General features: G+C 53.1%; 1 protein-coding gene across 2 annotated transcripts; it reads left to right on the top strand.

Annotated features, from left to right (window-relative positions):
• The first annotated feature begins 41,786 nt into the window (after nt 1–41,786).
• Nucleotides 41,787–65,967, top strand: SOGA1 (suppressor of glucose, autophagy associated 1). Of its 2 annotated transcripts, none has more exons than XM_048321635.1 (16): nt 41,787–42,207; nt 49,918–50,142; nt 51,697–51,855; nt 54,409–54,471; nt 57,151–58,383; nt 59,376–59,492; nt 59,666–59,791; nt 60,129–60,359; nt 60,506–60,613; nt 60,883–61,050; nt 62,061–62,312; nt 62,437–62,508; nt 62,884–62,954; nt 63,196–64,642; nt 64,738–64,879; nt 65,879–65,967. In XM_048321635.1, exons 1-16 carry the CDS (start codon nt 41,875–41,877, stop codon nt 65,905–65,907), a joined length of 4,776 nt encoding a protein of 1,591 aa, XP_048177592.1. In that variant the 5' UTR covers nt 41,787–41,874; the 3' UTR covers nt 65,908–65,967. The 2 variants fall into 2 exon arrangements, with proteins under 2 accessions (XP_048177592.1, XP_048177591.1); XM_048321634.1 differs by having other exon boundaries at nt 59,373–59,492.
• The last annotated feature ends 4,099 nt before the right edge of the window (nt 65,968–70,066 follow it).

The following is a 70,066-nucleotide window of genomic DNA, read 5'->3' as shown; positions in this document are numbered from 1 at the left end:
TGCCTCAGCAATACACATTCTGCGACAAAATAATAGAAAGAGGGAGATCAAGATATTCAGCCAGAGGTTTCTTTCCCAAGGTTCTTTCTCTGCTCTACCCCACTGCTCACACTGCAATAAATCTTGCTGTCGTGGACCTAACCCGTGCCCATTTCCAGAGGGAGTGGAGCTGCACGTGTGGATTTAGAGCCTGTCAAAGTCCGTGTTGGACGAACTCTCCAGGCACACTGAGAGAGGAGGTCCAGGCTCAGCACCACCCTTGGGAAGGCTGAAAGCACCATCAAGGGATAGGACTGGAGCTGCTGAGTTCCACCTGAGCCTGAATCACCTAAAAATGTCTTGGCCCTGTGCCAGTGGGGTACTTGTGCCTGTGGGTGATAGCTTTCTGTGCGGGGAGGGTGCAGTGCTAATCTCCCCTAAAAATGAGAGGCTCCATCACGGGATGATGAATTCAGATCACTGTGAGAAGAAAAAAGGGAGACTTCCAAGGATCGTTCTCTGTCCTCTTGCCGTTCCTTACCCATCACCCCTCTTTTCCTTGTTCACAGTAAACATTTGTGCAACTGTTGACCCTGGGGGATGCTGCAGAACCCAGATCCAGCTCAGTCCAACACAGCTCAGCTCCAGCAAGGATGAAGCTGTGACACTGCTGCCACCTCCTGTGTCCCTGGGACCTCCCACTCTGCTGGTGTGAGCCATCATTAAGTGTTCACTCTGCTGGAGCTTGGCTCTCTGCTACCCCTCAGCTAGAGTTAAGCCAGCTCTGCTCTGCCCAGTCATTCTTAGAAAAGAAGACGAGATTTGATCTTGTTTTAGATGCAGACATTCAGTTTATTAATAATTATGTGAGCAGCAGCAAGAACTAGACCTAATTCCCATGAATGGCAAGCTCATTGAAAAAAAATGGCCCAATTTGGGGATGAATCACCTTTTCTGTATTGGTGGGGAGGTTCAGATAAAACGTGTTACTGATGCTGATTCTGTCCTCGCTGAGCTCCAGTTCCTTATGGAGATCAAAGATCCCATTAGACAGATTTGATGAAGAGACAGTCCCTCATTATAGAGTTTGAACAAGCTGAACAAAACCCATAAATAAAACCCAGGGCCTGCTCTTTCTCTTGGCACAGAACCTAGCTCTCCCTCTGGCACAGCCTCTGCTCATCTGAAACATCCCAAGGAAAGATTTTATAAACTCTTTTCCAGAGCTCACTGGAGTTCTAACAAATCTGTCCTGCTCTCTAACATGAGGGAAGGAATGCAGGAATAGTTCATTGGTTTAAATTAAAAATAAGCAAACGGGAAGAAAATGCTCTGAGAAGGAGTCATCAGGGCATTGAGGCTGTGAATGTAATTTAAATAACTAACTTCTATGGGACACAAGTGAGAATTCAAGTACTGGAATAACTTGGCCTTTGGGGGGTTTGGGGTTGGTTTTTTTTTGGCTTGCCCAGGGACAGCAGCTGTGCTGTGCCAGGAGAAAGATGCCCAAAAGGAGCAGGAGCAAAGCAGTGGACAGGAGAAGATGTTCATCAAAGGCAATTCTCTTGTCACTGACTTCCAGAAGAGGTTTACACCACTTGCCATCCAAGCAGCCAAGTCATCTTCCCAGCAGCATTGCAGCCCACAGCAGCTGGGGAGGCTCTCTGCTAATCCAAGACATCATCTCCAGTACTTCTCCTGTCCTCTCTTGGCCTCTGTATAATTATCAAAATCTTCTGCCATGCCTTGAGGTCCCATACTACAGGGATCTCCTCAGATTAGGTTAGTAGACCCCACACACCACACCAGCTAAAAGTCAAGGTTTGAATTTCCACAGCAAACATATTTCACAACTTGGCGTCACTTTGTTTTGCAGCTCTCTTCACCTTCTCCACATTTAATCAATATTCCCGGATAAAAAAATAAACATATTTAAAAGTCAACTTCAGTTTATTGGCTGAAATCTCATCAAGAGGAGTTTAGCCTGATGCACTTCAGAGTTTTAATCTGTGGGGTGTTTTAGCTGTCTGCTGGCTTTGTCTCCTCTTGATGACTGGAGATGTCTTTCCCTGGAGAGGAAAGTCCTCACCATTTCCCGACTCCTGCTGCTCTGTTCCTACCTGAAGACAGTGAAACAGAGAGAAATTCAGGGCAAGACGCCTCCAATTTGTTCCCCTAGTGCAGCCCTGTGGCTGCAGCCTCAATCAGCTTCACACTAAACACTTTAGTTAATTGGCAACAAATTGGGAGATATGAGTTGATTGCAATAAATATTTTATTAATTTTAAAAAACAAAAGGTTGCATCCCTTCTCGCCCAGTTTGATTGTGCACAGTCACACGTATTAATGTGTAATTGCCACATCAGTTGGCACTCGTGGGCTCAGAAGGAGCTCGTTATGAGAAATACTTATGCATGTAACCTCAGCAGGTGTCAATCAGCATCGTGCCACTGAGATCAATGGAGCCCTGCTTATTTATAGAGTTAAAGCTCCAGCAGCTCACCTGCAAAATAAACCCTGGAGTATATCCTCAAATATAAGCTGGGCAGAGGAAGAACAGATTTTGCTCTGCAATTTTTATTTACATCAAAATGCCATTTTCTCCATACCTCTATCTCGCCCGTGTGCAGAAACATGTTATTTATTTATTTATTTTGCAGTAAACCCCTTGACTAAAATACAAACACTCAAACCCAGTCGTGCTGTAGTTATCCACAGCCCACGTTCTCCTGCTTGGCTTTGGGCACACATTGCAGGTGTAAGCCCTGAGGTGCTGAAGTGCTGCTGGCCAGGCCGGGCTCATCTCCACCCCACACCAATGCTACACGGGGAAAGTTCAAGGCCAGGGGTTGGGAACCCTTGTCCTGCCCTTCCCATCTCCGTTTGGAGGTGTCAATGATAAAATCGAGTGTGGTGTGTGTCAGAGACGTGCGGCAAAGCAATGACAAGAAGTGGTTGAATTATTCATGGGGAATAAATTAGCGATGAGCAGAGCCCCTTCCCGGCTCAGGAGGATTTTGTGAGGTGTCTCTGAGCTGCTGGAGCCAAGAGCAGCCCCAGAGAACTCCCAGACCTGTCCTGAGGGAAAACTGGTACCAGAAACAGCCCCACAACTTGTAGGCACCCACTGTAGCCAGGGCCAGGCTGGTATTTCATTAGCAAACTTGATTTTCATTTTCATCTAAATCTTGCAAAGGAAATCGCTGATTTCCATAAGATTTTTGATGGGAAAAAGTCAAAATAAAGTGCTTTTCTCTCATTTTGATAAGGAAAAAACATCATCTCCTTAGCTGACTCAATTCAGTTCTTTTCTTTTCTCCAGGATTCAGATGTTCTCACATTTTGGAGACAAAGAACCGCAATAATATTGAGTATTTATTCTACTTTTTTGTAACATGCCCATTCTATGGAAAAGGTAAACCATTTTTCTTCTCTTTGCTTTTTAATTTGAGGGTTTTCTGTAGAACAAAAATTCCTCTTCTATGACCAATTTGTCGTGTGGATGGGATGAAAAATTTTTCAGGCTGTGTTTTCCTCACAGGTTGTTTACTTTGATTACTTACCAGTCATTCTGTAGGATATTTGAGCTGTCACTGAAGTTGTTTTGGCTTTCTTTCTGCTCCTAGAACAGAGGACAAACTGTTTAAACAGCAAAATGATGAACAACAACTAAAGAAACGTAAATAATTCATAAATACTTGTTTCTGCTCGTCCTGGGGGCCGTGCACAGCACAGCTCCACAAACAGAAACCTGTTGGTGCAATGATGCTCCCAGCCCCTTTTCCATCACTAGTTGCAAACAGCAGCATAAAAGCAGAGCAAACAGTTGCAACCAGCTGTACTGAGAGGGGCAAGATAAGGCACAGCAATAAATGTCTTCCCATCCCAAAGAAATGGGATTAGTCTGCTCTCATTAGTATTTTATTTGATGAAGAGTTCAGCAGAAGGGCTCAGGACTCGCAATGGGGTGATCTGCCGAGTCACACAACTTAAGGTAACGTCGTGAGGTTTGATGAATTTAAATTCACCATCTGGCTTTAAAATGTGGTGGTTTCTTCTCTTTTTTTCAGCTCTGCAGATGGGATGTTTTATTAGTACAGTCTGGGGTGCCAGGATACCTGAGGCAAAGGTGCAGAGAGGTGACATTATCTGTGAGGGGCTTGACTGAAGGTTAAAAAGTAGCTGGAGATGATGAAAGAAAATAATGAAAAATCTTCAGCTAAAATATCCATTGAAGCATTCTGGTGTTTAAGGAATAAAGTGGATAAATATTTAAGTGAATAAAACAGCTCCTCAGGGCAGGAGGAGTAGAGCCAGCTGGGGCCATGGACACGTGGGGCAGGGATGGAGCAGGCTGGGCTCATGGCAAGGGTCCTTGTGGGATCAGAAGTGGTCACCTTGGGCCAAGGAAAGGTGAAGCAACCCAACCACCACCCTCTCCAACATGTCTCTGGGAGACTAATGCCAGCAGTGGTGGTAAACACTTCCCAGGGATGCATGTCTCCATCTGAACTTCCAGAAGCATTCAATTTGTCCAAGAAATAGAGTGAGACCTTTCTCTTGGCAGCTCCTCCACCTTTCCCACAGTGCTCTAGCACCTCTGAAGCACAGAGAAGTCATTGCACAGCCCACAGACAGCAGCTACTCCAGGCTCCCTGAGCTCACCCCACCCTGCTCAGATCCAGCTCCAGGCACAAAGCAGGGTCTTCTAATAGTGGGGCCTGTGCTCCACCAAAATGTGCTCCAAGGATGGCTCCAGGAGGAGCTCCTCAGTTTTTCATTTAAACACATACTTGAGTAAATAAATAACAAAGGGTAAAGTATTTCAGACTTTTCAGTTTGGCAGGAGGCTGTTTCTGCCATCATTGCAAGCTCCATGTTGTCAACGGAAAAAAATGGGCAAAAATATCTGGATGAGAGTGGATAAATTCGAGTAACCCCCTGGAGAGGGTTCCCCAAGTGACCATCAATTTATTATTCACCTCCCAGGCTCCCTCCTGACTCTTTTCTCCCTTCATTTTTCTCTTTTCCACCAGCTCAGACAGTTGCTGTACTCGTCTTCTCCTAAGCAAAGGGCCTTTATTTATATGAACAAGGAGGGGAAGAGAAATGGGTGGCAGGAGTGCCCGGACTTTCTCATACCATCAGTCCAGCTCTCTGCAGTGTTTTATGGCAGGACAGAAATAAAAAAATACAAACCAAACCGAACAAATCACGGGCAAACATCCTGCTCCACCACTTTTCCAGCGGAGGAAATTTCCAGGGTCAAAGCTGTGTGGATGAGCTTTTCCAGCGGCCCCTGACGTCACCCTGCAGAGAGCCGCCAAGTCCCCTCGCTCCTCAATCCCTCTTTGTGTTTCACCCAGCCTAATTAAGTTACTTAATTCCATTTGGTGGCTGTGGGAGCAAAGCTCTGTTCCAGCAATGTTAACGAGCCTGGGTGAGGAGTTAAAGCCCCCACTAATGCGGGGTTTGGTGGCGGGGTAGGGCAGGGTCAGCCCCAGTTTAAGATCCCTCTTTTCACACAGTGAGGTCTCACTCAGCCCGTCACACAAACCACAGCCTGATGACAGCACCTGTAGGAGCTGAAATGTGCCCTCCAGCTTTGCCCTTTGGAATATTTTTGAACAGCAATGATTTTGGTTTTCCCTAAAATGATTCTTCCTGGGACACATCTCCATTGCCGGGGGAGAAGGGAGTTCATTGCAGCCGACCTCTCTCCTGCTGCCAAGAAACCCTCCCGGTGCCCAGCAGCTCCTTCATCCCTCAGGATCAATTCTGCAGATTTAATTGATGGCTCCTTCATCGAGTCTTTCTTCCCTCAGTAAATTCACTTCCCCGCAGCCAGCATTAGCATGGTCAAGTGAACTCTTTTGCAATCAATGGCCAAGGGTGAGGAAGTTTTCCTGAGAAAATGGTTGTGTTAGCAAACTTGGAGAGTTTGCTGCTGGGGCAGACTGGGAGGGCTGAAAGGAACAGCACTCGGCTTCTCTCGAGCTGCTTTATTCCTATACTTTTTGTGTACTTTGCATAATAATGCAATAGAGTTGACAAAAGATTTATTCCTGGCGCCTATAAAATGACACAACACAATGAGTTTTAAATGGAGAGGGGGAAAAAAATCCAAAAGAAAAGGTAAATAAGTGGACTCTTCTTAAAGTCTGCAAATGTTATGGACAGAAATTCGATTAGTGCCAAGGAAGCTGCAGAAGAATTCATTTTTCCTTACTTTTTTCCAAGCCTTTTAATATCCAGGCAACCAGGCTTATTTAAAAGGTGCCACTTGTGCCTGTGCACAGGCGTGAAGGCACACACAGACAATAAACATCTGTGTGTGTAAAATCATCTCGGTTCTTCTCCTTCCCACCCAGGCACAGCTGTCCTGTCTGATGATGGAGCACCACTCGTTGAAGTAGAAATATTTTTATAGATTATGTGTAATCTTAAACTGGTGGTGCTCAAGCATGGGCTATAGTGGGTGAATAGAATTTATATAAATCAATGAGTCTCACAGAGCACATTTTGGTTTGAAGCACATGTTCGGACTGAGAAGGAGCTGTTTATACAAGCGCTGGGCACCCAAGCCTTTTACAGCTCACCTTGCATTTTAAGGCCTTATCAAATTCTCACCCTGAGCTCTAAGTCCCCAGAGAAGACTTTACACAGGTGTTTGTCCTTTTGGAAAATATTTTTAAGGCTTTCCCTTGCCTGCCTGAGGATAGATCCTCTCAGTACAGAGCATCACCAGCTCCCAAGCAGCCTCTCTCTGTGCCAGGGACGTGTTGCCTCCCTGGTGGGGGGTGCTCACCATGTCAAGCTTTGCCCACACCCATCTTTACTGGCTTTCCACTTCCTACAGAGATTAAAAACCAGAAACCAGCAACCTTGCCTTATTCTTGCTGTCGGCAGGATGAGCTGGCTGGAGCTGAGGAGGGTTTTGCAGAGATGTTACCACTTGTCAGCTGAGCAGGGAGAGCTCCTTCACCCATGGGAGCTGCCACACCACCCCCCTGACACTGTTAAAACAGCCCCAGAAACACCAAAAACATGCATTTTTTTAGAAGAGATCAACACTCCAGCTACCTGTCCCAGCACTGATGTGCCTTCTTGGGGTGTTTCCTTTTGCAGAGGGACCTCTCCAGGATATGGCACTTGGAAAAGGAGCTGTGGAAAGCTGGCTTGTTGCCTATATCATGGAGTCACAGAAGGGTTTGGGTTGGAAGGGACCTAAAGCTCATCCTGTTCCACCCCTGCCATGGGCAGGGACACCTTCCACTAGCCCAGGTTGCTCCAAGCCCCATCCAACCTGGCCTTGGGCACTCCCAGGGATGGGGTAGCCGCAGCTTCTCTGGGAAATACTCACACTTAGCGCTTCTTGAAATACATGTTGGACTGCACACAGCGTGATTTGGGGGCTGTGGCCACTGGGACACTCACCAAGGCTAATAAAATGCTCGGGCGTCTCAAGCGTTGCTTTGTGCAGGACATTTCCCTGGGAACAGGCGTCAGAGCAGAGAATCTCCTGGAGCTGTGTCTGCAGGCAGCTAAAGCAAACCAAGAGCACCATCTACTGTCGTGCCTGGCAGGATTATCTGCTCCAGGCACGGCTGGGGCTCAGTAAACGGGCTCTTACTGCAGGCAGGTTTCTTGACTGGTGCACTGAATGCTGTTCAGCAGCTTGTTAGAGTTTACTAATGAGGAAAGCTCACAGAGGAATGGATTTTTCTATTCGGCACCTACATCACGAGCAAAACTCAGCATTTACAGGGGCATAGCGAGCCCCTTGGAACAGCACGTGCTGCAATACCACCATAAACCTAATTTCCAGGGTGCAATAATGCACATTATGGACTGTGCAGCCAATTAAAAGGATCATAAAACAAAACACTGGCTTGCACTCCTTGGTAGACATAACCTGTTTGAACAGGCAGAAGGAACATGTTACCCTGTATTCTGTCAGCTCCAGACAGAAGAGGTTTTATAAAAATGGAGCAGGAATCGCACATCTGGAGGGATGGATCCATCATTTCCAGGCTGTGCTGAGTGACCTGCCCTCAGCCTGCCAGGAGAAGCACTTGCTTGAATGGTGATTAATTAGTTGTTCATTATGTTATTCAGTGTTCTGTTATTAGTTTGACGTTTTGCTTTGATTTGCATGGGGAGGCAGTATGGTATTTATTTATTTATGGAGTGGGTGCTTGTGAATTTGTTTACAGTTGGGAGTTTTTGTTGCTAAACCCAGATCAATACTTTTAATTATTTCTGGTGGTTCCCAGGGTTTTTGCAGCCAGTGGGCAGGGGAGTGTCAGGGCAGCCCCATCATACAGAGGAGGATGGACAGGGGATGGATGGGGCAAAATCCTTCACTATTTAATATATTTATTATTGACCTGAAAAAACCCTGTAACAGCCCTGGCTGGCTGTCCCTGCTGTGGCCACAGAAGTGACTCAAAGGAAGAACTTTTCCCTTTCTTGGTCATCAGCTGCAGCCCATATTGGGTCACCCAGCAGAAGATAAACTTCAGGGCAGATGTGAGCACTGGGGCACTGATCAGAGGCTCTCTCCAGCTGGTAGCAATTGTTGCTGTTTTGATTCAGGAGCATTTTATACACACTTTGATTTTGTGGAATAAACAGCCAAGGCACAGATCAACTGGCCTCATTTTTACAGGGGGACTTTTAAACCCTTCCCTGCCAGATCACAAAATGCATCATTTGCAGTCAGAGTTCTCTAAAATAAATTTGGGTTGATGCATGCTCTCACAATGAAGGCAGAGGCTGAATCACAAAGCTCAAGAAAGCAGCTTGGTTTACTTTCTGTTCTTTTCCTTTTCCATTTTGTCCCAAGTATCAGCAGCTGGGTAAGTTCCGGGGCCAGCTGTGATCCCAGGCATTTTCCTCCCAGCCCCATGGAATCACAGAGTGCTTGGAATCATAGAAAAGCAGGTTGGAAATTACCTGAAGGATCATCCACCCCCTGCCATGGGCAGGGACACCTTCCACTAGCCCAGGCTGCTCCAAGCCCCATCCAACCTGGATCCAGGGATCCAGGGGCAGCCACAGCTTCTCTGGGCACCCTGTGCCAGGGCCTCCCCACCCTCACAGGGAGGAATTCCTTCCCAATATCCAATCTAAAGCTACCCTCCTTCTGCTTAAAGCCACTCCCCCTTGTCCTATCACCGCTTGCCCTTGCAAAAAGTGCCTGTCCGTCCTTCCCGTAGGCCCTCTTTAGGTACAGCAGGCTGCCATGAAGCCCTCCCAGCGGTGTTTCATTGCTCCTGCCATCGCTCCCGTGTTTCCTGTGCACACAGAGCAGTGGGGTCCGGCACGGAGATGAGCTCCAGGAGGGACAGGGCTGGGCCCTCAGCTTCACGCGCTTGTGGAGTGGTACCTGCGGCGGGATGAGGCACTTCAGAAAGCAATCGATGCTCTTCTCCTGCACTCTTAGAAAACAATTAGCAGCGGGAGTGATGAATGCGCTTCTAATTCCGTCCTCGCTGTCTCACCCCCTCCGAGCCATGAGCTGCTTCAATAAGGGCATCCAGGAAAAATAAAAAGGTTTCATTCAGTGACAATTCACTCAAGGGAGAATTTCACACTTCGTTTATCCTGAACACCCCCAAAATACCTCCATGGATTTCGCACATTGGGGTACCACCTCTCTGCATAGTGCTGCCATTTCCTGGTGGTATTTTGGGCAGCGCAACATCTGGATGCACTTTTTATTGCTTCCACATCCAAAATTATACTTTTTATAAGGGCATTGTGTGATAGGGCAAGGTGGAATGGCTTTAAACTGACAGAGGGCAGGGTTAGAATTGATGTTGGGAAGAAATTCTTCCCTGTGAGGGTGGGGAGGCCCTGGCACAGGGTGCCCAGAGCAGCTGTGGCTGCTCCTGGATCCCTGGCAGTGCCCAAGGCCAGGTCAGACGAGCCTTGGAGCAGCCTGGGACAGTGGAAAGTGTCCCTGCCCGTGGCAGGAGGTGGGACTGGATGGGCTTTAAGATCCCTTCCAACCCAAACCATTCTGTGATCCTGTAAAAAGCAGCTCCCAGCTCAGGGAGAGGCTCTTGTACTGTGATACAGACAAGACAAAGTAGCGTGACCTTTTAAATACAATTTTTGGCTGTTGCCTCCTTGGATAAAAACAGTTAACTGAGGCTCGCCCGTGTTTGTAGAGGAAGCCTGACCCGGTATCTGATTTGGAGAACAAGTCTCTGCTTCATCCAGCCTGTTAAGACAGCCCCAGAAACACACAAAAACATGCATTTTTTAGAAGAGATCAACACCCCAGCTGCCAATCTGACAGCAAACAGCTCCGCAAGCAGCAGCACTGATGGAGCAGCTCAGTCCTGGTTCCCTTCCAAATCCCCGCAAAGATTTGCATCCATCTCATTTTAACTGGCCTTTGCCGGGCTCTCCTTTGTTTCTGTAAGTTGTTCTCGTTTCCTCCACGCCGTTTGCGCTCCCTAAAGGCTGTGGATGCTCGGCTGGCGCTGGGAGGGCTGCACCTGCATTCTGCCTCACGTGCAGCTCCTGAATCAGCTCGCTATTGTCTCAGAGCTTCCCTCCTCCCTCCGAAAGCCTTGGAGAAGCACATAATACCCTCTTTAAAGCGGCTCATCACGGCTGTATCACCTGAGGATCTATTCCTGCCCACGGAACCGCGGTGAATGAGCATTATTCTCGATAGAATTTTCCACGCAGAGGCTTGGAGCAAGCACTGATCAATGCACGTTGAAATAACACTAAGCCACATAAATACAGAGCTCTGTTTTGTAATTATTTGCAGTCCTTGACTATAAGCTTGAAAATAACGTTTATCTCGCCGAGTGTGACCTTCTCCACGTGCTTTTCCATGGAGTTTTCAGACTTCCCTGCAAACAGGTAGCCCAGGCAGTCTGGGAGAGGGCCAGAGAAAAGTCACAGTTTCTAACGTGTGATGCCATGAAGATTTTTTGCCTTTTCTTTTATACCCCTGTTATACCTTTTTACAACTTCTGTAGTCTCAGTGCTTTTTGCCTACATTCTTGGCCTTGTTTGTCAAGCTGGGACTCAACATTTTAGAAGCTTCGTAGCCAGGGATCAGTGTGCCCCAGACCCCAAGGTCCTCTCCAGAATACGTTCTGTAAACCAAGACAGAACCATCCAGGGGAAGGTTCCTTGGGAAGGGGGGCTCACTTGAGCCTCTCATGGGGGAATCTTTGATAGATCTGCTAATTAGTAAAGCCTATAATGTTATACCAGACCTTTTGGGGCATATTGGGCAGGGTGCATCTCGATGCATATGAGCTGGATGTGTGCACCTAAGGATCCTTAAAATAAATACCAAGGTAAAATCCCTTTTCCCCTTCTAACCATGTATGACTCTTGATTTTAAGACCAGGAAAAGGCATCAGTGGGAGGGCAGAAGAAAGGGCAGCTGCAGCAATTTGGCATGATACCCCAACCTTTAAGGAATGTGGGTGCACAAAATAAATTTGAAATGGTTTAGTATCTACGTTGCCAAATGCCAACAAATAAATTGAGCTTCTTCTCAGCTTTGGAAAAGGGCACAGAGCAAGGCAAGGTGGGATGTGATCAGAGACTACTGTAAAACAGCATAATTTAAAATCTATTATCTAAAATACATAGCTCACTGTCTTTTAGACTGTAATTGAGACTTCTCTTTTCCTCTGTGGATTTATCTTGTTCTTTAGTTGGCTCATGGCAGTCAGATAGATTGCTTCATCTTCCCAGGAAAACTTCCAGTTCTTTAGAACCCTCCTTTATTTTTTTTCTCCTTCCCCCCCTTTCCCCCTTTTTGTTCTTTTTCTGTTCGTAATTAATGCAAGTCACAGAATATTTTATATTTGGAATCCTGTTATTTGCAGACAGTAGTCAAACCGTGTTTGGGCAGCAGCCAGATGCTCAGCATATGCAGCAGAGGAGTGAGATGAAAGGCTGGAGGTAAACAGGGAAGACACACACTGATGGAGAGACTGACCCCCCACCCCTCTCTGCACTGCTGCACGAGCCAAAATAGGAGCCAGTCAAAAAAAGTAAATAAAAACTGAATTCAGATGGAAACCAGAAGTAATTTGGAGGATAAATTTTTAATTAAAAAAGCAGTATGGGATAGCAAGTTTAGAAAGATTGCTTGTGAAAGCTTAAGGCTCTGTTTCTCTGCCCTCTATCTTTAGCTTTTTTTATTGACATGGAATGAGGAGAGAGCTTTTCCTAGGTGCCTTATAAGAAAGCACAATTCATGCTATAAGCATCTTTCTCATTTCCATCCAATATTACTGCTTTGCCCTTGGAAAGTTTGCAAAAAAAAAAAAAAAATACAAATAGAGAAAAAAGGGGCTCTCTGCTTCCAAATTATCTATCTCAAGCAGGGGGCATGTGGATCCAGAGCTGGAACAGCTTCTAATTGTCTAGCAGGAATAATTTAAATTAGTTCAACTCTTTATTTATGAGTGCGACATTTATTCCTTTGTATTACAGCCATTCCTAAATGCCTTAATGTGGGATCAATAGCACTTTGCACCAGCCAGACCTGCACAACGTGCTGCTCCTCAGGGAGGATTTGTTTGGCTGGCCAGGGCTGTTTGCCTGACCCACCTTCAGCCTAGATGTGAAGGACAGGGAGCTGCAAGATGGATTTTGCTTCCCTGGGTGGAGCTCCTGGTGCCCAGGCAGGCATTTGTGCAGCGATGCCACCAACTCACCAAGTATGTGTGGCATTTTGCCTGGATGGAGATAAATAGGGGGGAGAGAGAGAGAGAGAGAGAGAAAGAGAGAGAGGATGAGTGTTGTCACAAATATCAGTGTGGAAAACACGGAGCTGGAAATCGTACTGTATATAAACTAAAATAATCCCACTCTACACACTCATTGCAAATTCACAATGCATATAACAGGAATATGTTCTGAACCCTTTCTCTCCCTTTGTCTTGCTGTTCCAATAATCCATCCCGGTAGATAAAATCAGCCAAGAAATGTCTGTGTGCTGGCCTCCAGATTTTATTCCTGGACAGCTGATGGCAGAGGAAAGTGCTGCTCCCCAAATCACACCTGCCTGTGGTACAAGAAGTTTAGCTTTTGATTTGCTTTCTGTAGCCACAAATGGATGAGTTTAATAAAATTAATTATTTCTATGTGTCTGTATCATGGGATGGAATCACAGCAGAGGCCAGAGGAAAGTGTAAGGAATGGTTATGGTGGGAGAACAATCTGCTATCCAGTCTGCCCTGAGGTGTGTGGTGTTGGGGACTCAGAACTGTGGTGTCTGAGAGAGATCAACGCCAAAAAAACTTTAAAGAGGAATTTCTTAGTGACAGGTCCCTCTGCAAGATGTCACATTCTCTGCAATTCCACACCTGTGCCTGCCTGCAAGAACAGAGCTGGTTCTTCTGAAACTTCAGGGTAGAGCAATCAAATCAAGGAAGCAAAAGCAGCGCTGGAGTTTGATCTGGCTTTAACAGATACAGATCAGAGCTGCTCCAGCCAAGTGAGGAGCAACTCGCTGAAATCAGAGAAGCAAGTTAGAGACTGCAAGGCCAGAAAGGGACATTCCACAAGGCCACTGATGCTGGCACAGGCAGAAATAGTTGAGATCTAAGTAAATGTGGCTGGCCAACAGCAACTGTCTGGTGTTAATATTCCCCCTTCCCCTGCAGCCTCAGAGGACAGCTGATACAGCACACGATTAGACACGACAAGCTGAGCCTCAGAGGGGAACAAGCTTGTTGATAAAGGACGAGCCAACATTATATTTTAATGATAGGAGAAATTTGCATATCAAAATCTTGTTCTTTGTTTCGGTCGAGCCGTCTGCGGAGCGGGAGGAAGCGGATGTGAGGCAGAGGGCTCCTTTGCATTGCAACACGTTTGTGTCTGTGTTTGGAGGGTTTGAAGTGGCATTCAAATCAAAATGCAGCAGAAGAATGGTTAACAGTGGTGGTGTTTTAAGTCCGAGGATGCCAGCTTCGTGCAAGGTGTCTCTTTCCCTATTAATCGCAAGGCACACACAACAGAGGCCACTCGCTCTCGAGATGAAAAAACACATTAGCAATTCCTCCTCGGTATTGCTGTTAAAACACCTCAGGCACGTCTGGCTGTGGCTATTTCAGGAGAGGAGCAATCTCTGCTGCTGAGTCCTGGGGCGTAAAGCAAAGGCTGCTGGAAATGAACCACAGCCTGCAAATATTTTTGCAACTATCACCTTTGTTTTCAAATCCCACGTGGCATTAATTATTTGCCCATAAAAGTGACATGTACAGAAGCAAAGGAGCTCCAGTGAGGATTTGCTCTTTGTTTTATGGCTCCAGATGGTTTCACAGCTCAAAGTTGTAAAGGACAAGCAGGAAGAGAAAAAATCTTGCTTTGTGACTTCTGCCTACAAGAGCCTGTAGGGAAGGGATGAGTGGGTGGGGGAAAGTTACCAGTCCCATTAACAAATCTGCCCCAACTACCTCTACTGATGTTTTTTTACCCTCTCACATACTCAGCACACAAAACTACAAAGCATGGCTGATACAAGCTCATGTCTCACCAGTCTGTCTTGACAATAAGCAACCTTGGCATTCTGCAAGTAATTTTCAAAATTGTTTAGAGCTAAGATTAGGTTTGGGATTTTTTAAATGTATTTTTATGCTATCCATTTAAAAGAAAACAACTGTGAATCATTGTATTCTCCAAGAAAGAAAGCAATCCTTTTCCAAGGAGAACTTCACTCTAGCTGTGTCCTTATGCTATTTTTTAATAAGAAATGGACACTTCAAAGCTTGAGACAGAGTCATTGATGGAGTTAAAGCCCAGCTGCTATTGCTACCCAGAAGTAATTAATCCCATCCACTTTCAGAGGGAATTGGGGTGTCCATCCCTGCAGTATTTTATGAAATTTGCATTATATGCCCAGTTGCTCCCTACGTAAAGGCAGCTTGAGATATTTTAGACCTGTTTATTTGGAGGAATGTCTAAAGACAGACACTGAAAAAGAGAAACCACGCACAAAGCCTGAATGTCTGCTTGGGCTGCAGTGATGCCATGGCACTGCCTAAAGAGCGAGGCAGTTTTTGGCAAGGTATAATACACCTTCTATTAGACAAAGCAACACTGATATGAGCAAACCAGAAAGCTGGAGACACACAAATCACAAACCAAAAGTGCTGTGTGAAAATCACGTCCTTTTCTAGCAAATTTACGAAGTCAAATGGATGAACATTTTGTTTTATTCCTATGTGCCCCTTCTCTACTTTCTATCAAGAATCTAAGCTTATTCACCACTGGATGCTTTAGCCTGCTGCTTGCTCCTGGCAGAACTGGGGTGTCAGGGACTTGAACTTTAGAACATTAATATTGCTCTCTGATACACTGATGGAGTTGCAAAAAAAAAGTGTTCTGGTGAAGAGTAAGTGCTGTCTGCTCAGAATTTAAACATGGGAATCAAATGCCCAGTGGGATGCACCAGCAATAAAAACTATAGACAAATCTTCGAGGTCTTCCCTTAGACATGGTGAGAACATTTTTCCACTCAGCCTTGAAAGAGCCAGGATTGTTCTAAGTCACCCAAGTAAAGCTAAATTGTTGATCAGCATCCAGAGCAGACCTGCCTGGTGGAGGCTGTGAAAGAAAAATGGCTTTATTAGGGGCTGTCAAGGCACAAACCTAGTCCCATGCTGAAGACACAGTGCCTGTGACAGAGTCTCTGTGCAGGGACAGGTTCAGCCCCAGCAGCAGGAGAAATGGGCAGCACAGCCTGTCTGCTTCTTTCTATCTTCTGGGGTGCTTGGCCAGTGTCCAGCCAGAGCACATCAGAGCTGTGGTCCTCTTCTCAGAGGAGAAATAGAGTTCAGACCGTCCTCAGTCCCATTCTGCAAAATTGAGAGGCAGGAATGTTGTGCTCAGTGTCAGGTGTGTCCGACAGACAAACTGCACGATGTGTGTCCATCAAACCCAAACCAGAGTCAGATTCTGGTCACTGTGAGGCAGCCTGGGCTGTTTCCTGTGCCCCTGGTGCTTCAGCAGGGAGTGCTCGTTAATTTTGGCAGGGAGGAATCCTTCAGCATGGACAGACACGGACAGCTGCCTGTTATCACCATCTCCTCTCCAAAGCAGACAGATATGAGACAGCTCGAGACCAGATAAACCTAATAGTCATGTTAGCATGGCACAGAGCCCAAAGCAACATCCCAAACCTCTCAGCTTATTCCTACACTGTTTATACATGTTTATAATCTTTAAATCATAGCTCTCTCCCATATTGAAAGATCCCGAACAGATGCAACAATAAACTGAAATTCAAGACAAACAGATTGTGAGGCAGAGAGGCAGAGCACATTCATTTGTGGTGAATCACAAATACTGAAACAAAATAAATGAATCAGTCCTAAAGAGTCTAATTAATAAAGGTTAATTTATTTATCATCCTGCCTAACCTGATATCTCTGAACCTATCTAAATTAATGCAAAATGAACAGAGCACAAAAAGGGCAGCAGTAATTGGAAAGCCTCCGTAGATACATTTTCCAGAAGCTTCTGTCTCTGCTGCATAAAAAGCATCCCAGGTTCACTTGGTCAGGTGCACAGACAGGCTGGTTGGCAGCAGCATAATTAAAGGATGTTAATGGATTAACTCTTTCTGCCTTAGAGATCTTTCTTCTCTCCCCTTTATCATGAAAGGCATCAAGAGCCAGCCTGCCCCACACATATAGTGATATCTCCATCTTGGCCAATGCACACAAGGAAATGGAAATGGAAAAAGGCTCTGCTGCTCCCAGCAAACCCAGCCTGGGACACTGACTGGCTGAGAAATAGCTGTTTATTAAGCCTGACCACAAAATAATTCCGATGTAACACGCTACATGTTTTATATATCTGTGTTATTCCCTAATTTACAGATAAAATTCAGCATGTGGATTGGCAGAAACCTCGTTGCACTTGCTGGCTCATGGTAACTGCAAATGCAGTGCCATACACAGTCCCTCAGCCCTGATGTCCTCTGAAACAGAATTTTGTGGCTTCTTTAAGAGGCAAAACTTAAAGAAAAAGGATTTTCATGGTTCACTAGGATGAAATTGATGGAAACGCCACACTTCAGGCTGAAGGTGCCCCGTTCCTCCCACCGCCCCCTGAGCCTTCCTACATGCAGTTCATCCAACAGAATTGTCTAAGAGTTCAATAGCACAAAGAAAATCTAAGTTTTCTGCTTTCTGTTGCATCATTACAACACTCCAACTTGTGCCAGGGAAATTCAAGGTTCCCACAAGGCCATTAGCAGATTTTAATCTGGGGGCTTCACAACGTTGTCCCCTTCCAATTTGACTCCTCAGTGCATAAGACTGATTTTTAATACAATCAAACATGGAAAAAAACCTGCCTGATGTCTACAAAGACTGTTTCATGTTGCTGATAAACAAGTTCATTGGGGATACCCTGATATCAACCTTTTCATGTCCTTCCACATCCAGATATTCAGTTGCATAGCCAGGAGGCATTTCTACCTTCCATCACGAAGGAAAGATGTGGCCACCACTGAAAAGCTTCAATAACAACCTACACAACACAGTTTGAAACATGGAGTAAATAAATATAACAGGGGCAAAAAGCAGAATCTGAGATTATACAGCATGGCTGTGGTCATAAGGGCACTAATTTTTTTTATTTTCTGTTTTATTTTTAAGAGCCCTTCTGTGCTGTCGTGCCCTGTGCACTGTCAGTGACTGTGTTTCATTTCTAAAGGCATAAGTGGCTGTCACTTATAGAAATACCCATGGGAAATGGCAGGGGAGCATGTCAAAGTATTCCATTTCAGACGGGCACGTGGATTTTTCATCACTATTTTCCCTGACAATTCTGCAGCTGTTAAGGAACTCTTTCCTCTTTCAGAAGACAGAAGAAAAATACACTCAGGCCTGTCTTTTTCTGATTTTTGGAAATAAAGATAGGTTCCTGCTGTCTGAGCAGCCCTGGGAGCTGTGATACATCACTGGAGGAAACAGCAGAGCAGTTCTGGGAGGTTTTAAAGGGCACAGCTTAACTGAACTGTAATTGACTTTCACTCATTGATCCAGTATTATTAGTGTTTGTTTAAAAATCAAAGGTTATTTAATTTGAAGTTATTTTGCTGCTTTCAGAGGCTATAAACACTGTTTAACTGCACTAAATCTGATCAATCCACCAAAACAAAAAAACTTTTGAGAAGCTTTTCTTGTAGTAATCCTGTCTTCTTCCCCTCACTCCAGACAACTTCTCCATCCCCAAATGCCTGTGGAGACTTCCCTTAAGCTCCAGAGTAGCATCTACTTGGCTTTGGCTTCTCCATTGTCGTGAGTTCTGCCCATTACCATCCTCCAGCTTCCAAATGGGGAAGACAACCCTGGCTGCAAGTTCTAGGTATGGACAGCAAAATCCTTCAGAGGCCTCTGGGTGTGAAAACATCTGTCTTTTCTTACATGGTTCCTGGAGGTAAAACAGCTCCTGTGGTGCTTTCTGTGTTCATGGGCCGTGGCTGTTGCCACCAGGAGGTTCCAGGCTTCCATGAAAGGGCAGAACTCTTTCCCATTTCATTTCCACTGATCCAGATGGCTTTATTATGGATGTCTTGAAAGAACAGACATACCACAGCCTGAAAACCCAAGTGGCTCAGTGAGAATTCGTTTCCAACTGCTCATTCATTCACTATTGCAGGGGAAAGAGTTCCAGATATTTCATTTGATAAACATGATTTAAACCTTTTTTTTTTTTTTCCAAATTATTAGGTAAATAAGAAAACAGTTTAAATACTGTGTACACCTCCATGATAAACAGGCCTTCTTGGAGCAGAATTGTCATTATTAACCTCAATTCTCATTTCAGGCTGAGACTGACAAAGTCAATGTCTTGTTAAACTTAATCTTATAAGAAATTCATTAGTTTGCTGGACCCCCTGAGGTCTGAGTCTTTAGGATGTGAAGTTTTCATAACAAAAATTATAGTGGTATAAACTTCAATTTCCTGTTTTAAAAGCAGCGATTTTCATATAAGCACATGACTCCACCTGGGACTTGAAGAAAATGGTCAAATGCTGCAGAAGAAAAGCTATGAGCCACAGGGATTGTCTAGAGGAAGAATATGAAGCTCCAGGAACGCTACTTTATAAAAATATAGCCAGGTATTGAGCATAATCAGTACTAACATGTATTAGTTCCCAGTGCAGAGACTGGTTTGGTTTCATTCTTCACAGTAGCCAGCACAAAAAATACCCTGGACCTGAGGCACAACAGTAGTATAAATAATATCAATAATTTAGGCACTGACCATATGGGAGCAGACCCAAAGCTCGAGCAAGATGAGTTGATCTGCTGCAGAGGAGGGAACTGTGCCAGCTTGTGCTGAGGAAATGGCCCAAGATCTGATCCTGTTCGTGGGCACCAGATGGTGGTTTACGATTTTTTTTTTTCCCATTTAAAGTTCCTCAGACTGGCAAGGGGAAAAGGGAGAGAGGGATGGTGTGGTGCAGCAGGTTGGTGGGTGGTGATGGGGCAGGGGGAGAAACCAGGAGCATTCTTCTCCATTTGTGGAGTATGACACAGAATGAAACAGCACTGCAGGCTAACAAAGTTAGTCCTGGGTATGAATATATTCCTGCTATTGGACAGAAGCTTTTCCATCTTCTGTTCCACTGAATCCAACAAAAGATCTGGCTGATTTACTCCAGATATGGGTCAAGTCCAAGTCTCCTACACATCCCTGCTGTGCCCCTCCTCATTGGAGCTCCGAGGGGAGTGCTAACGAACACGTGAGCCCATCAGCTCTCTTGCACATTGCTCCACCCTACCCACGCTTCCCACATGGAAGCAGTGAGTAAACTACCACACTACTTTACTCCTTTCCCTTTCTTTAGAAGGAGTTTCACTCAAGCTGAAATGTTGAAGAGCAACCACTCCACAAAGTGCAACTGTCGAGAAGCTATCTAAGACCTTGCCAGTATCTTCAATTTTTGGAGAAAATTAATAATCTCCTGGGCAGTAGCACAGAGCAGGGAATTTTCAGAAAGAAAAGCTCGGTGGTAGCTCTGCCTCACTCTTTCAGGCAGCAGCTCCCCTGAAGAGCTCTCCTGGAGATGGATGGCAGGAGCTGTGGCTGGCAAGTCCCCGACAGTCCCAGCATGAGCCTCGCGTGGGTTTGTGCCTTTCTCTGTGTCCATGTGTGTGTGAAGCTTAAACAGGCCCACACTTCCAAAATCTCAGTCAATGTCGTGGATTGTGGGTCTTCAAACATTGTATTCTATCATTTATTTTTGCAATAAAATGAAGACGTCAATGCAGCCAAGGTTTGCCAAGGAATTGTCACCTAAGTGGGTGATGTGAAGGCACAGATATGAGAAGAGAAAGTGCTGGGGAGACCTTAGAACAGGGAATAGGACGGGGCCAGATGCTTTCAGTCAGATGACTCATCGCCAAGGAGCCTGAGGGCCAGAGTTTTAAAAGGCACCTTCCAGTGCCTAAAGGGTTCTGAGGGACCTGGGGAGGGACTTTGGACAAGGACATGGAGTGACAGGAAAAAGGGGAATGGCTTTTAACTGACAAAGAGTAGGTTTAGATCAGATAGTGGGAAGAAATTCTTCCCTGTGAGTGAAGGATTGCCCAGAGAAGCTGTGGCTGCCCCTGCATCCCTGGAAGTGTCCAAGGCCAGGTTGGACAGGGCTTGGAGCAAGCTGGGATAGTGGAAGGTGTCCCTGCTCATGGCAGGGGCTGGAATGAGATGATTTTTGAAGTCACTTCCAACCCAAACCATTCTGGGATTCTGTGACTCTCGCAGAGTAGTCTGGGCACGTACTGTCATTCCTGACCAACCTCAAACCTGGAAGAGCACCACACAGCCAGACAATGACAACACACTGATCACGATCATCACCTCCCTGGTAAGAACCAGATGATTCCCCAAATCATTTGATTTTCAGTGCTGGACTGGGGTGAGCTCCCACCACCACCCCGAGCTGAGGACTGCAGGGAGCAGACCTGATTTCCACATTAGCACCCCCAGAGCCCATTTCCAGCTGTGGAAAGATTTGCTGGGTGGTGAAAGCACAGCGGGAGCTGCTCATTCAGAGGCAGGGAATGGCATCAATAAATTCCAACAGAACCTCTCTGCTTGCAGGGGAACACTGCAGAGGCAGGGATGAAACCTCTGATGCTGCTTCTAATTGCAGCCTTTGCCCCACGGGAGCTGCTGTCTTTATTAATGCAATTATGATGCAGCCAAAGGCAGAGAATGCTTCTGCTGACCTTGCTAGGGGAGCAGAGGCCTTTAGTCTCCACGGGAAATTGCTTCCTCCCCTGGCAAATGGCACATAACCCAGTGTGTTCCCATTCCTGCAGATTCACCATCTTGTCATTGGACCAGACAGGATGGAAATTGCTGTTTGATGCCACCTCCCTCACTCCTGCAAATCAGAAATAAAATCCAAATCAGAAATAAAATCCAATTTCCTGTCTTTCGGTATGGGAAAATCAACAGTAAAACTTAACATTATGCTAGAAGTCACTCCTATATTGTGAATTACAAAAATAGTAATAATAACCCTTAAAGAGTCCTGATTACAGACATTTCTGAGCTGTGATTTAATTGTAGTTTGATGGCTGAATTCAGCCTAAAGGCATTCAACGTGGAGACCTGCTCTGAAAAAAATATGTACATAAATTGAAATTCTGTATCATGGCAAGAAGCTGCCACTAACAATAAAAGGACTGCAGGGGGGATGTCTTAATCATTAAAGATTGAGATTTCTGACCACACACTACAGACTTATAACCAAAGCAGGTTCCAATCTCAGAGCAACTTCTACTCCCAGCCAAAAGAGCATTTCCTAAGGTTATGAAATACCTTTTGTAAATACAAATTTGAAAGAGGATGAACAGCTGTGGATTGGATCTTAGAGGGCCAAAAACCTGTTCTCCAGACATTAATCCAGACTTTAACTCTAAAGAGCTCTAAAACTGCACTGACTGCCACCAAGATTTGAGTTTCCCCACAGATCAATCACTGCAAGAAGAACATCCCACTATGGGATGTCTCAGTTTGACAGCTCAAGGCAGACAGAGAGTGGAAAATGAGAGCTGTTGCTTTACACAAATATCTGCAGAGATCTGGGGGGGCTGGATGGCTTGTCCAACGTCAGTCAAGAAATCATCCACACGATTATGGGATCTCCTGGTGACACTGGACCTGCTCTCCTGGTGGTGGCCCCAGGGCAGCCGGTGTGACATCCACAAGGTCTTTGGCTGGGCTTCACTCTAGAATAACACACAGCCTCCACCTTCAGCACTTGTCATCCTTGGAGACTTTGTTGGGTTTTCTGGGGTGATCTAAGGCAAGGAAACCTGCAAGGTCTTTTCTCAAAGTACCTGAAAAAAGGACAAAAACACCTACAAGTTCATTTTGCAGAGCAGAGGGTTGAGAATTCAGACAAATACATGACTGCATGCAGAGGCAGGGAAGGCAGGTTGGGCAGGTTGGTTGCACCTACCCTGAGGGCTGGTACAGACTGGGACAAGGCCCTGGGGAGCCCTGTGTCACCAGCTAAGGGCCCAGAGAACTAAAGACCCTCCCACAACGTGAGGGAATAGGACGGGGCCAGATGCTTTCAGTCAGATGACTCATCGCCAAGGAGCCTGAGGGCCAGAGTTTTAAAAGACATTATAATGCATTAGTCAACCTTAAAGGAAAAGCTTCTGTGGACCTCAGTATCTCAAAATAATTATGCCTTGGAGACATGCCCGAGGTGGCACAGACACTGTGAGAGCACAGGGAAACAGCTCTGGTCCCCACAGCCCCCGGCCACCGACACCAGTCCAATCACAGACACCATTAAGGAGCACAGGGGGATTTGCATGAATTTTCCTGTGCTGCTCCCAGCTCGTGATAGCTCTCCACTCTGCACGATGCTGGAGTTTAGTTTCCTACTGTTCAGCATGAAAAACTGGCAGAAAAGCAGCAGCTGGTGCTCGCAATATCTGCTCAGTCCCTAACACCACCCAGCATGTGCTAGTACTGAATATTGATGAAACTCAGATCTTATTACAACAGAGCACAATATGTTCCCTGCCTATACGTTCCCTTTAAGCACAAAAAAATAGTGCTAAATTAGGATCCAGGTCAGGTCCAGTTTCAAAAAACCACTTAAGCCAAGATTTCGGGGGAAGCCTCATGGGTTTTGCCCGGCTCTAGGAAGGAGTGCTTCCTACTGCAGGAGTCTAACCCAGCTGAAAATGAACCCAAAGTTAGGGGGTGTCAGGTCTTGATCCATCTCTACTTCAGGACACACTTGGATCCAATCTGATGTCATGTGTCTTGAAGATAAAGGCAAATTAACCACTTCAAAGCAGCAAGGCTTCCATGCACAACCAATTTTGTTCTCTCTATAGAGTCCAAAATAAAAATCCCTGTTTACCAAAAATTGGTTTTTCATCTTGCTGCATTTCAAGTTCAAAACTGGAAATGAAATGTTATATGAGCTGTATCAGTGCAGAAATAGAAACACAAGTGTAAAGGATAAGACAACACTATTCCAGATACAGAAATATTTTGAACAAGTTTTACTTCTGGGAATTTAGTGAACTTAGAACTGTGCATCATTGATTCATCCTTTGGTAGTGTTCCAAATTACACAAGATCCACATTATTAACTTGTGTAGTTGATAAAACACATTATGAATTCCCACATTCACCCCCACAACCAAAGAAATTTGGAGGAACAGCAGAAGCAGTTTTAAATACCCTGGTGGTCCTCAAGGCAGTAGAAGGTTCTCTGTAAAGAGAAGGAAAGATCTGAAAGTCAGTGGCAGGGGAACATGCACGTTCTTGCCCTCCAGCACCCACACACAGGGCTGGGTCCTGATGGTGGGGTTGATCCCAGACAGCATCCCAGCAACCCTCTCCCACTTTACAGGCCAGAAATGGGGTGGGAAGAGACCTCAAAGGCCAGCCCTCTGCACTGGGGTGGATCATCTTTACACAAACCATTTTCTGACTGAAGCACCCTGAGGCCCGTGATGCCAGTCCTTGATTATCCTTCCTGTTGGGAAGGCTCACTCAATGCTCCAAATAGCTGAACATCAACCATGAGTTCTCCTCCCATCAACAGTGAGCAAAGAGATCATTTGAGTTTCACATCCTAATTCTTCTCTGACATATTTGCAGCTGAGGCTTTCGGCTTGACCTCATTTGCAAATTTAATAAGAACGATCTCTATGTCATCCTCCAGATCATTAATGAAAACACTGATTGACAGCAAACATTTTGCAGAACCCCACTTAGCAAAGTCTCCTCTTTTGATAAGAAGCAACTTTCCGCCATGGCTTTCCAACCAGTTTTGCAACCAACAAATGAAAATTTTCTTCTAATGAGGCTTCTCTACCTTGATTATCAAAACATAATTGGAGAAAATCACAAGCTTTATTAATGCCAACTTATACAATAAGCATTGCTTTTCTTTTGCCCATAAAAGCGAATTATACTGTCGCAGGAGAAAAATCAAAATGTTTTGGAAGCCACTTGTTCTAGACAAAGCCCACGGGATGCTGCTGACCTCCTCGTTATGTGCTAACATTTTCATTATTTACTCCAATATTTTCCTGGCAGATAAAGTTAAACTTCTGGTCTGTACATGGAGCTTCCTTAACCCCAGTTGAAAGGGCATTTGTATCTTTGCCAGGATATATTTCCCACACTTTGTAACGTCTCAAAACCAGCAGTGAACAGCTCCATGGTGGAGCAAGTCACCCGGCGGTGATTTCCCACAGCACCTACACGGTTTGAGATCAACAATCCCCACTTTTTAGCTCCTTTTTTCCTGTGTTGGCTGCCTGATGGCAGCTGCACATCTGAGTTGAATCTGAAGCAATTCAACATAAACACGAATGAGCTGGGCCTTGCTCCTCCACAACATTCCCTCCTCTCCAAGGACCAGCCCAACACCTCCCCAACTGCCTCTTGTGTCTAACACGCTTGTGCAGAGCGTCTTCCTCTCTGTCCTCCCCGGTTCCTTCACCATTTTGTGCCCTGGCCTGTTTGTTCTGCCCTCCCAGGCTCACACACTAGGCTTTTGTGCTCCTCCTTAGCAATTTGACCCAGTTTCCCTAAGTCTGGACTGTTCCGCTTTGCATCGTGACTTAGCGCTAACAAACAAAGCCTGGGAGCTGCAGAGACAAAGCACATCAGAGAGATCTGGGCCACCACCAGCCCTGTCCAGTGCACCAGTTTCCCTCTGCATACTGATCCCAGAGACTCGTGCCTGCAGGGGACCAGCACAGACATCTCGGGGATGCAATTAGCAAACATTTGCGCAAATGCCGGGAAGGACGGGCCTGTGGCTCCTTGTTCTCAGCACAAAGGAGGCTCTGCCTTGGATGCTGAAGGTGTCACATGCCAGGCTGGTGGGATGGCAGAGGGAAGTGGGAGCAGGTCTCCAGGTCAGGGAGAGGCACAGGGCAGGGAGCTGGTGTGACCTCCTTCCAGCACAGGGAGCACGTGGAGCTGCTGGAGTTCACCAGGATGAGCAGAGGGATGGAGCAGCTCTGCTGGGAGGAAAGGCTGGGAGAGCTGGGATTGTTCAGCCTGGAGAGGAGAAGGCTTTGGGGTGATCTAATGACAGCCTTCCAGTGCCTGAAGGGAGCCTACAAGAAAAATGGAGAGAGACTATTTACAAGGGATGGAGGGACAGGACAAGGGGGAATGGCTTCACACTGACAGAGAGGAGGTTTTAATGGGATATTAGGAAGAAAGTGTGAACTGTGATGCACTGGCGCAGGTTGCCCAGAGAAGCCGTGGCCAGGCTGGACAGGGCTTGATCTAGTTAGAAGGTGTCCCTGCCCATGGCAGGGGGCTTGGAACAAGGTGACCTTTAAAATCCTTTCCAACACAAACCATTCTGGGATTCTATGATCACTCCCCCTGTCACCTCCTGCTGCCCTCAGCAAGAGGAGAGAAGCAATAAGGAACCAGGGAGAGCACACTGAGCAGCTCCACAGACAAAAATCCCATTTGGGTGCTCTACTTGGTGTCAAGATTTGAAGAAAAGGCCCATGGGGAGGAATCTAGGAATTCTTTACAGGCGGAGTTTGTCCAGCTGTGGGAGACTGCTGAGGAGAAGCTGCAAAGATGCTTGTCCAGAGGGCACATGAGCATCGGGGAAGGAATGCACTTGGAGGCATTTGAAGAGTGAAGACAACAGCTTTGGTGCAGTGACAGGGAAGGAGAGCAGCAGGGGTGCAGGCAGAGGGGAGGCAGTCCTAGCAAATTTGCTAAAACAAGATTCTCAGGGAAGTTTTAACCGAGCAGAGTGGGGCAGGACTGCATTTGCTGAGGGAAGAACAGGGCAGCAGCAGCAGAGGTGAAGTCACATTCCCAATTTTCTGGCATGTCTGGGTTTACCTGAACACCAAGTTCTTTTGCACCTCAATGAAAAAAGTCTCGGTGAGGAGAGGAAAACAGGATTCATGACATTTTCCAGGTTTGCATTTTTCTGGAAGTCCATTAAGAGAAATAATTTAGAGTTGGCTTGAGGTACTTCCAAACCTGCAGTAAGTTGGAGAAGCCCCAGGCCCACTGTGGCTATGGAAGTTTTGAACACTCCCCCCTGCACTGTGTGTCCCTGGCAGCCCCAGAGGAAACACAGGGCTCCTAGAGAAGCCGACAGGCACACACAGCACACTTGCACAGCTGCATCAGGAGGGCCAAATTATAGAAATGTGAGGCAGAAAGCCTGCAAAAATCAGAATTAGCTTCAACATCAGGACCCAGAGGGAAATCTGAGTATAAGGAAGCAACGGGCAGCTGACCTGAATGATAATCACAGTATTGGCAGCAGATCCAGGAGGGAAGGGCACGGGGAAGAGGCTGAGGACTCCCTGCCGCGTGGAGATTGGGCTGATGGTTGTAACTCCAGAGGGCAATGAAGAGACAGGCTGAGATTTTTGTGTGGACAGAGGAAACAGAAGCAGAGTGACCAGGCAGAGATAGAATTCATCTGCACAAAATCAGGAGCCGAGCATTCCTTAGAACCACAGAAGGGTTTGGGTTGGAAGGGGTGTGATGTTCCCCTCATTCCACCCCCTGCCATGCACAGGGACACTTTCCACTATCCCAGGTTGTTCAAAATCCCATCCAACCTGCCCACCTATGCAGCAGGTAACAATTCACTGTAGCCTTAGAGCGGAGCTGCATTATATCACAAAAGAGTTCATTAAGGAAAGACTGGGGGAAGGTCACCCCTGAGTGACTGGTGAGATAAATTAATCACATTTGGTGGTGAAAAATACAACTGATCATCACTTTTACTGCTGTAGAAGCACAGCTTAAAATAACTGTTTGGACAGTAATGAAGGGCCCTGCCAATCAACAGGAGCAAGAGAAAAACCCCAAACCAAGATTATTTTGCTTTTGGCACGTTACAGGAGTAGGTTGCAACTTGTGTTATACCTGTTAGCTGGCCAGACTATTCCTCAGAATAAAAACAAACAGAAAAAGGCAAATTCAACTAACTGAATTAATTGCACCAGTGCAACCCCATTGCCTCTGGCAGTCACCCACAGCTCCCCTGGGGTACAGAGACACAAACACCACCAGGTGAGAGCACAGAGCTCTGCCCATCATCAATCTACACCCAGGAGGGACAAATCCCACACCATCCCCACAGTGGGAATATGGGCAAAACTCAGGAGCTGCCACAAAGGAAGGGTTTAAGGAGCCAGGCATGCTGGCAGGGGCTCAGCTGCTGCTGGAAGCAGCCAGGGCACTGGAAGTGGAGGGGATCTCTGTATTCATGGACATCTCAGGGCACCTTTGGCTCGCAGAGTGTTTGGACAGTGAACACACAGCACTGGGAATTGCTGCCTAAATGATTCAGCCTCTCTCGATCCAGTATTTACTGTTACTGAAGCATTCAGAGGAGAAATCTTCCTTTGACTTCAGAGGATCCCAGATCAAACCCCAGTAATAATTTTATTTCTAGATGAAGGGGCTCTGAAATTAAAAAGTAAAACCACAGGCTGACATGCAATTCCTGGATCTTTTTGTATTTGCCACACCACCTTTTTTTTTTCCCAGTTGAAATTACCCAGATGTTTGCTTGAAAAAAAAGCATGATCCCTGTGACAAATACTCATCTATTCATTCACTTTCTTGCAGCTCCTCTGTAAAATACCAAATCTTGTAAGAACTGTCCACATTTTCCATGGCACCGATCAAAGGTATCATTGTTAACGAGGAACATCATTCGACAGGGCATGTCCAAAAAAAACCAGTTTCCCCTAACAAGACCCTCAGATCAGGAGCTCAGCATCGAAAAAGCCAAAAAACTGTGCCAGCTGCACAAAGTGTGTGCAGAAACACTCAGAAATCCCACAGGGTAAGCACACACCCTGGAACCCAGCACTGCCGTCACCAGCAGCACGCCGAAAGCTTGGTACTGAGTCAGGAAAAGCCCAGGGCTGCAGCACAGAGGGGAGTGGGTGACAGGAGCCGTGGCACAGGCTGGCACTGGGGAAGGCAAACAGCTCAATAATGGTCACATAAAGAAATGCAGACCTGGAGCTGGGCAGGGTTGGGTTTAGGAGTGGCACAGAAGGCAGAATCAGCAACTAACACATGAAAAGGCCACTGCATGGGATAAATTTAGGCATAACTCAGCTGCAGACCATGAAGGAAGGAGCAGTGCTCTAAAGGCTTCCTTGGCCAGCAAAGAAAGAGCAAAGGTGTAAAGGTGTGTCAGCAAACAGAGAACTGACCCAGGGCAAGAAAACCAAAATCACCACTGAGAACATGAAATCCTTAGCAAAGGATTCAGGCACTGACAAATTGCTGTAACATCCCTCACTTCTCCCAGAGTGAAACCACCAACCTCAAGGGCCAGGGGAACAAGGCAGGGATGAGCATAAAACCCACACAGAAGAGGGGTAAAAGCCAAGTGCTTGTATAAATACTTTAACTGAATTATTTTTCTGCTACAATCTATTTTATTAAACTATTAATATGTCCTTGGATTTACTTATGCATTAGATGTGCTTCCTCTTCACCTGCAGTGACAGGAGGAATGGCTTCAAGCTGACAGAGGTATTGGGAAGAAATCCTTCCCTGGGAGGGAGGGGAGGCCCTGGCACAGGGTGCCCAGAGAAGCTGTGGCTGCCCCTGGATCCCTGGCAGTGTCCAAGGCCAGGCTGGACGGGGCTTGGAGCAGCCTGGGACAGTGGAAGCTGTCCCTGCCCATGGCAGAGGGTGGGATGGGATGATCTGAAAGGTCCCTTCCAACCCAAACCCCTCCGTGAGTCTGTGATTGAGCAGAACATGAGCAGCATTAATTTCTGAGTGAAAAGGGGCTCGGTACAAGGTGCCATCTCTGAATTGTTCAGTGGGATTTGGTGACTACTTTCCCTCTGATTGGGTTTTCCTGCACAAGGGACTCTCCCAGCTGCAGCTGCTGTTACTCACTCCCCATTTTTCTCCCTTAAGAGACTTTGCAAAGAAAATCCTCAGTTTCTGACAAAGCCACAAATTAATTTTCTGTTATACCCAGAAGCAGCAGCGAGGGCCCCGCAGTCGTGTCTCGGTGACACTGTCCCCTATCCCACAGCACCATCTCGTGGGAGGCTGCAGCTTGAAAAAACCCACCAGCAAAACCACCAGCTTGGAATAAATCCACTTCCAAGAATCCCACTGCTCTTCCCACAGCTCCAAATCTCTGCACAGCAGGATAAACGCTGCATCTTTGCAGGGCTTGCAGTGCTTCCCCTAAAACACCAAGGACTGACAGGGAAACACCTCCACAGCACAGCCTCACCCAAGTTTATCTTTCCAGGAGCAGAAGTGCAGAAATGCACCCGGGTCTTTTCAAAGAAATCCAGGTTTTTTCTCCCAGCTTACAAGTGCCAGGAAAAGAGGAAATGACCTTAAGTTGAACCAGTGGGGTTTAGATTGGATATTACAAAAAATTCCTTCACTGAAAGGGTTGCCAGGCATTGGAACAGCTGCCCAGGGCAGTGATGGAATCACCAGCCCTGGAAATGTTAAAAAAACCATGTAGATGTGGTGCTTAGGGACATGGTTTAGCGGTGGCTTTGGCAGTGCTGGGTGAATGGTTGGACTTGATCTTAAAAGGCTTTTCCAAATTGAATTATTGAACTATTGAATGATATTTATTATTATTGACTTATTGAATTATTTGAACTATTTAGCCCATCTCTGAAGTGCCCTATTGCAATTCCATCCTTCACAGAAGACCCTCCAGTGCTCCCTGCTCGGCTCTCAGAACAGGATCAGTGAGAGAAGAGTCCATGCAAGCTCGTCTCCCATTCCTGCATCCAAGAGCTGGCAAAGCCTCCACCAACTCAGCTGCAACCTCAAATATCCCTGACAAGAATCCCCAAAGCCAGAAAAAACTTTCATAAAATCTCTCTTTGGCCAGTCTGGGAGACCTTTCAGTGGGCCCAAAACCATGTGCCTGAAGGATATGTCAGAGAAGCTTAGAACAGAGAAAGTTTTCATCATCTCAAAAACACATTTGTGTTTGTGGTTCCATCTTTTGGGAGGCCATGACTGAAGTGGAATTGCTGGGATGATTTTTCCAATATTTACAAGATTTCCCACACCAGCACTGCTGGGTGCCGAGGAAGAGGGGTCCAGACTCTGGATATGGGCGAGGTTCCTGCCCAGAGAATGTGCCAGGCCTAAACTTGGAGCCTGTTCTTTTTCCAAGGTTTCCTGGAGAGCAACTTGGAAGGTGGAATCACCATGTTAAAAACTATTTTTAAATTAAATTTTACATGTTTTCTACATGGAAAAAGCATGATTTCTGTCTCAGCAGGCTGCCTGCAGCTGCAGATTCGCAGGATACTGGGAAAACCAGAGGAGAACCAGTGTTCCCAACCCTGGGTGCTGCAGGTCACCAGCTGAGTCCCACCATGGGCCATGGAGACACCCAGCACCTTCACCTGCTAGAAAGGCATCTTCAGAGCCTATTTCAATGGCACTGCTTTCCCTGATGGGCCTCCCCACAGACATCCCATAAAAACATCTTCTGCTGCATCTTTAATAAAATTATCACTCTTTTTAGAAACTCTCCCCCTTCTTAACCAACGCTGCAGTGGGAGAACAGTGGGAGTAGCAAACAGCTGTTCCCTGCTGCAAACATTTGACATAAAGCACATCAAATTAGCAGCTAATGCCTCCTCCCTCCACATCTCGCAGCTCTGGGAATCCCCTTTGGGAGCAGCAGCCTGCACACAAAGGCAGGAGCCCCAGATGTTTGGCTGCACCTCCCACCCCCATACCCAAAAGTAGAGTTCAGCCTCCAGCTTGGAGCTGTAGGAGCTTCCAGTTCCTCCAGATCCCAGCCCTGGAGGGTTATTGATGAGCTCCATTTACAGCAGCACACGGGAAATGTGGTGTGTCAGGCAGCCATTGAGCTTCCAGGCGTCCTGCTGAGCCAACATCCAGGATGATTTATTTTTGCAAACCGAGAGAGTGAGCTGTTGGTGACAGGGAAAGCCCTGTGCACACTGAGCCCACGGCCAGGAGCAGGGAGCAGAGCCAACGCCTCTGCCTGCCCGTTCAGGCCTGCCTGAGGAGGGAGGCAGCAGACAGAGGATTCTGCGGTGGTTTCTCCATCCTCTCTTCTGCACCAGATGCTCTTTGATCTGCAAGACTCAGGAGCAGGGCAGAGCCCGGCTTCACCCCACTGCCTTCTCCGTCCCCTGACAGAACCAGCCCGTGCAGTGAGGTTTGTTGAGTCCGTGTCCTGCAGCCTGTTTTGCACAGATTTTTGTCTCAGCCACGAGCATTTTGGGCTGTCTCCACCCAGGAAAGGCTGACCTGCCAGCACAGGGAGTCAGCTGCAAGCTGAAACCTCCCAAAACATTCCAAGGATCCCCTCCCATGGGCTTTCTCCAACTCTTATTAACTCATCTGTCACACCGCCAGTCCATCAGCTCCCCAGTGCTTCCACCCCTCAAACTCACTGTAACCAAGCCTGGCTTAGGCTTTGTTTTTGGAAATAGTGGCTAAGAGGCAAAGATGGAAAGGTTTTCTGTTGGCATCTGGATCTTTGGGAATTCAAGCCCAACATGGAAAAGCTTCTATCACATTTCAAAGTCTGCTGTGACCACATGGGAGACTGAAGTTCCTCCCTGGGCTGCAGGACCCACTTGGAGCAGATCAGAGACCAGATCCTCTATATCAGACACACAAACTCTCAGCAATTAAACTGAAATGGGTTTTCCATTAATGAGCAGTAATTAGGGCTGCTGCTCAGAGCCAAGCCATTCTGAGCCCATCTGAGGGTGGTGGCTGTGCCCTTGTGCCCCAGCCAGCTCATTACAGGGGCTTCATTTGCCACCTCCAGGGCAGACAACACTGCAGGCACCTCACCTCGGACTGTCCCGTCACCAGCACCAGCATGACCTTCCCACACTGCACAGAACAGGTGCCAGGGGACAGGATGGAATAACAGAGCTGGGACAGGCAACCCAGGGGTGAGGCTGTAAATAAACTGAGAATCTGCCTTGTGTTAACTACCTGTTTCTTATTCAACAGGGATTTGTTCCACTGTTTGAAAGTTGCCTTGGCTTTACTGATCTGACACACTCTGAAGGTTCTACAATGACTAAAACTTTTAAAAATCTCATTTTGTTCAAGCTCTCAAGAAAAAGCAAAGCCTGTATAAGTTTTATTTCTGAAGAGGCACTCATCCCGAGAAATCCCAACTCTCCTTGTTAATAGTGACCTGACACAAAGCTGCTGAGCTTGAGAGAGAACAGCTGAGAGCACAGGCCCAAGAGCTGCAGCCGCATTTCCAGCACTGCTCCTACAGGGATGCAGGACCCAGCGACTACAGAGGTGAAGGAAATTGTCTCAACTCAGATTGCCAAAGACAGAGCCTTCCTCATACTCCAAATGCAATCACTTTGGGACACAGACTGATCAAAATTTAAATTCATGAGAATTTTCTAAGTGTGGCATTCCTTTTTGGCTGGACTAAATCCCCTTGAACTCTGAGGGTTTGGTCTCTGCACTGGCTCTCCTCTGGATTTTGCTGTCCGAGCTCTGCTCTGCTAATTAGAAACAGTCTTTAAACAACACATGAAACAGATTTGAAAGATGAGGAGGACATGGTACGTCCAGGGCACAGAGCAGTGAAAGGCCCCCTCACTTGATCAAACAGACCTTCTTGCCATATTTAAATTTACAACTCATTTAAAGTTTTGGGCTTGCTTTTCGCATCCAGCCAGTCTTTCCCCTCACATATTGACACCCTCACTCCTCTTCTTACTTGCAGGAAGTTGCTGGCCCAGCCTTCAGTCCCAGCCCTTTTCCCTTCCCACAAGGTGACAGAAAGTTTCTTCCCTGAGCCTGATCAGCACGAAGAGCTTCACCCAGGAGATGGGAGAACCATTCACTGCTTCTCTGAGCCCTTAGAATTTGTACCCCGATTTTCCCCAGAGGAAAGCCAGGCTGAGCAAGCTCTCTGGTCACCCAAACTAGCACCGAGCCAAAGCAGCCAGGATGAGCTGCCCAAGGATGTGCATCACAGCCACAGGGGACAGACCCGGGCCATCCCTAGGCTCACCAAACAGGGGAGCAGCAGCACAGCAACCACAGGGATTTTCCCATCGAGGACTGTGTCTCCTAGTAGGGAAAATGCTCCTTGAAACACAGCTCTTCCCTAGGGCTTTCCACAGGAATAGCACAGGCACACAGCTGAGGTAGGGCTGGAAACTACCCTTGGCAGCTGCAAACAATTCCTTGGCACCAAAGGTGGCTGTTCACAGACCAGTTAGCAATCAGCAAAGCCATTGCAACACCCACTATCTTCCGGGGAAACAGCACAATAGATAAGGACTGCAGAAGAATTCCCTGACAGCATCAACTTTGAGCAGCCACAAGAGAGAAACCAGCCCAGAAAGTGCCACAGGCAAGAACTGAGAGGAGGGGCCAGGGTTTGTACTTAAATGGAACTCTGGCTCTACAGGTGGAGGGTGGGAGTGGGGTCCCAGGTGAGGCTGTTTGGGAGCTATCAGTGCTCTCAGGGCAACCTGGGGTAGCTGGTTAAGCAGAGACCCTGCTTGGATGAGTTGAGCCCCCATAATGGTCAGTGCAGCTGACAGAGGAAGCCGAGTTACCTTGGGATTCACAGCACAGATTAAATACGAGTGGGTTATTTTCTTCTCCTCTGTGATCTCCTCCTGTCTCTATCCAATTAGTAAATGCTGACTGTTTTTAAAGCTACAAAGTGCAGTTTTTGCTTCTCGTGGGAGATGTTGGAACAGCACTGATGGTTTCAGTAGCTCTCTTCCTTATCACTGTTCAAGTCCTGCCCTGGGTTTCTCATTACAAAGTCTCTTGTGAAGGGTGAGTGCAAGCATAGCTGGGCTGGCACTGGAGTCAGAGCTTCTGGGCACTGCTACAGCTGCAGAACACTGCTGTGGCTTCAGAATATTGCTAAAACTTCAGGCTCTGATGGTTTATTTCTGATATTTCTGACAGATATATTATTTAAAAACTTGTTATGCACATTGGAGTCTTCTTAAAAGCCAGTTTGTGGTCTTTACATCAAGGAAAGCGTTCAACTCAGAAAATCTTCACACAGGAGGAGGTTGTAATTTCTTATTGGCCAGGTAAACAAAGGAAAGAATTCATTTAGGTTTTTCTTTATGTATTCTCAAGCTTTTGGTTGTGTTGCATTCCTTCCTTCCTTCCTTCCTCCCTCCCTGGCTTGGACCCCTGGCTGAACATCCTCAGGTGTCTCTGGTGGCTGTAGGGGAGAAGGACACCTGTGCGCTCAGCTCTGGCTGGGTTTTACATTTGCAATGGTGTTAAAATGTTCTATTGGGTATCCAGAAAAAAAAAAACATGTATCCTTTAACTATGAGGCCAATCTTTGCAGTGTCGGTTTTCCTTGCACAAGCCCACCCCAGTGGGATGAAGGCTTTTTGCCCTGCTAACATGTTGCTGGTAATGCCTAAAAAAGGCTGGAGTGCTGTGGGCAGGGCTGGGGCATGGCTGTGGTCTCCGCCCCTCCCTGCTCCAAAGGAAAAGCACTGAAAGTATCCGGCCCAGGGATACAAAATTCAAATTAACCACTGGATAAAGTCTGAGGGAACTTTGTATTACTTTCACGTCTAGCGGCAAACATAACAACATTTATACGGAAAATTATTTATAAGCGTACTTGCACAACGCTGCTGTGTCTGTTGAGTGTTGAAAAACGTTTTCACCTCTTTTTGTTTTTCTTTTTTCCCACCTTTTTTCCGCATTCCCGGAAGCAGCGCGAAGGCGGGTGCGCTATTCCCTTGTGGCCACCAGGGGGCGATGCAGCCCCGCCGCTCCCACCCAGCAGAAATGGGGCGGAAAACGCCGATTTGGAGTTTTTTGCAGGACTTTGTTGTTAAGGGCCTCGGTTTGCTTTGGGCTTTTGGGTCAGGAGAAGACTCATGGGTGAGAGCACCCAGCTGGCCCATGGCCATTGCCCCTGTCCCAAAGAAGCAGCCTCTGAAAGCTGAGCTGGGGGAGCCCTCAACATCTCTAGGGCCATTCTGATGCCCGAAATTCCCACAGCCATTCCTGGACCACGGTAACCAAATCCAGCCTGGGAGAGCCAGGCTGCCTGCCAAGGTCCTGGAAGTGCAGTGGCACTTCCCTGCTCCCCCATCAGTGGGATTTGCTGAGTGCTGTGCTGGGTTTCTGGAGCAAGATTCTGCTCAGGAGCATCCCCATCCTGCCTGCCACACTGCTGTGTCACTGGTGCTGGGGACAGCCAGGCTGGGGGGCCCTGCCCTGCTGTCCCTGCAGAGCCAGACTGCCCAGGGTGTGGGAGAGCAGAGCTGGGCAAGGGGAGGGCAGGATGTCTAGACTCTCTACTTTTTCTTACAGAGGTGTGGATTATATTTGTTAATTGACCAATCAGATTAACACAGGATTCTGGTTTTCCTTTTCTTAACCTATCCTGGTCTAATTCTAACAGTCGTAAGACTTACACAAGTGTTACATAGGTATTATACAGATTTACAGTTTCTATCAGCTCTTATTGTTTATGTGAACACTCTATCTAAAAAAAGTGAACAGTATAATTCTATCTATATTTTGTCTAAAGAAAAGAATTCTGTGAAAAGGTAACACTGCTGCAGCAAGAACTGTGTTTAAGGTCTCTGCTACAGCTTTTCAATGTTTAAGGCACTTAGCATATATTTCTAATAAAAGTCAAAATTCTGTATTTCTATTTCACTTTGGTGTGGCTTCATGTATCTCAGCTCGTCCAAAGGTTTTAATTCAACCCCCGTGCTTTGGCTTCACTTTGGGCCTGAATCCAGAGGAGCTTTCACTCCAACAGGGATGGACCTCAGTGTGGTGGCCTTGTTCCTCTAAAGCAAGGAACTTCCTCCCCACTTCCTCCCTAAAGCAGGTCCCAGGAGCACTGAGCAGCAGCAAAACAGCCCAGACTGGGCAAAACCCCTGGACTGTGTCTGGAGGGGAGGGCAGAGCAGGCTGGGGGCCTCTGGGAAGTTCTTGGACTTGCTCTGAGGGCTGGGTGAGGAACCAAGGGCATCACCCATAATGACAGGAGAGTGTGAGCCACAAAGTCCAAAGTGCTGGGAGGTGGGATTGGCTCAGGGAGAGACTGGTGGCAGAGCAGTGTGTGCTGCAGCAGCCTGATCCTGGCTGGCCCAGGAGTGGGTGCAGCTCAGGGCCAGGGAAGGAGGGCCCAGAGTGTCCAGTGTTTGTCTCTTTCCCTGCACCTGTAGTTCTTTAGTCTTTTATTGCTGTGCCATGGAAACTGGGTGCTGCCCTCATCCCAGGGTGTCCTCAGCATCTGGGAGGGATGCTTTGACACCCTCAATCCCCGTGACCATTCCTGGACCTCCAAATGCCAGCAGCCATTTCAGGGGGCGATGCCATCGTGCCCTGTTGTACAACACTGTGCTGGCACTGCTGTCTGCCCACAGGCTGCTGCTGAGCCCAGGGATGTTGGGATGCCTGGTTCTTCCTCCTTCCTCTTGTGGAATCCAAGCTGTAGGGGCACAAAAGCATCGCTCCCAACCCGGCTGATGCTGGATGGAGAGAGCCAGGGTTTGGGATGCAGCTCAGGTTCTGTGGAGGTGGGATTGGCTGGAGCCTCTGGAGCTGCTCGCTGGGCCCAGCACCAGAGTCCTCACCTGACAGGGGACAGCAGAGCCTCAGCCTGGGCACCTTCCCAGGGGCAGATCAGCCCATCTCTCCTGCCTGGCCAGAGGTTCTTGCTGGTGTCTCTCAGGCAACAGCAAATTTGGGAGAAATCAGCATTATTTCTGCTGGGGAAGGTGGAAATCCAAGGCAGCCCCGTTGCTATGGTTGCCGCAGACCATCCTCGACGCAACGTCACGTTAAGCAGCTCTGCAAGCAGATGTGCCACAGCTGGAGAGCAAAGCGATCCCCCCAGGTGTGAGCACGGCATGGCAGGCCACACACAGTCCCCTGTGCTCCCACAGCCTCCCTGGGATCCTTGGTTGCATGTCCCTGTTCAGGACCCTCCCTGGCAGTGAAAATCTCCTCGATGGAAGCAGCACCGGGAGGGGGGAGCACGGCTCTGACAGTAAACAATGCATGTAGATGTTTAAAAATAATGCACTTGGGGTATTATGCATGTCTGTGTCTGCATAAGGTGCTGGAGAGCAGATGCAAACCCTGCTCGAACAAGGGGATGCTGAATGTTGGCTGAGCATGACAGCTATTTCTAAATCTTTTTTCCCTAAGAAATTGTAGAATCATCAGTTTAAGGAAGGGGGGTTTGGCTTTGCTTGACCCAGCTTGGGCCAGGTTCCCTGGGTCTGTCTGCACTCCTGGAGACAGAGGGGTTGGGCTCTGCCTCCTGCCACTCCCCAGGGCTTGCTGCTCCTTGCTACAAGGTTTTTAGCACCCTAAAATGCACCTGAGAGCCTCATGAGAGGGCTGGAGAGAAGCCAGTACTGCCACTGAGAGCCAGAGAAGGAGCAGGGAGTGTGCAGAGCCCAGGGCCTGATCTAGAAAGGTGTTCAGGAGTGTGCAGAGCCCAGGGCCTGATCCAGAAAGGTGTTCAGGTGTGAACACCCGCTGCTGATTCCTGGTTCTCCCCTTTGCACTGGGAACACAGGTTTTTGGATATGTCCCCCTGAATCCCTGGGGTGCTCCTGCCCCTGCCCACACCAGTGGTGCCATTGACTCCAGTGCAACCCCTGAGCTGGTGGCTCTGGAGGTGACAGCTGAGATCTACAGGGTTGGTGTCCCTGTGCCAGGACCCAGCACCTTCCAGTGCAGCAGGAGGATACTGCTTCTTGTCACCTCTCGTGTGTCCCCTTTTCAGGCCCTGGTGACCCCTAGGAGGAGCTGGGTGGCCGGGAGGACGCTGCTCAGCCCCAGCTCCATCTCCAGCAGCATGATGCCAGTGAGGAGACCTTTCCCTCGGCACTGCTCAGGGATGTGCCAGATCCTGGCTCCGGCTGGCTGCCAGCCAGACCTCCTGAGGGCCCAGGGGGCTGGTTAAGCTCATTGCTTTCCTTTCAGAGGCTTCAAAAAGCTGCCTGCCCACATTTAATTCACATTTATTGAATAATTCTCCTGGGAACAACTAGTTCAGGACCGACCACTGCAACAGACCATCAATGAGATCAGTTGGCACGGCCCCGGCCATGTCTCTGTCCCCTCCAGCACATCTCCGTGGCAGTGCCCAGGTGATGATGGTGAGCACAGGCCCAGGGCAGCCTTGGCTCAGCTCTAAACCTGGCTGCCTGCGTTGCCTCCAGCCCCAGGGGATGTTCTGAGGTCTGTTAATATCCCTCCCACTTCCACTCCAAACCTGTTCCTGCCTTTGAGCTGTGTTCCCGTGGGCAGCAGTCCCAGAACGGGGCTGGCTCAGCCCTCAGCTGCCTCCAAAGCCTGTTGCCAGCTCTGCAAAGGTGATGAGATCCAATATGCCTGTGGGGATGCACAGGTACCGCTGGATGCACACCCTGCTGTGATGGGATTCATGTCCTCTTTTGGGTGCTGTACTGGGTTTGTATGGCCAGGTTTACAGCCAGGGTTTACATCCAGCTTGGAGCCACCAGGGATTGTCTTCACTGGACGTGGGGGAAGCTTCTGGCAGCTTCTCACAGAAAGCCACCCCCACAGTCCTCCCCCCACTACCAAAACCTGGCCACACAAACCCCATACAGGTACAACAGTCTGAGGACAGGAGTGGGGACAAGCCAGAGCCAGGCTGGGAGGGCAGGGATGAGTCCCCAGCTCCAGCAAGCAGGCTGTGAGTGACAAGAGCTGACAGATCCTGGGAGGTGGGCTTCCCTCAGGGAGACTGCTCTCTGGAAAAGACTTTGTGCTCAGCCCCAGGCAGAGTTGGGAGCATGTCATGTCCTTCCTTATGGCATCCTGGGGGCTGCTCCCAAGGACCAGGCTGCTGACATGCTGCCCTCATCCCTTGCTCCCCTGCAGCGGTGTGGCTCCTCGAGGGCAGCCCACCGTGTGCCCGCTGTTACGCAATTAGCCACTGCTCGGAGCAAAACTAATGATCTTCATTAATGAGCGCAGCACTGGTCGGTCAGGGCCTGCTGTCCCGCTCAGGGCCATGTGCAGTCATGCAGCAGGACTGAGTCACAGCGCTGCTAATGATGCTGCGAGCCTTGGGGAGAGCAGCCTTCCCGTGAGCCCTGGGCACGGGCTGCTCTGCAGCACGTACAGAAGGGCAGGGCTGTGCCACGCTCCATCCATCCATCCCTCCATCCCTCCATCCATCCATTCCTCATTCCCTGCGCTGCTGGGATAGGACCTGGGACTGCTCAGCCTGCTTTCCTACAAGGTGTGGTGTCAGGCGACGTGCCAGAGCCTGGAAAATGGCACCCGTGGCTGTGATTCATCCTGGAAAAGGCAGGATGGCCAGGAACCTTCCTTTCCCAGAGCAGTGGCTGCACTGCAGTGTGGGGCTGGGACACAGAGCCCCTCTTGTCCTTCCTGGAGCCCTTATTCCACCCACACTCCCCTTGTTATGCTCATAAGCTGCTGGTAGGCTGGAGTCACCACCTCGGCATTCATGGAGCCACGGGGGGGCTCAGCAAGCCGTGGCCAGAGGCACACACCGATTTACAGCGCTTGCTCAGGCCACGAGCAGCAGGGAGTGATACCTGCAACAAAAGCCTGGGTTTGTTGTACGATCCTGATTTTCCTGTGCTGGATGCACAGCTGGCTTGGGGCAGAGCAGGAGTGCAATCCCAGCCTGTCCCCAGAGGGTGTCTGGTGCTTGGGGAGGAGGGCAGGGGGCTGTGAGCTGGACAGAGAGGGGTGTTGAGCAATCCTCTAATAAACCCCTCGTGTGTTTATTTTGGGCAGGATACAACCGAAGACGTGCCCTTCGGCCAGGCTCGGTTTTTCTCCTGGGCAAAAGAAGCCGCTGCCTTCGGGCTGTGCTGCCCAGCATTAGAAATGGAATCTGAGCAGCGAGGGGGTGCCAGGGTCGGTGTGATGCAGCAGAGCATCGCTTCCCGTGCTGAGGCCACGGCGGCCGTGCTGCCGCGCGGGAAAGCACAGAGGAGCATTTTACAAATACAGCCGAGGAGCATTTTTCAAACTCAGCCTTTGGATGCTCCGCGGTGGGTTCGGGGCCGGTCGGTAACGCACGACAGACGCGGCGGGTGGGTGGGAGCAGACTTGAACGGGCACTCGCTGCTCCAGGCTTCCCCCTGGAGAGGCACTGTGCGCGCTCCGCCCGTTCGCTCGGCAGCGGGAGCTGGCCCTGGGCGGCCTGGCGGGGAGCGGAGGTGTCTCACGGGATTGTCACCAAGAGGGGCCGCAGGGACCTCCCACCCACGGGGCACATGAGGGGTTTCCAGCTCCGAGGATGCTCCACACTGACAGCGGTGCCCCGGGGGACCGGCATCCTCAGTGTCCCCCAGGGACCTTCACCTCTGAGACCGCCCCGGAGGACCTGCGCTTACAGGGACACCCAGGGGACTCGCACTGCTCAGGACACCCTGGGGGCCTCCTTCCACAGACCTGTCCCGCGAGACACTTACCGTCAGGGCTGCCCCAGGAACTGGAATGCCCCGGAGTAACCCTCCTCCGCAGGGTACCCCAGCGACCTGCTCTGCAGGGGACATAGGAGGGGATCCCTGTCCCCAAGAATGCTCCAGGGATCGGCTGGGAGGGCCTGCCCTGTCACGGCTCCCCAAAGGACACGCGTTGCTGAAGACACCCGGGGGGGACCCCTCGCCCCGGGGATGTCCCGTCCATCGGGGATGCCCCCATCCATCGAGGATGCCGGGGCTCCGGGCTGCGGTGGCAGGGTGGGATCGTGCGGCTCCGGGCGGGCGGAGGGGTCGCTGTTGCCGCCAGCGCGGCCGCCCCCCGCCTCCCCCCCCACTCCCTCCGCCGCCTTTTGTTCGCCGCCCGCGCTCGTCCCCGCCCGGCGGCGGCGGCGGGCGGAGCCGGGGCCGGGGCCGGGCCGGGGCCGCAGCCGCAGCCGCAGCCGGGGCCGAGCCCAGCGCAGCGCAGCGGGAGATGGAGGCCGCGCCGGCAGAGCCGGGTCCCCCCGCGCCGCCGCCGCCGCCGCCGCCGCTCCCGGAGAGGAAGAAGAAGCCGCAGCGGGCGCCGTCGCCCGCCCGCCCCAAGGAGGTGCCCGGCTGGTCGCTGGCCAAGAGCCGGCGCGGCGGCGGCGGGGGGCACCCGGGCGCGGCCCCGCGGCTGGCGGCGAGCGGCGCGCACCCGCACCCGCGGCGGCCGGGCGGGGGCAAGGACGGGCGGCCCGACAAGCGGGGCCCGGCGGGGGCCCGGGCCGGAGGCAAGGGGCCGGCGGGGCGCGGCGCGGTGCGGCCGAAGGGCCGGCGGCACGGAACCGACACGGCGGCCCCCGGGGCGAGAAGGACGGGGTCGGGACCCCGCTCGATGCCCGGGCCCGGGCCGGGGTCCGGGCTGACCGACAGCAGCTCGGAGGTGTCGGACTGCAGCGCCTCGGAGGAGGCGAAGCTGCTGTCGCTGGAGCTGGGGCTGAGCGGCAGCGATGGCGAGTCCCCGGGCAGCGCCCCGCCGCCGCCGCCCTCGGCCGGAGAGGCGTCGCCGCTGCCCGAGGAGCCCTCGGCCGCGTCCATGGCCAGCAGCCGCCTGCAGCTCAGCACCTCGCTCGCCTTCTCTGACCTCACCGAGGAGCTGCTGGACGCCGGCACCGACGGGCTGCTCCGCGAGCTGGAGGACCTGCGCTCCGAGAATGACTATCTCAAGGTGGGCACGGCGTGGCGTGACATCCCTGGCACGGCTCGGTGTGGCATGGTATCCCTGGGCAGTAGTGGCACAGCGTGGCATCCCAGGGCAAGGGTCAGTCAGGGTCAGCATCCCTGGCTGTAGCGGGGTTTAACGTCCCAGAGCTTTGCTGGGCGTCTGAGGGCATAGCTCAGCATGGAGCAGCTTCCCTGGCCTTAGCATGGCATGGTGAGGAACCCCAGGGCAGGGGTCAGCACGGCTTAGCATCCCTGGGCACAATACAGCATCTCTTGTCCTCACAGCATGGCATCCCTGTGCACAGTGCAACATGGCACAGCATCCCTGGCAATGGCATGGCACAGCACTGCACGGCATCCCAAAGCATGGCTCAGCATGACACAGCATCCCTGGGAATGGCATGACATGGCATGGCACTGCATCCCGAGGTGCAGCTCAGTGTGGCACAGCATCCTTGGGTACAGCCTGGTGCAGTTCATCATCCCAGGGCAAGGCTGGGCACAGGGCACAGCTCAGCTCAGGGTGGCCTGGCTCAGCCTGGCTTGACTCAGTTGGGCAGTACAGCACAGCATGGCTGGATGCAGGGCTTGGCATGGCTCAGCCCAGCATGGCATCCCTGAACATGGCACAGCCAGGGGTGGCTGGGCTTGACTTGGCACAGCGTGGCATGACTGGATGTAGGGCCTGGCTTGTCTGAGCCTGGCATGGCCACACTGGACTTAGGGCAGAGCTCAGTGTGGCACAGCACGGCCCAGCTGGGCACGGTCCAGCGTGGTGTGGCATGGCTGGGCACCACTCAGCTCTATGTTCCATGGCATGGCTTGGCACAGGGCAAGCTTTGGCACAGCATGGGCCAGGTTAGCCAGGCATGGCCTGCCCTGGCATGGCACATTGGGTGCAGCACGGCCAAGCCTAGCATGGACCCAGCTTGGCACGGCAAGGCTTGGCACAGCTGGCAAAGCTTAGCAAGGCACAGCTCAGCATGGCATGGGTGTGCTCAGCCCAGCTGGGCATCCTGGGACACAGTATGGCATAACCTGACCCCGTGCAGTTGGGCATGGCCTGGCAGCTGGGTATGGCTCCCTGCTGCTCTCCCTGCCTGCTGCTGCTGCTGCCAGACCCTGGGGACATTTTCCAGCTCTCTTCTTCCCGCTGGTTCCCAGGTTCCCTGGGGCCTTTTTCCAGGTCTGCCTGGTGCATGGGGGCATGGTTGGGCCAGGGCAGACGTGCCATGAGGGGACAGGGACACAGAGCTGTCCCTGTCATCAGCCTGATGCACCTCGGCGTGGTGGGCACCAGCACCCACCAGGTGCCACCTCCTGAGGGGGGCTGCAGGCATTTTGTTCCCCCTTCTCACCTTCAGGGTAGAGCTATGGCTGAGCTGCTTGGGCAGTCACCTGCTGGGAGCTCAGAGCTGGGTACCAAGGCTCCCCAGCTGCTCTTTGGGTGCTGCAGGTTGGAAGTCAGGCCAGCTGTCATCTGCTGCTGCCCAAGTTTGTGAAAGTGTCAGGATTCCAGCCCGAGGTGGGCATTGGGTGATGCGCTCGAAGATGCCCAATCAGGCCCTTTGTCCATTAGCAAAGCCCCAGTTCCCAGCTGGTGTCCCAACTCCTGCCAGAGTTGGCAGCAACAGCTTCAGGGCTTTGATTTACTGGGAGCTGGAAAAATACAGATGAGGCCCCTCTGGTTTCCAAGAACACGAGTGCCAGTGCTGCCATTCCTGCGGACAGAGCCGGCGCTTCCTCCATTTCCGCGTGATCTCCTTCCTGGCAAGCTGCAGGCGTGCGGGGTGCGAGGGATTTACCTGCCGTGAGGGGTGGCAGCTGAAATCCCCTCGCCAGGGGCAGTGGGAGAGGGGAGAGCTGCTGGAGGCACGCACCAAGAATGGCCATGGGGATGCTGGTGGCATCGTCCCTTCTTTGCCAGCACTTGTGTCTCCTCCCTGCCATGTGCATCCTGCTTATATCTGTGTTTCCGTGTTGTAGCTCACTTTTCCTGACACTGGAGCAGGAGGTGGCTGGGGTGGTACCCTGGCTCCAGCTGGGCAGAAGCCCAGATCACATGCCTCTCGTGCTCCAAAAAATGTTGGAAGATTTGCCTCATTTCTCCAGCAAGGAGCAGAAAACTGGGCTGGGCTGCAGCGGAGTGCTGGCTTGTGCCATCTGTGCTAAAAATTCAGGCATTTCAGGACTTAGGGCAAAAAATAAAGCCCTAACCTAAGGGATTGGCACTGCCCATCTTGCCATGCAGCTCTCCTCCGCTCAGGAGTGGATGAATCAGACTTAGCCCAGGTGACTTATTTCCTAGGACTCACCCAAATAGCTGCAAATGAATATTTTTTCGTGTATTCATCAGCACCAGCTGAAACCTAGTGCATATTTAGAGCGAGATGAGGATTTTTGGGGGTGGGAGGGTTTTGGTGACGTTCTGGCACGAGCCAGACGTGTGTGGTGCTACTACGCCCGTGTGATGCACGCTGGGTTTGGGAGCTTCCCAGCAGTGCTCCAGCAGCGCCAGCTCACGTCCCATCTTTCCTCAGCTGCCATAATAAAACCTACTTGTTTAAGCACACTTCACCCATTTCTCTTTGCAGCCCAGATTTGTGCAAGGCTCTGCTTCCCTCCTCCCGCTCTGGGTGTATTGGGCGGGCTGGGATCTCCTCTTACCCCTGCTCTCAGGCCTGTGCACCTGCTGTGACCCCCCTGAACGGGTTATTCCAAGCATTTTCCCCAAAAAGGGCTGTTTCTCACATGCAGGTTGGCAGCCTGGTGAGGGAGGAGGTGTCTCGGGTGTCCTTGCCCCGTTGCGCTGTTGCTGAGCCGTGCGATGGAGAGCAGCTCCCAGCCCTGCTCAGCAGGCTGGAAAATGTGAGATGTGATATGGCAGCAGCTGCAGAGGGACAGGCAGACAAAGAGTGGGCACGGGAGGGTTTGGAGCGAGGGGAGGCGATGCCTGCAAACCCTTTCCTCTCCTCTCCGCGGGAAGGGATTTAGGCAAGAGCTGTGTAACGCTGGGAGCTCAGTCCTGCCTGCCCTTTCCTGCTGCCTGTCCCCCTCCTGCTCCCTGCCCTGAGTCATCCCACATCCCTTGGGGCTTGCATGCATTTCCCAGCTCTGTGGAGAGACATTCAGAGTGCCTGGGTGCCTTGTTTCCCCCAAGGCAGCCATGCCAGCAGCAAGGACTCTCTGAGAGCATCCCACAGGGGCATTGGGGCTGCATCTGGGCAGCCTGGCTGGTGCTGAGTCCCTGCTCTGCTGCTGCCCAGATCCTGCCTGTCCACAGGGGCAGGGATCATGCCTGGGAGTCCCAGTAACCACCTGCAGAGCTGGGGAGCAGGGCTCTGCCAAGCAGCCACCCTGAAGGGGTTTTGCAGCCTCGCGCCTTTTCGGATGGTGCACAACATGGGTTGGGCTGCAGAGAGCTCCCAGCTGTTTGCCTGGTAATTTATGGGGGCAGGTGTACAGCTGAGAAATGTTGATTTTTCCCTCACTTCCATTGCCAAGGGGGAGCTGCCATGCCAGCCAGGGGCAGGGATCAGCGCACAGGCTGCTGCACTGAGCTCCTGTGTGACATGGGGGGAAGGATGGCCGGTGTTTGCTGTCAGAGCTGGGCTAGAGCTGCTCTTAATGCACCCAAAGAAACCCCTGTGGGTGACACGGGCGTGCCTTGCTCATCCTTCCACCCATTGCACCCTGGCATGGGCTTGTGGTGAGCTGCATTTTCTGGGTTCCCCTTGCTGGCAGGGGACATGCCTGAGCACCCTGGGCAGTTTCCTTTAAAAATCCCCTCTGATTTTTTTTTTTTTCCCCATGCAAATTCTAGCATAATTCCCTGTGCTGCCTGACGGGCGCTCAGAGTTAATGGAAAGCTGCTGCTTTTGTGCTGTAATCTCGGAGGAAGCCGTGCTTGTTGCTCTCCTGCACGGTAATCCCCGTCTTTGCATGGGGATCGAGGCGAGCCGCAGGCACACTCGCTGCCAGCGCGGCCCCAGCTCCGCACAAAGGCGGCTCTGCCAAGCAGCCAGGCGCCTCCCACCCTTCCTTCTCCTCTGCTGAGGTTCAGGGGTGCAGCTGGAGGGTGCAGGCAGGGCTGTGCCCCCCAAAAGGCTGCTGGAAGGACAGGCGGCTGCTGCTTGGCTGTGCCCCAGAGCCTGGGGCTGCCAAAGTGGGGGTGCGTGCTGCCAGCAGCACCACAGCCAGCCGTGGCTGCACTGTGTGAGCCTGTTTTGTGTCCCTTGCTGCTTTCTGCTTCTGCAGGTCCTGCTGGGGTTGCACAGTGTGCGTCCCCTGCTCTGCTCAGAGCTTGCTGCATTCTTGCAGGCGCCGAAATCAGCGTGTAACTCCCCTTGGGCTGGAGATCCCAGGGTTTAATTCTGTTTCTGCAACCTGTAATGGGTCCGGTGTGCATTCTGAGGTGTGCTCTGCCATCTCCACTGGTCCCTCTCCTGCCCTGTCACTGCTCAGGGTCATCACTCTAAAGCTCAGCCCTTCCTGAAAGAGCTGATGTCCTTCAAGTGGACGTGTGAACACAGCTGTTGCCTCCTCCTGCTCTAAAAATGCATGGTTTCTTTCTCCTGAACTGGAAACAGGCAGTTTGCATCCCACCTTTCCGCTTCTTAGTTTCCTTAATGATCTCCCCGGGGAGAGACAGTGTCTCCGAGGTTTCTGCAGAGGAGCTTTAAGGTAGGTTGTCTCTCGAGCTCCTCCACCGAGTGTAACCTGGCTCCTGCAGCCACGGAATGGGGTGTTTGCTTCTGCACACAGTCCCTGGGGCATTCAAATGAGTCTCCCTGGACTGCGGATTCCCAGTGTTTTTTTCAGGACAGGGGATTTCTAGTGTAAAAACTGCAGGAAATCTTTGCTGCTACAGAGATGGGATGGGATGCAGTGGTGGGTGATCCTGGAGGACAAAGCAGGGGAGGAGCCCATGGGTGCTGGGAGGCTGTGACCTCGCATGGGGATGGGCACTCTGTTGTTTACAGGGCAAGTGGCCCAGCATGGCAGTCCCCAGGGCCATTTGTGTTGGAGAGGTCATTTATCTCCTCCCCAGTGTTGCCCACCTGTCACCATCTCACGCTTCATTTAACGTCACTGACAGTGCTCCATGCCCACAATGCCACCCCTGAATTTGGGATGTTTCTGTGGGGTTTCTCCTCAGCTCCTGGCTCTGCTCCCACATTAATCCAAATGGATATTTTGCTGAGTTGGGCATCAGCTCCAGAAAATGTGCAGGTGCAAAGGGCGAGGCTCCGTGGCCTTCATGGACCCCTGAAGCTGTGAGGGGACCCCAGTGCACCCCATGTGCTGCCTTAGCAGATCAGCTCTGTCCTCCAAGCTCTCTTCCAGTTTGCTGGCATTTTTCCACTCTCCAATCCTAATCCCTTTACTGTAGTTTAGCAGCACGGCTTGCCTCCATGGACCAAACTGGGGCAGGCTGTGCGCCTGCCAGGCTGCACCCAATCCAAGGATTTATTGGCGTTACGGAATGTGGGTGAACTCCTGCAGCTGGAGCAAAGACAGGCACTGCTTTCCCAGCCCCCCAAGTGCTGCAGATGCCCCCAGCCCCACTCCATGGCTGTACTTCAAGTCTTTGCCCAGGCTGGACATGCTGGACACAGCCTCCCCCTAAAATAACGGTTGCTACAACCCAAAGCATAAACAAGCAGGAGCTCTTAGCAGGGCAAGCCCAGGATTTCTTCCAGCAAATGCAAGATTTGGTTGGGTTTTTTCCAAGGTCCCTGCTCCCTGCCCTGATCAGCTGCTGCCTGGGAAAGCCACATGGCAAATGAGAGCTGGAACGGTCAGCACTGAAGCAGGATTGCAGTTGTATTCCAGCCACGATTCGCCTGCCTTTGGCGGTGAAAGGCTCTTTTCCCCACCCGCTGCAGTGCGCCTGTTCACCTGCAAACCATAACGCCTTTTTTTCCCTATGAAGGCTCCCAAGGAGCAGATGCCACAAACCAGCTCCCCAGGCTGATTTGGTTTATAGGGGTTTTGCTGGTGCCCCCAGGGCTGTGGGCCCGCCAGGCAGGGAGCTGGAAGTGCTGGTGGGGGTTCCCAGGGCGCATCCCAGCCCTTGCAGGACTGCCTGCCAGCACATGTGGCTTGTCCCTGGGGGGTTTCACACCTGACTTTACTCAAACATGTCTGCAGTGATGTTCCTTCACAGGACAGTGTCTGGCTGTCCCTGGAACAGCCTGGCTGGGTGTCCCTGGGACCCCCACTGCTCATCTCAAAGCCTCAGGGCTGTTTCTGCTCTGAGACTGAACAAAAAGAGGTCTGTTCTCAAGACCCCCTGGCAAGAAGCAGAGCAGCGGAGGGTGACACGACACTGGTGGCCATGGTGCCACCGGGCTCCGGCAGCCCAGGCCAGGAGATAATCCAGAATTGTCTGTTTGTCGTTCCTTCTTTGTCACAGACTGTTTAAAGCCAACAGTGAGCGACTGTGACTTGTCCCCGCAGCTGCCAGCCCTTTCCCCGGGCTTGGCTTCTCCTTTCAGGGAGTTCTTGCAGCTGGGGCTTTGTCAGGCCGGGTGAGTGTGGCAGCCACTGTGCCAGCGCCTGGCAGAGCCAGCACAGAGCTGCCATCTCAGGCTCTCGGTCACTGTCACTGGAATATGGGGAGCATTCCCCTGTCCCCTCTGCCCAGGGTGAATCAGGGCTGAGCACCCCCAGTGCCTCTGCCAGATCCTTTTGTCCCTTCCCTGACTGTGCCATGGTGCAGGGTGGCAGCGTGAGCCCCTCACTTCTCAAGTGGCAGTGGCAGGAGGTCTTCGGTGGTAGGGGTTTGTGGCAGGAAAGCAGATGCTTGATCCCTTCCCAGGAGCGTGCTGGTCCCACCAGGTCCTGTCAAGAACAGCCAGTGTGATGGCTGGAGTGTTTGCTTGGAGGATTTGGGTGGACACCATGTTCAGGGTAACATGGAAAGAGCTTGGTTGGTCCCCAGGGACCATAGGGGACAATCCTTGAGCATCCCCAGTGACCACAGTCCTGTGCTGGATGGGGAAGTGGCACTGGACACCTCACAGTGGTTGTGTGCCACAGCCCTGGAGGAGGCTTTGGGTCAGTGCTGGTGCCAGCAGGATGTCACCCTCGGCCCTGCTGTGACAGTGATGCAATTGCTCCATGCCAGAGGCTCTGCTGTGCTGGAGGAGGTCACTGGGAGAGCTGATGAGACTGGGAACAGAGGACCCAGCCCAAGGACTGCTGCTTGGTGGCAAAACAAGGGGCAACCTCTGGTCCCCAAGACTGGTGGCATCTCGTTCGTGTCCCCATGTCGCCTCCCCTAACGGGACTTGTCCTGGCCTGCCATCTCCTCCTTCCCTTGCCTGCCTCCCTGACACATCTTTTCCAAAGATAACCTAATTTTTCTCCCCGTGGCCGCCACGTGAGCTGCTCCTGCAGCTCCTCTCCCTCCCCCAACTTCCTCTTTCTTTCACCACTAACTCTCTCAGGCGCTTGTGTTGGCTGTTCCCCCCTGGCTGACTGGCTCACCCCTGGGTGACAGCACCCAGCTGGCTCTGAGCCTTTTCCTGCAAGGATTGGGCTTGGCCCAAGGCACTGAAGACCTGTGAAAAAGGCTCATGGGATGGATGGATGGATGGATGGATGGATGGATGGATGGATGGATGGATGGAGAGCCATGGTGGGGAGGTGTCACAGGGGAAAAGAGGGCAGAGCAAGCTGCAGGGTCTAACACAGCGTCTCCCCGCAGGATGAGATCGAGGAGCTGCGCGCCGAGATGCTGGAGATGCGGGATGTGTACATGGAGGAGGACGTGTACCAGCTGCAGGAGCTCCGGCAGCAGCTGGACCAGGCCAGCAAGACCTGCCGCATCCTGCAGTACCGGCTGCGCAAGGCCGAGCGCCGCAGCCTGCGCGTGGCACAGACCGGCCAGGTGGACGGCGAGCTCATCCACAGCCTCGAGCAGGACGTCAAGGTCAGCCTGGGAGGCCACCTCCGCACCCAGGCAGCCCCCAGAGCCCCCAAAGGGGATTTTGATGAGTTGTGAGCATGGAGGTGGCAGGGGATGTTGGGGTGCAGGGAGCTCTGTGAGGATGTGTGGTTTGTGGGGATGCGCAGTTTTTTTGGAGACATCATGATTCCCTGCTAGCAGTGGTGATGTGGGAAGTGGGGAGCAGTGCTGTCAGCTCACAGGTGGTCTGAGGGGATCCTGGTGGTGGAGAGGGCCAGCACTGCCTGAGAATGTGCCATATGTGAGGCTCATCCTGGGCAGGCTGCAGCCCAGCTCTGTGCCCTGGGGCTGCGCTCCCCTACCCTGCTCCTATGGGGATGTGATGGGGCCACCACTGCGGGATGGGGCATCACGAATGTGCAGGGAGGGAGTGTGGGGAGCAGGACTCTGCAGGCTTGGGAGCTGCTTCTCTCGGCCATCGGGAGAACCTTGCAGAGCCCCAGGCATGGTGGCACGAGGGGCAGGACAAGGGGATTTCTGCAGGGTGACGTTGCTTCGCCCAGGAGGAGCCTGGTGAGTGTTTGCTGAGGGCTCTCACCAACGAAACTGCTGCCAAGAGGGGGGTGCAGTGGCAGGCGGAGACAGCTCAGGATGGATGTGCAACAGCTCGAGGACTAATTTTGTTTTTCGAGCAGAAAACAGCCAGTTCTGGAGCCAAGATGTGCCACAAGTGTGGGGCTGCGAACCTGCCTCACTGCCCATCCCTGCTGGGGCCCCTATCCCCTCCCCAAACCGCCCATCAGCTCCCCCCCAGCTTGGGTGGCTGCTGCCAAAAACGCCCCCTCCAGCTTCTCCCTTTCTGGGAAGGAAAGCACAGCCCATCCTCGGGGGAACAGGAGCCCGACCCTGTGCCCTGAGGTCCCCCAGCCCTGCAGCACGGCTTGCTGCTGCCTCCACAGTGATGATATCGCGCACTGTGCAGGAGACCAGTGGCACTGGGGACAACTTTTGCTGTCCTGCAAATGCAGGAGTGAATATTTCGTGTTATTAAGCTCCCTTTATGCTGGGGACTGCTCCTGTGCAGGGATCTGGAGGGGGGAGCTCTGGGGTGGATGTGGGCACCCTTCATCCTGGGGCAGCTGCTGGTTTTTCTGTAATGTGATGCAGCAGCTCTCCTTTCTCCTGACCAGCACAGCTGCTGCCTGCAGTGAGAGGCTGCCTGCTCTGTGGCTGCCCACCAACTCTTCCAGCCTTCTGGGGGCTTTTCCAGCACTGTGATATGGGGAAAAAAGGTGATGAACATCCCCCAGCGCCATGCTAAGGCTGGAGAAGGCAGGGTTTGGCCGGGGGATGGGGATGCAGGGCAGCCTTGCAGCTGGTGAAGGAACAAGATCAGTCACAGCACACGATGGAGGGGACAGACACAGGGCCCAGGGGTCACCCACCATAGTGTCTGCTCCAGAGGGTCTCAGCAACTGCCTGCTGATCTCTGCACAAGGACTGTGGGTGCCCAGGGGCTGTGGTCTCAGCCCCCTGCACATTGTGCCCAGTCTGATGAGAGCCCTGTTGTGTCCCCAGGTGGCCAAGGACGTCTCTGTGCGGCTCCACAATGAGCTGGAGGTGGTGGAGAAGAAAAGGATCAGGCTGGAGGAGGAGAACGAGGACCTGCGCCAGCGGCTCATTGAGACCGAGCTGGCCAAGCAGGTGGTGCAGAACGAGATGGACAAGCTCCGAGAGGTGAGTGGGACACGGGAGGGGGACGGGGAGGCGTCCCCAAGGCTCTGCTCGTAGCAGGTGTCCTGGCCCCGGATCATGGGATCCCCCAACCCTGCTTGAGTCACTGAAACCCAACCCGTGCTGCAGATGCTTGTGAAACCTGAGCAGCGCCTGCCCTCAGCAGGCTTTGTCCCACCCTGCGGGCATGGGCTGGCTCTGCCCCATCCAGGGGGGCTACAGGACTTCCCCACTGCACTAGGGACACTTTATATGTCCCTGGCCACTTGCTCAGCCCAGCCCCCTGGGCCGTGCCCAATTCCATCTGAGCAAAGCTCCGCACGATGTGTGGGGTCCCTGTCCCTGGCAGAGTGCCTGGTGCTGGCTGTATCCTGACCACATCCTGCTGGCTCAAACGGGGCTGAGATGTCCCAGCGGTGTCCCTATGGTGTCCCAGTGGTGCTGCAGAGCTGGATGGGTACACAATCCCCTCTGTGTCCTGGGCAGCCGCAAATGTACCCAGATGGACAGGTCCAGGGCACTCCATGTCCTGCGGTGTTTGGGACTAGCTTCTGGCCGGGATCAATGTCAACCTCGGTGACAGGAAAGGCATCCTGGTGACAGCATGGACTTGAGATCCTTTGCAGCCCTTGTAACCCACTTCCCTACTGCCCGGGATGCCTTTGGTCCCGGGGGAACCTCGGGATGCATCTCTGGCTGAGCCATCAGGGCAGCGTGGGGGAGGAGACAGAACCGAGGGAAGGCTCTCACTTCCCCCACCGTGCTTCCTGCGCACGGCTTTCGATCTCTGGGGCCATCCCCGCCTAAAGCCGAGCCCAGCTCCTGGGAAGCTGCGGGATCCAGCTGTGGTTGTCCCCGTGGCCTCTCAGCCATCCCCGCGCCGGTGGCGCGGAGCAGCGTTCCCCCCGCGGGGTGTCTCGTCCCCGGGCTGCGCTAAGAGCCCCGCTAAGAGCCGTGAAATGGGTTCCCCTGCAGCCGGGAGCGCGGGCTGAATAACAAATGGCAGCAGCAGGAGCCGCGCTGCAGCTCTCCCGAGCTCGGAAAACAGGCAGGGAAAATGGTTGTGTGGTCAGCGTGGGGAGCTCCGAGAGACAGCTGCTGCCTTGTCCTGGCTGAAGAGCGTGGGGTGGGATTGGGGTGGGATAGGGCTCCTCGCTGCCGGCTGCCACAGGCTCAGAGATGGTCCCCAAGCTCGGGATGTTTTGTCCCCAGGCTAGCAAGGGCGTTGGGGTTAGTCACTGATTGCAGAGTGCTAATTAGGCAAACATTAGACAAAGTGAGCTAAAAGCCCTCCTCCTCCCTGCTGCTGCAGGGCACAGAGCCTGGCAGAGCTTGTTAGCAGCCAAAGCCAGGGACTGTGCCGGGCTGCACTCACCCCTCGGGGCTGATTATTCCTCCCTTCCACGAGGTTTCTCCCATAATTGGATAATTGTCTGGGGATCATTCCCGAAGGCACAGGCATTTCCCCCTCTTCTGTCTCCTAAAGGGGTAGGAAAAAGTGGGATCAGTCTGGGTACCCCAGGCCAAGCCTGCCGCACCAAACTCGGCCATGACAGGACCCTCAGGCATGGCCACCCCAAGGCTGCTCCCAGGGTGGAGCAGTGACATCCACATCTGCCCCGGGGTGCTGTGCCTGGGGCTGTCTGGGGCTGGTGCTGCCCCTTGCCAGCTCCAGTCCCCAGCACGGTGGGGGTGAGGGATGTGATGTGGCACAGCCAGCCCCTGGGAGAGGCTCTGCAGCTCCAGCAGCTCCACTGATGGTCGTGGCCTTAATAGGAAAGCCTGGAGCCCGGCACCTTGGCACAGGCAGCAGCTTACATTTCACAGCTGCTTTCTTTGGCTGTTGGGCCTCAGCACCAGCTTGGAAATAGGTCCAGGGCAGCTGCACGGATCAGCCGGCGCTCATGGGAGGCTGTGTGGATGTGCTTGAGGGTCTTCCCCCAGCTCCCTTCCCCAGATAACTGGCTCTTCTCCGGGCACCTGCATTGTTCCCGTGCTTCTGGTCTCTCTTGCTGCTCTGTCTGCCTTCCCCACCTCCCAGCTGTCCTCACTAGCCTGGACATTGTCCCACGTGTCCCCTTGTGACCTTGACAGCAGAGTCAGCATCGTGCTGCTGAGGGACCACGACATGTCCCTTGCTTGGGGAAAAGGCGATGGGGAATGTCATCATCTGCTGCTCCCACACTGCAATGTCCTGAGAGCTGTCCCTTGGCCTGGGGGTTGGATTCCCCACTCCTTTCAGTCCTGACAGGGACTGTGACTCAGCCTCTCCACTCTCCATGGCTCATTTCCTGCTCACTCCAGCTTTTTCACTGCTCGTTTGCCTGCAGGGGGAATTTCTGGCTAAACCTCATGATGCGATGCTTGCCGGTCCAGCTCCCTCAAAGCAAAGGGTCTGCCTCAGCCCACCGAGGCTCGGGTTTTTCCTGGGGTCCACAAGCATGTGGGAACATCAGCGCTGATGTCCATGCACACTGCATCTGTCTGTCTGTCTGTCTGTCACTGCTGGGGTGCAGTGCCCTCGCTGTGGGTCATAACTCTCTCTTTTTCCTGCAGAATTCCCTGAAGAAGCGGGGGTCTCGCTCCATGGGCAAGACTGAGAAGAAGCCATCAGTGCAGGTATCAGCACCTGAGCACCCAGGGCACGCCACAGTGACCCACCAACACCCCGGGTCATGGTGCCAGCTGGACACTACACCCAGACCAGGAGTAAATCCGGGCATGGCAGCGCCATCCCCTCCTTACAGGGCTTTGCAGAGCTTTCCTGCTTCTCAGAGCCCCTGCATAAGGGAGAGATTGATGTGCTGGGCCATCCTCTTTGTCCTCAGCCGCTCCCTTGTCTCATTTATCAATGGAGCAGCAGTGGCCGGGTGGTGGCTTTAACCCTTTCCCTGTGTAAGGAGCTGAAGGAGTTTGGCTTTTACACTGCAAAGCTGCCTCTGCCCTCGTGGCTCTGGCAGCCCGTGTCCCTCCTGCCAGTGCCAGCAGCTGTGCTTCAGGGTGGCCTGGGAGCTTCACGGGGTCTGGGGGAGCGGAGGGTCCCTGTGGGGATGGCTGGAGGCCACGCCACTCCTGCCCCTCACAGGTTGCCAGGGCAGCACAGGGAACGGGGGATTTGCTGGTGGCAGCAGGATTTCAGCTGTCACTTGCTGTTGAGCTGAGCTGCTGTGACCGCTAATGCTGTTACCAGGGCTCGGAGAGGCAGAGCTGCTCTTGCGGGGATAGAAAGGCAAAAGGAAAAATCCTCTTTCAAAGGCAAAAGACCTGAAGGGTTTCTTTTGGGGAACAGATCTGCTCCCCCAAAGCTGGGACGTGGAGGCAGACCCTGTAAAGCCATTCCTGACATACTGCTGTCTCATGGCAGGAACCCTGAGCAGCCCAAGAGTTCTGGGTCATCTGTATCCTTGCTGGCACAGCCCACTCCATGCAGCCACAGCACAGGGACCCCCAGACCTTCAAAGGCTTTCCCCCTCAGTCTTTATCATCTCCCTTTAACTCCATTCTTGAGAGCTCTTTCTGGCCAGCTGATGGTCCCGGCATCCTTCCCCTCATTTCCCCAGGGAGCACTTACAGCCAGCTCTGCCCTGAGTTGAGGGGGCCCCTCCATCACCCCCTTCCCTCATCTGCCTCCTCCTGGGGCAGGAAACAACACCAGCCCCCTCTGCTTCCCACACCCCCATGGAGCCAAGACCCTTCAGCTTGGGTTTGCAGGGTAGCCCCAGTTCTGCAGTGGGATCAATGCTCCAGGAACTCTGGGCTTCCTGGGGTGCAGATGCCCCTGGATGTGGCCCCCATCCGCTCCCTGTCCCCACGCAGCCGTGGCTGGTGGCCCTGCGGGCACAGAGGCTGTGACTCATCTGTGGCTTCCTGGGCCCCTTTCCTGCCCGGCCGTGCTGGCTGAGCATCATGACTCCCCAAAAACAGAGCTGGGGGGGTGATGGAGTCAACACTGAAGTCTGCCCCGCTCCTAGAAGCACTCAGGGACATGTGTGTCCCTCCTGTGATGCCAAGGTGTAGAGGGACACACTGGGTTGCTGCTTTTTATTTTTTTTCCCTGGAAAAACAAGAACTGAGGTCATGTCTGCCTTGCCTGAGCCAGCCCTCCCCTAATCTCCTCACCTAATTAGGGGGGCACAGCTTTAATGCGCCTTAGTGAGGTCGTGTTCTGGTGCATGAGCATGGACGAGCAGCAGGGTGGTTCCTGTGGTCACGGCAGGATATTTAGGGAATAAAATGGCACCTCAAACTCATGGGAATCCTCTTTCCATCACCCCTGGCCTTGTTATGAGCAGTCCAGGAAGTCTGCAGAGTAAATACTGCTGAAGGGTTTGGGGTGAGCGTGGGTGTGGCTGGGGGGAGCTGCGGGTCCGGAGCACCCAGAGAAGGGGACAGCTTGCTTTTTCCAGCCAAGGAGAGGGGAACAGGAATGAGTTCAGCCAGGCAGAGGGCTGCCAGGGCCAGCAGCCACCCAGCCAAAGGGCTTGGCCACCTCCAGCACTGTCCAGCTCCGGCGGGTGCAGTGGGGTGAGAGTCACAGCCCAGCAGGTCCCCTCCTGGCAGTCACCACGCCGGAGCTCGGAGCACTCGAGTGACCCCAGGGCACAGGAAGCTGCGAGCTGGACGTCAGGAAATCCTGGTCCTCCATCCAAAAAGCTTCCCAGAGCAGAGAAACGGTCTGTCTGGGCAAACAGCCAAGATCCTAACTGCTAAATAAAAACGGAACACATGGAGAAACGGTCCTGAGAAGCAGAGGCGCTTGGGAAGGGACTAGTGAGCTGATGCTGAGGCTTTGCCTGGGTTTTCAGTGCCCTGGCAAGGTGATGGCAGCAAGGCTGAGGGTTGGGACTTCGAGAGTTTTTCAGCTGCTTCTCAGCCCTGTGATGGAGCGTGGGGAGCTGAGTGAGAGGAGCAGAGAGAGCCCTGACGAGGGTGTTGCAGTGACAAAGTGCCAGTTTTTGGGAGGAAACCTTGGTGACCCTATGGAGTCTTGAGAGCTTTCCCTTCCCCTCTGCCATGTGGTGGATCAGGCTGGACTTGGTCCACACATCCTTGGTGGTGGCTCAATGTCCTTCTTGGGGCAAGACCCACGGGTCTCCTCATCCAGGGCACCCCGTCCCATCTCCAGGCTCACTCTGAAAGCCTCCAGGATGGATCTCAAAGCTTTCCCCCCTCCAGGAGCAGAGCCAGCAGCTTCCCTAGGATGACTGGGGTGGGAGGGTGGCATGTCCCCAGGGCTCTCTGGGAATCACTGTGGCCCCTGGGAGCATCTTTCTAATGCCCACCCCCTGTCTGTCCCAGGAGGACAGCGCAGACCTGAAGTGCCAGCTGCACTTTGCAAAGGAGGAGTCGGCCCTGATGTGCAAGAAGCTGACCAAGCTGGCCAAGGAGAACGACGGCATGAAGGAGGAGCTGCTGAAGTACAGGTCCCTCTACGGGGACCTCGACAGCTCCCTCTCCGTGGAGGAGCTGGCTGACTCTCCCCATTCCCGGGAGGCCGAGCTGAAGGTCCACCTCAAGCTGGTGGAGGAGGAAGCCAACATCCTCAGCCGGAGGATAGTGGAGCTGGAGGTGGAAAACCGCGGGCTGCGGGCGGAGATGGACGACATGAAGGGCCAGGGGGACAGGGAGCTGCCAGGGCAGGACACGCGGTTCCTGGTGGGCGTCTCGAGCTGCGGAGACGCGGGGGACACGGTGGCGGAGCTGCGCCGGCACCTGCAGTTCGTGGAGGAGGAGGCTGAGCTGCTGAGGCGCTCGCTGCTGGAGCTGGAGGACCAGAACAAGCTCCTCCTGAACGAGCTGACCAAGTACAAGTCGGACCACGAGCTGGACGTGACGCTGTCGGAGGACAGCTGCTCGGTGGTCAGCGAGCCCTCGCAGGAGGAGCTGGCCACGGCCAAGGTGCAGATCAGCGAGCTCAGTGGCAAGGTGAAGAAGCTGCAGTACGAGAACAGGGTGCTGCTCTCCAACCTCCAGCGCTGCGACCTGGCCTCCTGCCAGACCACCCGGCCCATGCTGGAGACCGACGCCGAGGCTGGCGACTCGGCACAGTGCGTCCCCACCGCCGGCTGGAGGGACGGCGTGGGCAGCAGCGAGGCCGACGGGCAGGACAGGGGGCTGGGCAGTGGGAAGGTGCCCGATGGCCCCGCCAAGCTGCTCAAGCCCAAGGACCTGGAGACCTTGCTGGGCATCCGGGACCAGGCAACACTGGTCAGCAAAGCGATCGACGTGCTGATTTCGGATGCCAACGGCTTCACCTCGGGGCTGAAGGCTTGCTTGGACAACGAGTGCGCAGGGGTGCTGCTGGGCGAGGCGGTGGGCAGCGGTGGTGACAGCCCCAGCGATGCCAAGCTGATGAACGTGCTCCTGATGCGGCTGGGTGTGCTCCAGCAGGACCTGGGCTGCTTCGTGAGGAAGGTGGACCACCTCACCAGCGGCTTCAAGGAGCACACGGACTCATTCCCCTTCTCCAGCCCCAGCAGCCACGACATCACCAAAGAGGGGCTGCAGAAGGAGCACGCCTCCGACTTCCAGGTACGGCTTCTTCCCACATCCCTCACAGCAGCTGCTGCTTTATTTGCCACCACGTTTCCTCCTGCTTTAACGGAGCAAACCCTGATCCCCAGTGTAACCTCCCTCCTGCCTCTCCAGAGCAAAATCCAAACTAACACCTCACTGCATGCCAGTGGCACCGGGGACAAGGTAGGACTCTGCTCCAACAGAGTGTGCCCAGGGCAGGAGGCAGTGGACATCCTGGCACAGGCTGGTTGTGCCAAGGCTGCCCTGCCCATGGCCAGGGGCTCTCAGGTGCAATCCCGCCTTAGCAGGGGCTGATGTTTTGGCTGCTCTCTCTGGCTTAGCCCAAAATTTTGTGTCAGAGGCTCTTTGCTTGTTGGGGATGAGCTGGGTGGGAGGAGAGCAGCCTGCAGCCCCTGAAAGCAGCCCAAATTGTAGGGACCCCGCTTGCAGGAATCCTCAGCCCCCAGAGGTACCCAGGCAGGGTAATTTGGAGAGAAAGGCTTCAGGGCAAATCTGCATCCAAGGGAGAACACCTTTGGAGCAGTGGAGAGCAGCTCATGCCCTGCTGTCCCGCTGTTCTCAGGGGTCCCAGCTCATGCCAGGGGCCAGGGATGTTGGTGGTGGTTGGGGCTGCAGGCACAAGCCCCTTTCTGGAGCACACTCACTTGTTCAGAGTCCTATTGTTCTGCATGTGGTCCCCCCAGCCCGAGGTCCCAGTCTCCCCCAGTCACTGCATGGCACCGTAACTGGTGTTTGCACATTTTTTCCCTCTTTCTCTCTTTTTTCCCCTTTCCCCAAACAATCCAGGCCACGTGTCTCCTCATCCTGTGTTTCCTTTTGGTTTCTGCATTGTCTCCCGCCATGGTGATGAAGCTCCTTCTCCTCCTCATCCTTTTTGTTGTCTTGTAGTTCTTTACTGTTTCGGAGACCCATTGTTTTGTTTTCTGGCTTTTTTTTCTTCCCGCTCTTTTGGTTTGTTCTCATTAACTTGCCCACGCATGCAGCAGCCTGATTTTAGGGACGCCGACCCTTTCCGCATCCCCCACACCAAGGACACGGACCCCGCACATCCCCAGAGCTACAAACCCTGCCGGGCTGAGGAGAACGACTCCTATGCCACCGAGGTATGACACGGGCAGGGAGCCACATCCCTTCAGCCAGCGGGGTTGGGGACAGGGCTGTGGGATGGGGTTGAACCTTTTGAGAGCTGAGGACGAGAGAAGCTGCAGAGCCCCATCTGGGAGGGACACAGGGAAGTGCAGCCCACCTTCCCCATCCTCTCCCCGGGCTGTTACAGATGAAGGAGCTGCAGCTGGTGCTGTCAGAGGCCAACGAGAGCCTGCGGGGGCTGCAGGAGCAGCTCTCACAGGAGAGGCAGCTGAGGAAGGACGAGGTGGACAACTTCTCACAGAAGATCTGCCAGGTGAGTAGGTAACAGCCTCTGCCCCTGGGAGACAAGTGTCCTCACACCCATGGCAGTGCCACCTCCAGCCCCAGCCCTATGACCCACGTGGGAACCTGGGTGTCACCTGGGAGCACACACAGCATGTCCCGTTTTCAAGGCTGAGCACGCTCCTCCGTGCAGGGCTTCCCCCATGGGACTGCCTCAATGGCCCTGCTGTCCCCAGCATGCTTCCAGGGTGGCACAGCTCCCCCAGATGGGGATGTGGGGCTGGCACCGGGCTTAGCTCAGACCCTGGTGGGGAGGCATCACATCACTGCCACCAGCACCTGTCCTGGAGCCACTTGTCTCTCCACAGCTGAAGGAGGACCACCAGAAAGCTCTGCTGCGGCGGGAGTTTGAGCTGCAGAGCCTGAACCTGCAGAGGCGGCTGGAGCAGAAGTTCTGGAGCCAGGAGAAGAACCTGCTGGTGCAGGAGTCACAGCAGTTCAGGCAGAGCTTCCTCCTGCTCTTCATGAAGCTCAAGTGGTTCCTCAAGCGCTGGCGCCAGGGCAAGGTGGTGCACAGTGAGGGCGAGGACTTTTTGGAGGTACAGTGGGCTGCCTTGGAGGGGGGAACACACTGTTGGGCGCATCCCTCATGCTTCATGTCCCACCCAGGGCTGTTTGGGAGTCCCCCATCCCTGGCCACAGGCTGTGGGTCCCCATATCACCCCAGCCATGGTGTCACCCACAGGTGAACAGCATGAAGGAGCTGTACCTGCTGCTGGAAGAAGAGGAGCTCGCCCCGCAGCAACAGGCAGACAACAAGATGTGTGCTGGGGACACCTGGACCCCCAACACGGTGAGCAGGGTCCCCCATGAGCCCAAGGGGTGGATCAGAGCAGGATCAGCCCCTGCTGTGGCTGTGTGGCATGGGGTTGTGGCTCCTCTCAGGGTGCATGGATGGGTGGGGATGCTGCAGCTGTGGATGGTCCCCTGCCCTGGCGGCTTCCCATGTCCCTCACCTTGGGAGCAGCCTGCAGGGCTGGGATGTAGAGAGGGCAGCTCCCACAGAGTCCCACCCTGTTGGGTCCCCTCCTGCTGCCTGTGCTCACACCTGTTTTCCTGCAGCCCAACGAGTGCATCAAGACTCTGGCGGACATGAAGGTGACCCTGAAGGAGCTGTGCACGGAGCTGCGGGAGGAGCGGCGTGGTGCCAGCGAGCTGCAGCAGCAGTTCACCAAGGCCAAGGCTGCCTGGGAGATGGAGCGCGCCGAGCTCAAGTGCCACATCACCCAGGTGGGAGCCCTGGCTACCCCGTGGGCTGGTAGAGCTTCCCCATGCCTACTGGGGGGCTGGGGGGCTGCCTGTGCCCTGTGCCAAGTGCTGGGCTGGGAGCAGGGTGGCACTGTGGGAATCTTAATTAGCAGCCACTCATGCTGGAGAGTTTCCATGGCAACAGGGCTGGCATGGAAATCTGACTGGAGCAGCAGAGGATGCTCTTTATTCCTCTGCTGGGTTTGTCTGGGGAGGGTGGGATGGGACAGGGCTCAGCATCCCTCCTGAGGACAGGCAGCTGAGAGCAGCATCAGAGCCCACCTCTCCCCCACCCCGAGTCACAGCGCAGCATCCCTGCAGATGCTGCAAAAGGGATGCAAAGGGATGCAGGGAAGGCAGGAGGTGTAGGGAGGGCAGCCTGGGCACTGGGGGAAGCTCCTGCCTGTAGGATGAGTCCCATTGATCCCTCAGCCCTGCCCTCCCAGCACTGAGAGGTTTCCACTCACACTGTGCTGGCAGCAGCCCATAGCTGTACATCAGCTCCGCTCCCCAGCACAGGTGCCAGCACTTTCCAGGCAGGATTTCTCCAGGCAGAGCATGGGTCCCCAGTTCCCATATCTCCTCCTCAAAAGCAAGCAGAGCTGCCGTGGTGGCAGCACCCCAGTGGTGCTGCATCCTCAGGGGCCGCTCTGCCAGCACTGCAGGTGAGGCTGGTCCTCTCCAGGAGCCATGTCCTGCAGGCAGGAGCACAGCCGGGCAGGCAGGACATTCAGCCCGTGTCCTGCTGGGTGACCATCTGCTGGGCCAGCTGGCATGGCGTGGCTGCAAGCCAGGGCTGACCATGGCTTGGCTGTGCCATGGGCATACCATGTTGCGTGTGTTGTGTCCCTGGGGACACGCTGATTGCCCAGCCTGGCAGCACAGAACCGGCACTGGCAAGCGGGATGCCTGCAGCCCTGTCCCTTTGCTGGAGATGTCCAGCACCACGCTGGAGCCATGGGTCCCCCACAGCCACCACTCTGTCCCCACAGCTGGAGTCAAAGGCAGGCAAAGGGATCGCCGAGCGTGCGCTGCCGGACTGGAAGGTGGCATTGAAGAGGGAGCGTGAGGAGCACCAGCATCTCCTGGCCGAGTCCTACAGCGCTGTCATGGACCTCACCAAGCAGCTGCAGATCAGCGAGAAGAACTGGAACCAGGAGAAGGTGGAGCTGCTGGCTCGCTTCAAGGAGGAGCAGCAGCAGGCAGAGCAGCAAGCGAAGGACCTGCAGAACAAACTCAACCAGGTATGGTGTCCCCCATCCTGCACATGTCCTGCAGCCTCTGCTGCTTGCCCCAAGAATGTTTCATGCTTTTGCTTGCCCAGAGAGGCATGTGTGGCACCTGTTGAGTGACCAACACATTCTCCAGTTGCAGAAAGGATCCAATCCATGGGCATTGAAGCACTCTGAAAAGGAGAAGCACGGCAGCAACTGGAAAGAGGTGGGTAAGAGAGGGTGGAGTGCTCTCAGGATGCTCTTAGTGCTCAGGTCTATGCTAAGGGTTAGATGGGAGGATGTGTGCACCCCAATTAACACCCCCTTAAACAGCAAATGAGACTGCAAGGGGGAGCGCCAGGAGAATGAGAGGATGAAGGGCATGGCTGAACCCCAAGAGCTTCTGTGGGGTTATAAAAACCCGATTTAAAATAGATGTGGTTCCAGCAGGCCCCACGTAGTCCTGGGAATGCTGGGCCTCAGTGTGTGGGGAAGCTGGTGGTGCCAGAGGGGAGCAGGACACAGCGCCTGAGCCCTGGCCCATCTCTGTGCTCTGGTCCTGTGCTTGCTGACCCCGGAGCTTTCTCCTGTGCCCTCCTAGGCTCTCAGTGAGAAAATCACAGACAAGGAGACAATCTCTGAAGCAGAAGCCAAGGGAACCAACCTCAAAAGGTGAGTGTGCTGGTGTCTCCATGGTCCCTGCAACAGAGAGGGGGCCCCTGGGCTTGACATGCCTGAGAGTCATGGAGAGATGCAACCATGTTCCAGGGTAGTCCTGGAAGCAAAGGGCTCCCTGTGAGGAGCAGGACTAGGTGCCCAGGAAGGTCTCATTGGGGTGGGAGCAGGGTGCTTCAGCTGTCCCCCAACCCCCTGCCCTACCCCCTTTTGATCCCCATCCTCTCTCCTCCCACAGGACCAAGTCTGTTTCCTCCATGTCAGAGTTTGAAAGTTTGCTTGACTGTTCTCCCTACCTCCCTGGAAAGACCATGCCAGGGCTGGGTGACCATGCCCGGGGCAAAAAGGCATCCTCGACCACCCAACTGCTGCCCAACGGGATCCGGGACAGCACCAGCCTTCCTCCCTCAAACTGTACATATGTGAATATCGAGCAACCTGCCCCTGACAGCCTGGCCAAGGAGAAGCTGGGCATCTCCTCCTGGGACTACTCGCGGGCAAGCAGCCTCTCCGGGCACGACCCAGCTCAGAAACAAATCCAGAGGAGCTACACGGCACCCGACAAGACGGGGATCCGCATCTACTACAGCCCGCCAGTGGTGCGGCGGCTGGAGGCGCCTCTGGTGCACAACAAGGAGGGCAAGATCATGATCGAGCCCGGATTTTTGTTCACCATGGCCAAGCCGAAGGAGCCGGAGGAGTCGGCCAGCGCCGAGGGCACCTACAGCCAGTGGCTGTGCAACTTCTCCAAGCAGCAGCGGGAGCTGCTGGACGGCGGCGCGGGGGAGAGCGCGGTGCCGCCGGTGCCGCACTTCCCCCCGTCGCTGCACGAGCTGGAGATCTCCGGCAACATGAGCGACGACATGAAGGAGATCACCAACTGCGTGCGCCAGGCCATCCGCTCCAGCTCACTGGAGAGGAAGGTGAAAAGCACCTCCAGCCAGACGGTGGGGCTGGCCCATGTGGGCACACAGACCATCCAGACAGTGAGCGTGGGCCTCCAGACTGACCTGCCCCGCGGTGCCGGTGTGCATGGCAAGAGCTGGTCGCCACGCAGCTCCTCCCTCGTGTCCGTGCGCAGCAAGCAGATCTCCTCCTCCCTGGATAAGGTCCACTCCAGGATCGAGCGGCCGTGCTGCTCCCCAAAATATGGCTCTCCAAAGCTCCAGAGGAGGTCTTCCTCCAAGCTGGACACCTCCAAGGACAGGAGCCTGTGGAACTTGCACCAGAGCAAGCAGAACGGCTCTGCCTGGGCCCGCTCCACCACCACCCGCGACAGCCCCGTCCTCAGCAACATCAACGATGGCCTGTCCAGCCTGTTCAGCGTGGTGGAGCACGCGGGCAGCACTGAGTCCATCTGGAAGCCGGGCTGCCCTGAGAGCAGCCGGGCCAAGCCCGAAGCACCCAAGTACGGCCTCGTGCAGGAGTTCTTCAGGAACGTCTGTGGGCGGGCGCAGAGCCCCACTGCCCCCCAGGAGAAGAAGGAGGCCACTGGGGAGGAGAGCAAGAGAGCCGAGCACCCCAGCCCCACCACCCACCACCCAGCTGAAAACATCTCTCGCATCTTGAACAAGAAGGTCCTCAAGCAGGGCACCTGCGAGGACCCCAAGCCCTTGTCCCCCAGCCAGGGCAGTAAGGACGCAGCCCTGCGGGACCCCGACCTCATCTCGGCCATAGCCAGCGAGGTAACGAGGCACGGAGCCCCCCGGGGTGTCCCGCCGTGGCGGGGGACAGGATGCCTGACCCCTCTAACCCCGCTGTGCCCTGTCTATCTTTGCAGGACACGGCGTGTGACTGCAGCTCCCAGTCCCTCACCTCCTGCTTTGCCCGGCCATCCCGCTCCGCGGTCCGCCACTCCCCCTCCAAGTGCAAACTGCACCCCGCGGACCCCCCCAGGGCGGAGGAGAAGCCGGGGGCCTCGAGTGAGTGAGGACGGGGGGCCGGGGGACGCAGCGTGCCTGCCATCCACTGTCCTGCCGGAAGAGCACCCGCGCTGAGCCCGCGGGGGCCCCTCTCGGAGGCGGCGCGGGCGCATCTGTCTCCTAAACGTCCCCTCGGCCCCGGGGACGCTTACGAAGCAGATGTGGAGCCGGAGGCTGCCGGTAGCCCCGGGGTGCGCGGGGACACCCTGCCAGGGTGGCTGCATCACCTCCCGCCTGCGCGGAGACCCGCTGCCGGCACTGGGGGGGACCTGGCCGGTGCCACCGCGCCGGGAATGTCAGCTGAGACCCCGCTATGCCGAGGGCTCGAGGGCGCTGAGAGAGGGAGAGCAGCCGAGGGAGGCTGCTCGTGTCGACAGGGAGGGCTGGGGCGAGGCACAGCAGGGCCGCTGTAGGGAAGCACTGGATGAGGGATGATGCCGCGCCGGCCCCGCGGATGGAGGGTGCTGGCTCCAGCGGGATGGAGGGTGCTGGCTCCAGCGCTGCCCGCCCTGCCCGGGCTCCGGCGCATCCTGCCAGCATCCCGCCGGCCCCGATTGCGGTGCGGTTGCATCAGCCGCGGGGCCGCGTGTGCCTCCCCGGCAGGAAGGAGGAGGGAGGCTCCCTGTGGTCACCCACGCTGGGCTGGCTGCGGGCCCTCCCTGGCCACCCTTCTGCGCTGGGGATGCTGCTGAGGCCCTTTGTTGCTGGGAAGGGTCCGGGTGGTCCCTGGGCTCCTCCAGCTGCAGAGCTGGGATTGCTGGGTGCACAGCATGGGGAGAGGTGGCCTGTGCCTCTGTGTGTGTGTGCACATCCCCTGCTCCCAAGGGGCCATGGTGCCCCTTCCTTGCACCCACCTCCCTGCTTGGGGCCACTTGTAGTTATTTCTCCTCCAAGTGCTGAATATACGTATTTCTCTTTTTTTTTTTTTTTCCTTTCTTTTCTCTTTTCTTTTTTTTTTTTTTTTTCCCTCCACTTCTGGCTCTGCCCAACTCCGGACAGCCTGCAATGTAAAACCAAGTGCATTTTAAAAATACCGAAATGAGCTACATTGGAGAGGCACCAATTGGATTAAGAGATTGTGGGTTGGGAGGCTGCAGCATGGCCCTCGGTCTGTGTTGCGCATTCCCTCCATCACCACCAGAAAAAGCCTTACCCAGGGAGGGAGGGGGCAGCAGCCAACAGCCCCCATGGCACTGCAGAGCTCCTGGGGCTGGGGGACTGTGACCCAGCCCCACACAGAGCAGCTTTGGTGCCTCTGTGCAGCTCCAGGAGAGAACAGAGATTTCTGAGGCAGCTGCCTGACCTATTTTCGAGCTGCCTGCCAGGGGCCAGGCAGGGATTCACCCAGATGGAGCTGCTTGCAGGTGCCTGGGGCTCCACACATTGCTTTGGGGCTGTGTGCCTTGTTCTGGGGGCTCTACACATTGTTCCAAGGGCTCTGCATTGCTCCAGGGGCTCCATAAACTGCTCCAAGGGCTCTGCATTGCTCTGGGGCTCTGTACAGTGCACCAGGGACTCCATACACTGTTCCAAGGGCTCTGTGCATTGCTCCAGGAGCTCTGTACACCACTCCAAGGGCTCTGTGCATTGCTCTGGAGCTCTGTACACTGCTTCCAGGGCCTCTGCACATTGTCATCTTGCAGTTTCTCTTAAGAACTGCTGGTGCTGCTGAGGCTGCTGCCCTCTCCCGTCCAGCCGTTTGCTGCCCACAGCAGCTGCTGCATCTCTGCCACGTCGCAGCCTCCGTCAGCATCTCCGCGACGGCCACTCACTGCCTGTGTCTCCGGACACACCAGCATCAGCCAGGGCCCAGCAGGCCCAGCACCGATGGCCTTTTGCTCCTGCGGCGCCTGGCCGGCCCCTGGGGGACCCTTGTCACCCAGGTGGGGGACACTCAGGGCAGGTGCTGCCCACCCTCACCAGCAGCCGAGGCCGGGCTGTGTCTCTGCCTGCCACAGAGGAGTCAGGTCCAGCACTGCCACGGGCAATCTCCTGCTGTACATAGATCCTTTCGGGGTGGTTTTTAGCATTTTCATGGATAATCGGGGTTTTGGTTTGGTTTGGTTTTTTTAAAAGACTTTCTAGTTTTTGGAATGTGGTTTCTCATTTTTACAACTGCCTTTTAATTCTTTGTAATATTGGTCAGTTCTGTCTTACTCTGTAAATAGCGGTGCTGGGCGTTTCCCAGGGGGGCTGAGCTGAGGCCGGCAAGGAATTTGTGGGGAAAATTTGCTTATGGTGTGGAGATGGCTGATTCTACTCCAGCCCCTCCGTGGATTCTGCCCCTGTCCTTCCCACCACCAGTGCCCAGCCTGGGGTGAAACCCGAGGTGTTTTGGGCAAAGCCACGCTTGTCCCTGCCCTGTCCTCCTGCTTCCTCTCACCAGCCCATGCCAAGGTCGCATGAAGGGCACCTTCTGCCCTGATGACAGGCTCTCTGCCCACCCCATCCTGCACCCCTGTGTCATGCCTGCTTGTTGTGTGATGAATAAAGGCCCTGCAACCCCTCACCCCCACCCTTGGTGCTGCCTTCCCATGCTGTGGTGGGGAGACCGTGCTGTCTGTCCTGTCTGAGGCGGTGCTGCTGCGAAGGGAGGTGTGGGGCAATCCTGTCTCTCTGTCCCTGCCGTCCTGCCTGCTGCCCAGCCCACACATGGTGTCCCATCCTCTCCTCAGCCACCTGTCCCTGACACTGCCCCCATGTGCTGACCCCAACTGTGCCACACCACCAGGGCTTCTTGTCAGCTCCCGTGGGTCCTCACTGCCAGCACTGTCACCCCACACCAGGCTCCCCTCAGCTTTGCACTGTGCTTGTGATGCTGGTGTTTCTCATGGCTCCCCTGTCCCATCCCAGCCTGCCCAGCAGCTCACCCCAGCCTGCACACACACCCACATACATACCCCTTCCTCTGCTGCCCATGGCTTCCTGCCCTTGTGCCCCTTGGTTGGACTTGATGATCTCAAAGATCTTTTCCAACCTTAATGATTCTGTGATTCTCTGATCACCTGCTGGTCCCAGCCTCTCCTCACTCCATTAAACTCTCCCACACTGAGGTCCTCCATCACCCACCAAAACCCACCCCTCCTTCTTTTGCTCCTCCATCATCCTTCATGTCCCATCCCTTTCATCTCTGCTCTTTGATCCCTCATGTTCCATCCCTCTTTATTGTGCTCTTTCATCACCCACCTAACCCAACCCAGCCCTCTTTCCTCCTTCCGGTGCTACTCCATCCCATTCCTCTTTCCCATGTTCCATCACCCACCACATCCCATCCCTCCTGTGCATCTTTTATGTCCCAACCCTTCTTCCACTGCCCCCCCATTGTCCACCCATCCCTCCTTCCTTGCTGTCATCCACTGTGTTCCATCCCTCCCTGCCACCCTCCTCCATCACCCACCAGGTCCCATCCTTCATTTCTATGCTCTTCCATCAGCCACCATGTCCTGTCCCTCCTTCCTGTCCTGTATCCTCCATCGTGTTCTATCCTTTCTTGTGCTCTGCTGTCACTCACCACCTTCAATCCCTCCCTGTTCTCCCCCACTCCCTTCAGATCCCATCCCTCCTTCCAGAGTGTGCTGTCCTCAACTGTGTCCCATCCCTCCCTGCCATGCTGTTCTCCTCCATTACCCACCATGTTCCCTCCCACCCTCTTGTGCTCCTGCATCCTGTGCTGCATCCTATTCCTCCTCGTTCTGCTCCATCACCCACCACCTCCCATCCCTTCTTCCTGTGCTCCTCCACTGCCCTCCATATCCCACCCTCCAGTCTTCCTGCAACACTTTCATCCCATCCCTCTCACCTGCTCCTCCTTCATTCACCACATCTTGTTCTTTATCTTCATTCACCCCCCCTTCTTCTCACATCTTCTCTTCCTTCTTCACCTTCACCCTGTCCCATCCATCCATGACTTGCTTTGTCTCCAGCTTTTTCTTTCATGTTCATGTCAACATCTCACCATGTCTTCTTCAGCTCCCACCACCACTGTCCTCTACATCTTACATCAGCTTATCCCTGCTTATCCTCCATTAGCTCCCATCTTCACCCCAACATGTTTCAACCTCCTCCACTCCTCATCTTCTCCACATCTTTCTTCATCCTCTTCTCTCTTCCTATCTCCTCTCTCAACCTCCTTCACTTCCCCATCCCAAAATCCACCCTCACCTCCCACCAATTCACCATCCTTTCAACTGCCAATGTCACCCCAATTTACCTTCTCCACCTCCACATTTCCAATCCCCTTTGTCCATTTCCCATCTCCTCATCCATCCTCCTTCATTGCCCTCCAGTCTGTCTTCTACTATCCCCCTAAGTGTCTCTCTGTCCCTGCTGTCATCCTTGTCCATCTCCTGCTGTCTCCTCGTCCCTCTTCTCCATCTCCCCTCCATCCTTTTCCTCCACCACCTGCCATCTAACCTCTTCTTCTTTTCCTCTTCCGTTTTGTCCTCATCCTCCACTTCCCACTGTCCTCCATTTGTCCTCTTGCCCCACACCAAACACTATTTGCCTGTCCTTCCTCACCCTCCACTTTCTACCATCTGCCCAGTCTCCTCATCCTATGCAACCTCTCTTTTCATTGTCCTTTCCACCATCTTCCATCTCATACTTCTTCCTCCACCTCAATCCTTCCTGTGACCCTTCACTTCCCAGTGTTCCCCATACTTTTTCCTGTAGTTTCAGCTCTTGCCCTGCCCCTCTCACACTCAACCTCTGGCTATCTCACCATCCTCTGTCATTTGTTTCCCACAGTTTCCCTGTTTCTCCTCATGCTCCTCCACTTCTCTCCACCTTCATATCCCTCCTTGTCCTCTAATGTCCCACATACCTCACAGATTTCCCTCTCCAGCCATCCTTCCTTGCCTCACAGCTCCCTCTCTAACTGTCCTTACATTCTCCTTCATCTCCCACCTCTGTCCTGACTTCCAATCTTCTCCCAGCCTGACCTCTCCCCTTCATCCCCTCCTCCTTCCTCCCTGAACTCTTGTACTCCCAGCACATCTGACTCCAGTTGCAATTTTCTGCTTCTCTTCCTGCTTCTCCTGCCGTATATCCCATCCCTTACTGACCCAGAAAAGCCACTACCAGCCACCCCCAAAGCAAGCAGGAAGGGCCCTTTCTGACATCAGGAAACACTTCTCCTTAGGGCTGGTGCAGCTGGAACTGGTCATGGGGGAAAGGGGATGATCTCTG

Source organism: Corvus hawaiiensis, chromosome 17 (genome assembly GCF_020740725.1).
Source record: "Corvus hawaiiensis isolate bCorHaw1 chromosome 17, bCorHaw1.pri.cur, whole genome shotgun sequence".
In the NCBI taxonomy this organism is placed as follows: domain Eukaryota; kingdom Metazoa; phylum Chordata; class Aves; order Passeriformes; family Corvidae; genus Corvus; species Corvus hawaiiensis.
This window is presented reverse-complemented; position numbering and strand designations above follow the sequence as displayed.

Excerpts from the sequence above, each read along its gene's own strand:
- SOGA1 (XM_048321634.1), top strand. The coding sequence starts at position 41,875 with ATGCCCGGGCCCGGGCCGGGGTCCGGGCTGACCGACAGCAGCTCGGAG. Across the intron at positions 62,313-62,436 it reads TGCAGAACAAACTCAACCAG|TTGCAGAAAGGATCCAATCC; the intron begins GTATGGTGTCCC and ends CACATTCTCCAG. Across the intron at positions 64,643-64,737 it reads TCTCGGCCATAGCCAGCGAG|GACACGGCGTGTGACTGCAG; the intron begins GTAACGAGGCAC and ends CTATCTTTGCAG.